Consider the following 62,304-nt stretch of genomic DNA (forward strand, 5'->3'; position numbering starts at 1 on the left):
TAAAAATCACCTTGTGTGCTGTAGAATGTAGGATTTCAAACATTAAAAGTGCTAGCACCAGCAAAAATCACACAAGACCCAGAGTTACAGCATGGCATCTAACTCGGAAGCACAAGGAAATAAAGGGGGAGCCCGGAATGCCAGTACAAGATTTCCACTGAGAACGTCAAGGAACAACTCATTACACACACACACACACAGACACAGACACACACTCCGCTTCACCAGTCAATAACTGCCAGTGAGCCTGAGTGAGCTGCTCCAATTCCCAACATCACCTGAATGCAGAATTACCCACAGCCAAGTTAACATAAGCTCCACATGTGTAACCCAAGCATCTGCAGTGGGAGCCAAAAAAAAAAAAAGAGACCATCGCATTTGGACACTAGAGGGCAGCCAAGCACAACAATTTCCACCGCCACAGGTCCACGGGGAACACTGCCTGTTGCAGCAAGACGCTTAATGGAAGCTCTGATTAAGATTAAAATGCAAGCACTTACCAGCATTCACAATGGCATCTACCTCCAGGATGGTGATGTCACCTTTGTACAGAGAGACTTTGTCGCACAACGAGATAGGGTGTTCCTCCTCTTCCTCCGGTGCTGAGGAAAAGGGAAAAAAACACACCTGTCATATATGCTTTATTCATTTTGACTCAGTAATGAGCTTGCCAAGCCCAGCCTCTGATGGCGGAATACGTGGTTTTAAGTGCAGCGCATTTTCAAGTAAGCCAGGGGAAAGAGCGCGGAAACACCATGTGCGAGGTTATTTAAGTTCTAGTGTAGTCTAAAGAGTTGCGACACTGAACAGCAGAGCTAACAGCATTTGGCCTAACGTAAAGGACCCGCCCATTTGCTGAAGGACGCCCTAGCTCCAATTACTCCGGTCCTGTAGCCTTGATTATCTTTCAGACAACAATGTTGAGATTGTACATTCAAGTCCTTATTTCACATCATTCCAACAAGAACACTTGTGTATACACAGCTATGTACTCTGCGACCCTTCCTGTATGGCTGCAAGTACTGCCACAGTTACAACTGCTACTACCGCAGCACACACACACACACACACACACACACACACACGACCCTTCACCTCAGCACTTGTACTTGGTCATTTGTATTGGCGTTTATGTTCTTGCTGAGACTGTATTACAACTCTGACTCAACGCAACCGCAGGCTTGCTACAGACGATGTCTCATCGTACGGCTGTATCAACAATAAAGGCACCTTGGATCTTTTACAAATCAACCCCAAGGAAAAAATATATATAGTGGAAAGGCAGTGTGCACGACCAATAAAATCACACCTTGTGACCACATAAATAGATTATTTTGATCATAAATGTTCATCTTAAATAGAGCTCTAAACGATACTGTAATTTCAAAATTACAGGCCCAAAAGATATACATGACCCTAAAATATTAATTAATTAATTAATTAAGGGACGCATTATCTACTGTAGTACTGCAGGTCTTGTGGCTTTTCAGCTTTATAGATTAAAGCATGTAACTCACAAACAGTAAGGGTTAACGTATACACACTGTATAGAGAAAAAAAACAACACACTGGAGTTACTGAGATCAATCTCATAATAATCCTCCGCTAAAGTTCCCGGTCTGCCAAGTTCGCCTTTACACTAAATTACACAAAAATAGCGTATGATATAAAAGGGTAGGTGAGGCTTATTTCTGCCTGTGGCGCTTCCTACCAGCTTTCAGAACAGACATAATACCGCCACCTAGTGTACATACGAGGTATTACCTGCAGGACACAAATGCAGAATAAATTCAGACAAAAATATGTGTTCTGTAATTACTAATATATGATCATCGGTTAGTACTTTGCTATGCCTCAGTTTACCAAAACTATAAACCTTTCCCCTCACTCAAATTCCATGTTAGCTGCATTAAGCAAACAGCAACACAGTTGTTATAATGCAAGTTTTGAAACAAAAAACAAAACTTTATATTTAAACATCAGTGACTTTGGGTAACAACTCAGTGACCCATTGAGTCATTACATAAATGTACAATTCCCAAGTCAAGCTCCAAATAATGTTGTGCTATTAATTATCAGTTAATTAATTCTGTTTTGGTCAGCCTAAACCAGTAATGTACGACAGCTGTAAACATATTTACAGCATTTAGCAGATGCTGTAAATTTAACATAAAAACTTTAACATTTTAGATTTTCGTGGACATTAAAGCAACAAGAAAAAAAAATACTATCCCATCAACACAAAACTAGCCAAGTAACTGTAATGCTGTGTTCTGGTGTAATCAAAATTCTGCATGTATCTTTAGGACTCAACACTGGCTCTCACAGATCACCCCAACAAGTACTTATTCCATGTTTATTTGCAAGTCTTCCTGGGTCCCCTCTGTCCTGCTCATTGCATCTCTGGGAGTTGTTCTCTGCTGCTGCATTTGGCTGTATGACAACATCTACTGTAAAAAGTGCCATGCAGATAAAATTGCTACAGCTAGGGCAGAATTGAGTAGTACTGGCAGTTCTTACTGTACAGACTGGCAGGCAGAACAGTGCAAGCACAATGGCTACAGAAGTCTCCAGTCATATCAATCAGGATATGTTCAACATTTTATGGAAACAGTAGCCATACTGATAAAATGTCATGTCATTTTAGGAAAACCTATTTCAAATTCATTTTGAAACTACATGTGGTGGCCATGCCACACTTTTTAGAGAGTAATTGGTAAAAGTAAAAATTTGTGGTCAAAAATATTGTGCGTTTCTGTAGGCTCCGTCATGCTTGATCCAGTTAACAGTTTAGGGCAAAACAGAGTATCGTGTAACAGATGTCAAACACACATCAGGTAGAAGCAGACGTTCGTTTTTACACCCAACGCTAGCTGAACTGTTAACTTACTATGATAACCGTCTGCCAGCAGCACTCTGAGAAACACCTGGCGGTTCATGAGAAGCAGCGGCAGGACAGGGCCGTGCTCGGAAGGGCCCGACAAATGCTGGCCAAGCTGTGACTAGCTCTGCTTCCTTACTCGTCTCTGGCATGTTTTTGGAGAACGTAAAAGACAAGTTATCATGCTGCCGCAAACTTAAGAGTCACTATTGAATAAAAAATAGCAGATCTTGGAAAATATACAGGGCCACATGCCCCTTCAGTCTGAATAGTCATGACGCCTTCACATTTACATAATATTCAACTCATTTACATAATTTTCTAACAATTTGCATAATTTCCCACAACAGTTGTGTACCCATTGGATCTTATACAAATGCCCATTGCTAATTTCATTAAATCACTTTTCCCCCCCCCATGCAATTTTACACATCTGTCACCAGCCAAACCCTTTTGGTAGGCATTTCCAGAAGAGCACTCCGTCAAGGTGAAGCTTACAGCATTCAGTATTTCCATTTTGGTGGAAATATGCCATCTTACAATCAACTGTGAAACTGATCCGGAGCAGTAATTAAAAAAAAAACAAATGTTTTTGGAACTTTCCAAAAAAGTATACTTTGATACTGATTAATTGAATCTAGTTGCTTTGAGCAGTCATGGGAAGCTGCTCACTAACAGCATTCTGCATAGGATGGCACCACAAAAAAAAACAAAAAAAAAAAACAAACAAACACCATTTAGAAGTAAGAAATGAAGCTTGGGTTAATATGACACATTTGAAAATAGTCATGTAGTAACAAATCACAGTAATTCAGTAACACAGTAATTTAAAACCACAAGTTCACAAATGCAGAGCATTTATTCAGCTCCAGATCAATCAAACGTTTTTGAAGACAAGTCATTAAAAAAATAAATAAATAAATCACTCCCAAGAATCAAAACTTGTCATTTTTCTTTCACAACTAGCCTGATCTCTTGCAAATTAACAACCCAAACTGACAGGTGGGCAAGCTTGACAGTGAGGCTACCACAACCCGTTTCAGGCCTCTTTCACAGAGACCTCTGCCCTGCATAGCACCTGTTATACCACCAGCTGTCGTGAAGAGCCCTGCTGGAGGAAGGTGGTGTTCAGGTTTATCTGAAGTGGCCTCATAAGCGCTTGTCCACAGGACATCGCCCGTCCTACCTAAAGCCCCTCACTGCACTGCGTTTTGCGAAATCCAAGATAGCGACACGCTCTAGACTCACGACAGTCCGCAGTGCTTCCACATCAACAGCAGATTTTTATTCAGTCATGGCCATCTAGTCTCTGTGCACCAACCGTTGTGGATTTTTTACAGATATAAAGGTACTTCCTAAAAGTAACAAAAAAAACAACAAAAAAAAAAAAAAAGACTTTCAGTTCTCTCAAGAAGGTGCTCGTCTCAACTCTTGTCTTACAGAAGGCAACCTGACACCCCAAAGCCAGTAACCCCAAAACAACTTGCTAAAACCAAAATCCTCTCTCCTGTCTTGAGCGGCCACAGACACACACAGATACCTTGTCTGGTTTTACATGGACTTTAGCCAGCCCATACAACCTGCCCTAATAATATAAAATAAATACAAATCACATTCCTCAAAATTCTGTTTTCTTCCACTGAATACCTAGAGTGCATTGTGTTTTAAATGCACCTTACATTATATAAATTTCAAAAATAACATTAATTTCAAGAAAAAGCTATTTTCTGCATGATAAATGTTAGGGGTGAGGTTTCACCTCACATTTTTCCTGCTTCACTAGAGCAGAATAAAACATTGGTCATACTGGTATAAGATGTTAAGATGAGAAAGGAAGTTATTACTGTGTACAAATACATTACCAGCTGAATACCAGGAGAGATTACATGAGCATTACAGAAAGGAAAACAAATGTGTTTTTCCACTCGGCAAGAAATGATTTAGCCAAAAGGAATATAGAACTGCAGTTTGTCGCCTTGACAGATTAAAACCGCACAACAAGGGAGTCAAAGTAAACTAGGTATTGCTACTTTAGCTATAGGAAGGATGTTAATATTTGATGCATAAGAAACAAAATCAAGGGAAGTTCAGCTTGCTTGTAAACAGATATCCATCACAACACACGGAATTTCGCATTTTTCACAACTCATCCGTAGCTGTGCCACTGCTTGTTTCTCAAGTTCAGTACTTGAGCTGTCCGAGTGTGCCAGGAGTTTTCCTCCGGGCACCAACACTGAGATACAGTCCTTCGCAAAGGTTTCGCCATGCTTTCAGCAATAATCACCTGAAGATGAGTGTCTGGATATGAATGTATTAAATACATGGAGAGCTACGATAAAGTAGGGGACAATAACTGTGCTGGTGTGATAAGGATTTAAGACTGTTCGGTAATGCGATGGGCCTGCAGATAGAAGCTGTTCTTCAGCGCGTCTGCCCATAACTGGTTGTTCTGACGCCTCTTGCCAGACAGCAGCCTGGAGAACGGGTTGTATGCTGGGTGATTGGAGCGTGATCCGATCTTATGAGCCCTGTAGGGCTGCAAGTGTGATTCTGATGATCTGCTCTGATGTTGTCACCAGTCTCTGAGGAGCATTGTAGTTGCCGGTGGAGCAGCTGCCATAGCAGGCTGTAACATGAGCAGACAGAATGCTCTCCATGGTGCACTAGTGAGGGAGGGGGAATGGGGGGGGGGGGGGGGGGGGAGTCAGGCCAACCTTCTTCAGCCTCTGGCGGAAGTAGAGTCATTGGCGTGCAGACTTCATAGTTTTGTCAGTGTGGAGGGCCCAGGTGAGGTCATCGCAGACATGAGCAATGAACTTGAAGCTGCTGCCTCTTTCCACGGTGGCTCCAAGTATGTGGAGAGAGGCGTGTCCTCCCTCCTCCTGAAGGTTCCTAAAGTCTACAAATCATCTCCTACATCCTGCTGACGTTAAGGAGACTGCTGCAACTGCAGCACTCCGACAGCGTGTCGCTCTCCTCGGTCTCAACTCGTCAGTGATGAGGTCTACGCATCATCTGCAAACTCATTGCACTGGAGCTGCATTTTATTTGGTTGGAACGAAGGTGTTGAATGCCGAATTCCAATCAATGAACAGCATTCTCACATTCATATCTGGACAAGGAGAAATGTGAGAGCAGTGCGTATTGTCAACGCAATAGCCAATAAGCAAACTGGGTCCAGGTTGGTTGGTAGAGGTGAACACATGGGTTCTTGCTAACTGCCCCAGGAACTTCTTAATGGTTGAGGTCAGTGCAACAGGATAGCCTTCATTCAGGCCAGTGATTTCTGGTTTCTTAAGCACCGAGATAACTGTGGTCTTTTTGGAGCACCTGAGGATTTCCCAGAGCCTTAAGAAAAGCCTAGAGAGGTAACTAAACCTCTGCTAATTGGCCTACACAAGCTTGGAGAACTTGACCGTGGATGCCACCAGGACCTTATTGCTTCAGGCGTGAATAGGAAGTGAGGGAATGTCTTGAATGTCTTATAGCAGGGTAGATATGGTTTACATGAGATAAAGCATTGCAAGAGATCAGCTCATCAAGTAATGGGGCAGATACTGTTAAGCTACCATGTTTCCTGCTATCCTAGTCAATCCAGGGTCCATTTGCCTCATGTGCAGAGATTAATGTACTGCTAGAATTTAGGCATATTTTTTCCTCATAATTTGTCATATTTGGGTGCACGTTTTCTAACCTGATTAACTCACACACTCCCTCAGTTCTAGCGCACACCTAAACCCCCCCATACACTCTCTGACGCTCAGTCTGGACAGTAGATGGCAAAGCCCACAGTTTATACTCCGCACAGACGTGTGCAGCCAAAGCTCAAAAATCAGTCATGTACCAGATCGCAAGAAATGGGGGGGAATATACAGAAGCTTTGTGTTAGCCATCCAAAGCACACAGACAAAAATACATTCACAGATGGAGAAGAGGCGATGATGGTCACTGCGGACTCCTTATTCAGAGACTTTAAAAACAGATGAAGTCAGCCACATGTAAATGGTCACTTGGAGTTGCAGCTGGACCAGCTGGTCCTATACTGGAGGCTATAGGCCATGAGTAGTTTTTAAAACATAACCTCAGTCTAACATTTATCAGGCTAGATCTTTAATTTGTTCAGATTTAAATTTGTTAAAAAGGTTTGTGACCACTGCTTTAAGAACACTAAAACTGAACGCAGTTCAGATTATACCTACAGTTCTAAAACAACTCAGCAAGACAACTTGCAATTGGTTGTGTTTGCAGATTACAAATTGCATATTTGCATTCAAATAGCATTTTACAAAAACTGCTCAAAGTGCATTTTAGATACCCGTTTGTGTTCCCTTACCCCTTTTTTGCGATTTTTGTGTGCCAAGTGATTGGCAAAGTCACAGTACTCTCATAATCAGACTTCACTGTGCAAGTGACAGCTTATAATAGCCTTTGTATATAAAGAGGCATTAAAAAAGTGCTTCACATACCAATACAAATAAGATACGAAAACATGTAGAATCTAATAAAAAAACTATTGTTTTAGCACTGGCATCTGCAGTGCCTGAGAAAACCTGTTTGAAAAACTGCGTTCTGAGATGGAATCTTGTTTTGCATCTACACTGATTTATTGAAACACTACTGAACGCCTTGTTACTCCAGCCAAATCTCTGTCCGTTTGGCTAAAAAGCATGGCTGAATCCGGCAAGTATCCTGCCATGGCAGGTGCTTGTACTGCGGACAATAAACCATGCTGTGCTTCCAAAAAAAAAAAAAACCTTATAATAATCATAATAAAACAAACATTAAGCACTTCCAACGTTTTCCAAAATGTAAAGAATTATGACATGTGAAGCAGATGAAGTGGGATGCAGAATTAGAGATGTTTCTCCTGAACAGATGTAGAAACGCAATCTGTATAATGCATTTAACTATTTAAGTAATATACTTTACATATGAATCGAGTAGATAAATGTTTAGCACTTAGAGATTAAGTAAAGTGGGTGAACCACCTTCAGGGAAATATTTGTAATGCTGGGCAATTGCATTAAACTCCCTTGCAGGTAATAATGCTAACTAGCAAACACATGTAGTGACTCAAACTTTTGACAGCTCATTATAAAGAAATATTGGACAGTGAAAACGCTTCACTATTTTGACAGCAGCAAATCATTATGATATGAAATCTAAGTGTTTATAGGTTTAGAATTTCACCATCAAGAAGATAAGTTACTGTAGCAAGGCCACATATCAGGGTAAAATGCCATCCTACTCCACCCCACTCTGGCCAAACATCACTGCTGTACCAAGAAAAACGTGCAGAGTTTTTGGATAACAGGATTAAATTATAAGTTTCTCATAAAAAAAAGAAAAGAAAAGAAAAAAAAAAGAAATGCAATGGTATATCATCATAATTGACCAAGTAGGATAAATCAATACTTTGCCGGTGGAGAGGGTTGTAACCCTTTCCTGGTCCTTATCATTTATCCAGGCTTCTGCATACAAGCACTCACACACTGAAGTAACAGCTACCACACGGTTTACTTTTGCTAACAACTTGTTAAATAACAAAATATCATTAACACAGAGCCCACTGCATCGCTCGAAAGTGAAGTCATGACAACTATGGTAATGCTATAAACTTAACTGAGCTCCATGGGCCACTGTAGATCTTAGAGGTGGGCTTTGTGTTCATTGGCAGGAATAGTGAATCCAAAGTAAACTTAACAATAAATATTTTTTAAAGCAAGTTCCAGTATTGTGCTCACATGCTTAACTAGAGGTGATGTTTCTTGAATCTTGACTAACGGAAATAGATGCATTCTCTAATGCGTTCTCTTCCCTTGTTAATTTGACTGTTGATTATCAGGTGAGTTTGGATTATGGGGTATACCTGTATTGTTGACATGCTGCCTCCAGGTGGGTATCTTGTCCAAAGCCAAATAGTTGCTCCCATACTCTTTACGTCTTTCTTCCTGTCCAAGACTGAGCAAACGCTCTGTGGAATTGAAAACGAAACGGTTATGTGAAAAGCACTTGCAGGATTTAAACCAAGTAAGTCTTCCTTGCACTTTCTAGAGGTACTGAACAGCAAGTAGCCTGATATGATGACTATTCCAAATTCCACTTCAGTAATTCAGACTGGTGCAGACTATAGGTCAACATGTTGAGAACCTACTCAAATATTAGTCAAATATTTAAATCAAATAAATCATCATCAAATATTTACTATACGGCTTTAATTCTTGTTCATCAAGAAGAGTCAGCCTGGTTAGCAATCAGCAACCCTGATAAAGGCCTATGTGCTGAATTACATTGGTTTAAATTTGGATTCAAATTAAAATTTCTACAGACTTTGATTAAACTTTTACATGGTATGTCCCTTGGAAAAGGTCAAAAGGCCATCTGTATGCTGCCAATTGGCTGCTTTAAGGGTGAGGGAGGCATCAGGTGGAGAACTCTGTAGGAAATTTAAATGAAGACCACAGAGCAGGAGTGTTTATTCAAATGGGTGGGACTGTTCCTTAATGTAACTTTACATGTGGTCTGGCCAGAAAAATTCTGTTTTGTTAACACTCCTTTTACCTTACAGTACAGCATAGTTAAAATAAACGACTATGCCAAAAAACACTCCCTGAGCCAGAGGAAACCTGCCACCATCAGAAACGGGGTCCTACAAGCCAGAAGCGAGCAGCTGACGCTGATGCTGGAAGCACATCCAAAACTCCTGCTCCTCAGATTGCTGTTGCTGCGCTTGTTTAGAGAACGAAGACAAATGTTTCTGTAAGTGCATGTCAGGAACAGGCAGAAGACATGGGCGCTTCCTCCCCAAGAAGACAGGTCTGAACCTTCGAGATGCTACAGTCAGAAGATAAACCAGAAAGAGGACTGGCGTGGGACTGCCACAGATGGAGAAACAAAACAAAGGAAAACAACAAAACAGCCATGACCTCCATGTCATTAACCCTCCCTGTCTCAATCCAGACCGATCTACCTGCCCCAGCGGTTTGTGACCTCACAGGACAAACCAGGTGGACTGCCCAACTCTCAACTGGTCCTGATGTCAGAGGACCCTGGTCGAACTGCACGGGATGAAGAGAGGACGCACTCAGGGAACTAATTAAGATTAGCTGACCATCTCCTTCAAGTCTGAGGGGCTAGCCATTGTGCCTGTGGTTCGTGCATTGTGTAGGACCCCATGGAATGGGACAGCATGCCCCTTTCTCCAAAGTGACACAAAGCAGAGCTTGCTGCGCTCGTAGATGCACCAAGCCTTACAAGCAAACTGACAAGCATGGGAAGTCACCAACGTTGCAGTGTCTGATGGGCAGGTGTAGCACAGGACCCCCGGTGGTCCTTATAGTCTATTGCAGTCGATCCAGGAAGAGGGCTCACTGGCAGGTATCCCAGAGAACTACACTTCCCTTCGTCCCTCCCTCCTCTCTGCCTCTCGCTCTCAGTCCTGCACGTCACATCAGGGTGGAGCGACCCCGTGGTTGTGGAGGCAGGGTGGAGCGACCCTGTGGTGGCGGAAGCAGGGTGGTCGAGTGACCCAGACTCCCCACCAACATCTGAGTACTACGGATTCACTTGGGTTTAGTCATGTCATTATTCTCGTTAACAAAGGACCAGATTAAACCAATATGATTTAATAAATTAGTTTTCCTGGCAGTGCGGTTTGGGCTATGGTCTGTCTGTGAAACAACACAATCGGTCTAGAGAGAGATTCTTAATTATAATTTGCAGTAAGCACAAGTTCACTATGCCTAAACTATAACGCTACCTCCAGACAGAGGTGTATGCTGGTTTAAATGACAATTTTTCCAAGCAGAGCTACCTGGGTTCCACATTATAAGCATGTAGGCCATCACTTTGTAGTAATGATATGTAATGCTGTTGTAGACATTTTGTAGTGAGATCATCATTCCCCTGACAGGACTGTCTGATTTTTTAAAACCAATAGTCAAACTACAAAAGATTATCAAATACTGTTAACACAACACTATTGCTGTTATAAATACCTTCAGCTCCAGACTGTATGTGTTTCTGAGAGATTCATAACTGAAATATATTAAATCTTAATATTTTCTAAATTCTATAAATTCACCCATGTAAACACCATAGTACTGTGTTTATTGACATACTTCTTTAATGAAATGTTGTGCATTTCTTGCATCTCTCTATGTAAGCTACAAAATCAAAACTTTTTTTTGTACATGTAAGTACAAAAATAAATAAATAAGCGATGCCGATGTGCTCTTTACATTTTTTTTGGTATACATGTTCACAAACAGGTGTGCCTGGATGTTAAACGAAATGGCCAAAAGGCAGATTCATGTTGGTGTGTAACTAAGATCTCTAACACACCTCACTAATGCCGCCTCAGCACCTCATCTGAAAACGCTGGAGAGGACCACTACGGGGGGGGGGGGGGTAGTTTTTTGTATTGCTGAATATAACTTAGTGGCCTCTGAACGGCTCAGTCGATAGTATCTAGCTCGGAAATAAAAAGTTCCGAGCATGTGCAGTAGCAGAAAAACGATTTTACTCATCGAGTTTCGTTTTATCAATTGAATATGAATTTCCCAGGAAGCGCTCGCCAAAGCTGCGTATCGTCAATGTCCTTAACCGGTTTTGTGATGGGTGGAATAAGGTTTTTGGGGGGATTTTTCCCCCTTCAAAATCGACACCCAGGGCTTTTCCACCAAAGACTCGGACAGCAGTCCAGAAGGAACGAATCAGCAGCAGTGAGCCCGCTCCTAACTTCATTACGGCAGCGTTAACGCTTGCCAAAGCCGTACTCCGCACCGGGCACACGGGCAGCCGGGCAGCCCGACGTCCGCCTGGACGCGCACCGGGCAGACATCCGCTCATCCGCAGGCTCTTCTGCGGGGACATCCACAACAGTGGTCATTCCCACGGCGGGCAGAGGCTTACCTTTCTCTGTCCTCCATTCCCTTTTCTTTTTGCTCATGGTGCCGTGGTGCGTGGGCTTCGGAGAGATGGTTTTTGAGTGAAGCAACCCCAGGCTCACAGCGAGTGCGTCCGGCGAGGCAGGAGAAAGCGAAAGCGCTCCCGGGCGTGATGCTTCACCTGAGAGGCTGTCAAAATCCACTGGAGACCGGGCAACCCAGCTTGGCCGTGCCTTTAATGGCACGTCGGAGACGCGACCGGCCGATTGGGCTTTCTCGACAGGGAAGTGAGAATGTGATAGGAGCACTGGGTGGTGGCACTCCCGGCAGCAGCCATACGCAGCCGAAGAGGGTTAGGTTGATCTCAGTGAGCGCCGAAATGCGGTAGGCCAGAGACTGAGGAGCGTCGTGCGCATGTGCGGAGCTGCCACGCTGGACTTCGCCCAGCTGTATAAAAATACTAAATGATATTTGGCTCGTCTTCTCTTTAAATCTGAAATCATTCGTTTTACGTTTTTCGATCATAAAAAGCTGCTTTCTTGAACAAAAAAGGTATATATTAAATGTAGGTATCTTAAGTTAAATCTAATAGCCTAAGTAGTTCCAACCTCCAGACAGGTGAACAGTTACTGTACAGTGTTCAGCGGAGGTGTGTTCACATTTTTAAGGTTTCGCGACTTATAGCAGCCAAATTCGTGGTCATCTTCTGCTCCATATTGTAGTTTATATAAAAGAAGTGGTCTGAATTGACTTAAGCTTCACCGCTAACGGGTTGTGAATTTTAAAGCAGAAGAGAGAGAGAGACAGACAGACTGACTGACTGACTGACTGACTGACCGACTATAAGAAAGATCTCTTGGAAAGACTAATATGGGTCTAGGAAGTAATCCGATAGCTAGCTATTGTGTTGATCCTTAATGTGTATATTGAATATTCATAATGAATACATAGCCTACAGCCTAAGTGTTAGACGGACAGGGATGTGAGTAAACCAGGTTAAAAAAACCTTGAGAAGGCGATCTCCGGAGTGTCCAGGTGGGATTATGTGAGACAATTACAGATTAAAATGTTGTATATGTCAAATTCAGGCCCGCGAGAAAATACCAAATGTCTACTAGAGCTGGCCCGCCGGTAGACAGCGCTTGCACCGCTAATACTGCAAATCCCAGAATGCTGCGCTGGCGTGTCAGTCAGGACCCGCAAGCGCCGCCTCCTCTGTTGAGGTTGATTAGCGACCTCATGCTACCAGTCGCATCGGGCCACCCCTCCCAAAAATATCCAAACGAAAGGTGGAAAACAAGCTTTCTAGAAAAGTGGGAAGCAGAATATCTGTTCACAAATGTAAAGGACAGACCCGTTTGTCTTGTGTGCGGAGCCAACGTAGCTGTAACCAAATAATATAAGAGGACACTATGAAACGAAACACCACGACAAGGACGTGGACGTAGCGCAGAACGCCAGAAAGTAGAGCAGATGAAAGGACGTTTGGTTTCACGACAGACTATGTTCACAAAAGCCATAATTACAAAGAGAGGCTGCTGTAAAGGATATCTTTATTGTCGCAGGAGAGACTGCAAATTCAGACCGGCCCGTTAATGAGGGAGTGTTTGTCATAAAGTGCATGATCAAAGTTTGCGACGTCGTGTGCCCAGATAAAAGGCAATCATTTTTAAATTTGAGACTTAGCAGAAACACAGTAGCTGATCATGCATGTGATCTTGCCACAAATCTACATGAACAGCTAATGGAAAATATTTCATTGCATTCTCCCTTGGTGTGGATTAGAACAGCAACACATCTGATACTGCCCAGCTGTCAGTCTATCAATGGATTTTCACTGAAGGAAATTATTGTTAACCTGTGAAAAAAGATTACCATTGAAATTTAACAGAAGGCTGCAAATAGACAAAAAGGCATAATATATATTTATATTTTTACAATTTTTATTTAAGAAATGAATGCCACAGATGTCTTTTATTTGACATTTGATTTCACATATGTTTATAGTATTAAGTTTTGCTTGTTCCAGATTCAGTGTTTAAGCAACACTTTAAGTTTGTTTCCATATGAAAAGGTTCATCGTTATATCTGATGAGAAGGAAAAACTTCCTCAATTGTAGACATTTTTTCCAGCAAACATCAAGGTCCGCCCGCGACTTTGTCCAAGTTTTTAGCTTTGGCCCACTGTGTATTGGAGTTTGACGCTCCTGCTGTAGGGTATTTAGTAATTGCGGTAAACTACACGGATTGGTGAGTTTGCATGGGCCAGATGAGACGGGGCTTCAAGAAAAGTCCCCACGCCAGGGGATCTGCCATCTGTAGTCATCTGAAGTAGGAACAGCCATTCACTGAGATTATAAGCATAGGTGGGTCTATTTTATGTACAGGTTAAATCAACTAAATTAGCTAACATTTAAGTTAATTGATTTAATATGTACATAACGTTATATGAAACCTCTGCCAACGCACCTATGATTTCTATTAGACTGTATTCAAGCATAGTCCTATATCTAAAACCAGTCACTATATCGGCCAAATATGTATCTTTGCAGACCGGAGACAACCAAGTGGGCGATTCTTGCTCCACCATGGATTGACTTTATGTGGAAACGTCGGCAAAGGAAGCATCTGATAAGATTTTATTGCACATCCGTTTAGGCATTTCAGTGTCTGTAGTAAAGTTGTTTCTGTTATTTTAAGAAGTAGAGAAAAGGAGACAAGATGTTCCTCACCGTGTTGGCATTGCATTGATGTAGTATTTCTATTTCAATTTATTGAATTATTTAAATGTAAATAATTTTAATTTAAATTATTGTTTATTTATTTTAATTATATTTTTAATCTATTCTAATTTAATTAATTCAACTAAAATAAATTTATTGATTGAAACAAAGTAAGGTGATCATTCAGAGCAAGACAGTATGTAACATCAGTCTAAACACTTTAAATCAACTTCTGACTTATTCAGTGTTACAGTGTAGGCTACATCTTCACATACAACTCTCAGTGTTCCTCAAACTCAGCTTTAAAGTCATGTCGCTTGACAGGAGGTGACCATTATTATATATTTAAGTATTTTTCCACTCTCAATAAATTTCAAGTTGACCCAATGTATTCAAATAGTTACCCTCAATATTTCCCATAATAATATTCATATATTGATCTCATCAGCACAATGTGTACTCAAAACCACATGGAAACAACAAATCCTTGACTAAAAAAGTAAATAAATTGTGTAGATTAACATTATTTCTTTAATTGTTTATCAACATATAGAGGACAGTTTGAAACAAAAGCTCAGGCGGTGTGTGGTGAGGGGCAGTGAAGCCCAGTGACTGTGCCTCAGACACTATAGGCAGAAGGGCACTGTGTAACAGTGAACATGGTGATGACCTGGAGCTTCTGCTTATCAAGACAAGCTTGCAAAAACAGTTCCATATCCTCTCTGTAATCAAAAATACACAGAAAGGGCTCTTTGACCTCTCAGTCATCCCCCTTCAAGACCTCACTAAGGGCTTTCTGGTGGCCCTCTTCTGTCATAGGCAAAAATCTCAGCTCTACCACATGCCCACTGAACAGTGTCCAATTTCTGTCTACCCATAGCATAGCAATGGATAGAGCCCTTGCAGTTGCTGACTCCTGCATAAGAAGCAGAGTAAAGATTACAGAAATAACCAGACTTTGATTATCTCAGTCATAACCCAAATTAAACTGAGAAACAAACATTCAATCAAAATAAGATCGTACTTTATCGCCGGAGTAAAAGTCTTTCCTATTCACCAACAAGGTCAGAGTGAGAGTGGCATGCATGCCACAGGAGTGATTGGAGGAAGGAGGAGAGGAGCTGCCAGAAGCAACGTCATAGAACCTGCTGAAGGAGCAACTGCTGAAGAATGAGTTGTAGTACATGCAAGCACACACACATATCTAAATGGGCATTTGGCTATATTGTACTGAATGTGTTGTAATTAATTCATTTAGTGACCTGCATAAGTCAACCTTTGTCATGACTTTTAAAAGACAATTTCCAGAGGCATCCCCATAAAGCTGATAACAACGATAACAAACCTTAAAAACGAACTTTAGCTGCATTCCGACAATTTTCAAGTGTGCTAAATTAGCTCGGTTGCTACATTACAGGTAAACATTACAGCTAGCCTAATAATAACACACAGTTAACTCAAAAATACTGTATTACACACTATATACACAGCTAACATTATATATATATATATATAGATGTTTAGTCGTTAATCATGCTAAACAGTGTGTAAAACTGTGTGCAATTTCACTCATTACTTACAACTAATATCTTAATTTGGTGTAATGCCCAATCCATTTGGATCCAGTCCCACCTATTTGGAGCTGTACTGCCCATTTGGAGTTGGCTCTGGTCTGCAGAGATACCCTTCTCATAAAGGCTGGCTTGACCAACATCTTTGCCATTAATCATTTGGATGAAAATGCCCTCCTCTTTGCATAAGTGCAATTGCAATTAAAAATCTTGGAATAAAACTAGATACTCTTCAAATATACTAAACAACATTTTAGATGGCTTTATTTACAGCCAACTCAGTTGAAATGTCTGTATTTGTTTGTGTGTTAGTATTGTCCAAAAAAAAAAAAAAAAAAAAGACATCCTAAATTAGGTCGGCTGTATTTCAAATGTTTATTATGACTGTTATCCAAGTACTCTGCAAGAAAGAGTACGAAACCTCGTATATATTGTTGTTGTTGTTGTTGTTGTTGTAAATTTCATCAAAACTTACAGGTTACAGCCGCAAATCTCTGTAACAGTTTAGTCTTTATCCTGGGTCATTCTGGTAACATTTCACTAAAATAAATTTGAATAATACATTTGACTTCTAGTTAAATAAGCCTGTCATGAATCCCAAGGCCTGAACAGCTCTGAGTATTAGAATATTTTTAGTGGATAGCTTCACTGTATATTTTGACAAAGCTTTAAACCTTAAATTAAAAATCCACATTTTCAAGGGTTTTGTGCAATTTCTATCTTTACAAATAGCTTGTCTGGTTATTGTTATTGCTGTTGCTGTAGCAGATGACATTATTGTAGGAGGACTAGAACTGTGCGTGTGTTATAGAATTTCTGGGGTTAAACCTGGATGAGGTAGCAAGAACTACTTCCGGTGTACTGTTTCCCATGATGCACCAACAGGGGAGGGTTCAGTTCAAACCGGTCGAGAAATGGATGAGGAGTTGAGGAGTGAAGGGATGGTACATAAAAGTACGACTGTCGTCGAAATTGCTAACCCTAGTTCTAGATATAGTGAACGTTTCATTCCAGTAGGTCACTATAATGGTCAGAACAAAGGAATGGGAAATGCAGGGGAACCGGACACGGGACGGAACGGTTTGTGCTGCGATGATCCGGAAAACTCACCCGGTTTAAGGACAGACTTGAGTCGCCTGTCATCGGCTGGTACCGACAGAATTAGGGAGGAAATTCAGCGAGCAGCTGCAGTTCGAAAGCTGAACTTTCCTCAGAATACGACCCTGAAAGCAAGCGAAGAGGAGGAAATGGGCAAGAGCACCGGCGTGTCTGGAGCTGGAACCGCAGCAGAGAAGCTAGCAGACACCAGTGAGCGAAAGTCTCTCTTCCTTCTGAATGTTGCGAAGTAGCGAGGTTATTCTGGGCTTGTTACAGTAGCAGCCTGGACGCAACATACTAATTTGCTATCTTAGCTGTGTACCGCACAGTGAAGAAATCACTGTCTGAAATAATTACAAAAAATCGTTAAACAACATTTTCCAAACATTTACAGCATTTAGCTAATGCATTTATCCAAAGCGACTTACAATTGTGACAACTTCAGCAACTGAGGGTTAAGGGCCTTGCTCAGGGGCCCAACAGTGGCAACTCAGCAGTGGTGTGGCTTGAAGCAGCAACTTTCCAATTACAAGTCAAGTACCTTAACTACTGAGCTACCAAACATAATGCAATGTCGCCATCGATTGTTATTTCATGGTTTCTTGCACACAGATACTCCACCGGGTGAGCTGACCAGGCAGTGGGACTCTGACTTCAGGACGACGCCTGCGCCTCAGTCTTTATGTGAGGATGAGGAGAGCGTGAGGAAAGCCAGGGAGGAAGGCCGTGTGGATGTCGTGTTCCCTGGGAGCGTCACACAGGAGGGCTGCTGTAGGTTCGTCTGCGAGCTCCTGAAATGCGTCCTATACCAGCGTCAGCAGCTGCCCATGACCTATGAGCAGATGGTGTTCTTCCAGAAACAGGATGCATCCACACAGGTAAGAGTCTGTTCTTAAAGCATGGCTGTCACGTTTTGATTAAAGCTATCTTCAGGTCTGAGATTTTTTGGAAATTCGAATGCACCGCTCGTTTAGTGACTCACTTTTAACAAGACTTTATGCTGTGGAATGATAAATACCAAAATGTTTGTAAACTTTGATTTTCCTGGTATTATTTTACTGCTCCACACTTCACTGAAGGCTGTCGTGGCTTTCCGCTGACTTTAAACACGAGAACTAGAATCTTTCCACAACAAATTCAACCTGGTAACCCTTTATCATTTTCATCTAGCATGTTGCAACAGCCCGGTGCCTTGACATGGCAGCTTTCTTGCGTGTACAATATACAGTATTTCTCTTTGCATTTTTATAAAATAAAACTCCAGTTAAGGTGCAATATGGTTAGACTGATTTTGTTTTTTGCACCATCTGTGCAATTACTACTATATGAGATTTCTTTGACCAAAACTCCACCATTTCCTTCTACACAGCCAGAGGACGCAGTAGCCAGGAAGCCTGCAAAATCTTCTGGAGGAGTGAACTGGCGTCGGGGCCGGAGGACTTTGCAGGAGCTGGACGACGTGCTCATCCACCTGGAGGCACTGTTCTCCCTGAGCCGTGTGCCCCGGGTACTCTTCATGCTGGGGGGATCTGTGTTGCTTCCCGCCGAGCTGTACGAGATCAACATGGAGGCTGTGGTGGTGGGAGGCAGTGACGGAAGCTTGAGGACTTCCTCATGCCTGAGGCAGCTCTTCCGCACGCTGTTTGTGGCCGACCTGCTGTCCGACGTGAAGTCCGTGCGGCTCATGGCCACCACGGTCATGGCTCTCGGCCACAGGGACTGCGGCGTGCCGTGGTTCAAGCCAAAGCTCGACTTCAAAGTCCCTGCCAGGGTGAAGAGGCAGGTGATTTCATTAGCTAGCCGGAAGTCCGTGAGCAGCACCAGAGACTGGGATGATTATATATGGTTTCAAGCCCCAGTGACTGTTAAGGGCTTCTGTAAATGACGAGGCGCTAAAGTAGAGCCCCAAGCTAAGACATTGTGATGTTTATAAGGGTTCAGGAATCGATCAGTTACACCTAACCACATACTCGAGTATAAATACCTCAAAGGTTGTCATTTTTGACTGAGGAATTCATTTAAATTATTTTGAATTAAATTCACCCCAGATAAGCGACATACAATTAGTCAGTACTGATATTCCTTTAAACATTTTGCTTAATTTTAGTTACATTTTACAATGAAGAAATTAACTTCATGCTGGAGGAGGCATTTCTACATGTCAGTTGTCTCCTGAATGAAAAGTTTGGAAATTGTGTGGTTAGAAGAGCAAGGCTAAACTATTTCTAATTGAATATCCATGATTCTGATTTTATATCTAACCGGTTCTTTTATGCATGGTGCTATATGTTGTCACCTGTCTTTTTGCTGTTAATTTTTATCAAAGGACAAAGTATTACAAAAAGATGTCATTTCCAGAATATCAATGGACATTATAATTAAATATACTTTTTAAATTATTCATGTATCATATTAAGCAATACCAGCCTTCTCATTATGACTAAATCATGGTTTAGAGCTGTGTTCTGTTCAGTTTCAAATCCCTTAAACTGTTATATGTAAAAACAGTGTTCTTGCAACAAGGAAAGGTTCCCCATTTTAATCATATTAGCTTGAATATACAGCTACATTACTGTAACATCATTCATTTTCCTTAGAGTCTTGCACACTGTAATTGCATGAGCCACTTGCATTCTAGCCTGCAGGACTTTATTTGAGCCTCTTCTTTTCCACCTTCTTCACAAACTGCATCACATCTTTGGCCAACAGTTCAGGCTCCTCGAATGCTGCGAAATGGCCCCCGCGGGCCATGTAAGTGTAGGAGCGAATGTCTGGGAACCTGGAGTAGGCCCAGGTCTTGGGACAGTGCATCAGCTCATGAGGGAATGCTGCTAATCCAACTGGGACATATATTTTAGTTCTGCGTGGACAAAAACACAAACATCTGTCATGGCTTTCAGACATGAGAGATTTGCTGACTAATACAAACTAATGATGAAAGATCAAATAACCAGAAACAAAACTAAAAATGTGCCTCAATCTCCATTTTAATCAAAACACGCCACTGAAATTTAAGGGTATAACCAAGCTAAAGCAGCACTGTAAATATGCATCATGTCAAATTTATGCTGCCCTCTATGATGGAGTTACTGTCGTTTGTCCCAGTGGAGAGGAAGGTTTTTCAACTCACATGTTGTCCACTCTTTTTTGAAAGTTTGTACCCATGTTTTCTTTGTAGAACCGCATAGATGGAATGATGGACCCTGTAGTCCAGTAGATCATCACATTGGTGAGGAGATCGTCCAGACTGAACTTTCTGTGATACAAATACATTTTAATACACAAGACAAGCTGGTGCATACATGATCTATATCATTAACATGTATTCATTCTGCTCTGTTTATATAGTATTTTATGTCTTGCTTGCATACATACAGCTTGAAGACACCAGTGGTGATGTAGTTCATTGTGCAAAGGTTTTCCAAATAAATTAGTTTTCACTTACAGTCCCCTCCAAACTTATTGGCAACCCTTGCAAAGATGTTCAAATAATTATTTCCTGATTTTTTTTTTCTTCCTCAGAATAAATTTACTTCAGTTAAAGGTTGGATTTGAACTTTTTTTTCTTATAACCCGTTTTACTCATCGTCTTTACCAAAAGTGCCAGTAATTGGATAGGACTGTACATGCTCGTTTCTGATTGTTCGTTCTTTACCTCTCTAAACCCCCATCCTTGAGATCCCTGTTTTTAAAATCTGTCCATGTGCTGAATTTCTCCAAAATATAGGCGGCCAGACCCACTGGGGAATCATTTAACCCACAGCCTGTGAGGAAAGACAAACTCTATTAAAGTTTTCATTTCAAGAATAATTATTACCAACTCTTAACTTGCTACATTTTCAACTGTAAAGTGCACTCAACATGAAGGCATTAAATTGCATGTAAGAAGCACAAATGTTCAATGTGACGTGAGAAAATATCAGAAAGATTGCCACCATCGTAGCCTTAGCCTTGGAGGTTTGCAAGCTAGGCTTAATTACAGTCATTAAATGCCACAGACAGATGACGTTCAAACGCAAATGCCAGCACTCATGTTCTTGTACCTGCAGTGTCAGGTTTGGTGGCTTGGATGTGCAGGTATCCAGACTCTCGCAGCAGTTCGTACACATTCTTTTGCATGTAAGGATAGATTCGGTGGACATCCTCTCTGGTGAAGCCCACCAGGAAGGGCAGGTATCGTCCAATGAGGAGAGAGAGGACCGTCACAAGGCCTCGTGCTTGGGCGGCGATCATGTTCAGATGAAGACCCCGCACACACCTTATTTCAGGAGAACCAGGAGAAAGTCTGTAAAAACTTGCCCGGTGTGGAAAAGGAGCAGTGATGGAGGCCAGTGTGTGTATTGTGTACGTGACTACTTGGCTGATCTTCAAGCTTACTCTGGCTTCATCTGAGCCATGTTGCAGGTGGTAAAGGCCCCCCAGTCTCCTCCCTGGAGGTAGTACTCTGAGAAGTTCAGTCTCTCCATCAGCTTATGGAACACACGGGCCGCATCCATGGTATTAAACCCTGCGGTATCAAAAAGCATGTCGTAGCGGTGCTAAAGTTCTAATAAGTAGGTTCTTTGCATATGTTGCAAGTTGTTTGTTCTGAGAATCGATGCGGGCATTCTCACCTTTCACGTGCGGGGCTTCAGAGTAGCCATATCCTGGGATTGAGGGACAGATCACCTCAAAGACAACATCTTCCTCAGTGTTGGTGAGCATGGGCAAGATCCTGTAGAACTCAAAGAAGGAACCCGGCCAGCCATGCACCATGAGGAGTGGCAGAACCCTCTGCCCTGCACGCTGGATGGGCTTCACGTGAATGAAATGCACATCTAATCCTAACAATCAAAACAAAAGTGTAGAATATTCAGAGGTGCTCTGGTGTATTCTTCCCCCTGCAGCTACTTTACCCAATACATCATATTACTCAAGTCTGGTTATTACCCCCCCCCCCCCCCCTGAAATTCATCCTTGAAACAGGAGGATAAGCATATGGGAGGAAGGACAAATTTGTAGCTGTTGGCTTCACCTCTTTATGGAATTCTTTCCACTTTATTCTCAAATTCCTGCATGTACATTTGAATTCATGCATTGCTGAAATTAAATGTCACTCATTTTCTACAGTAATGATTGACTTGTGAATCCTGGTGGCTTGGTGGTCAGCACGTTTGCCACTCAGCACTAGGGTCTTTCAGTCGCTATCTGGGTGGAGTTTCCACGTTCTCCCTGTGTCTGCATAGGTTTCCTCCCGTAGTCCAAAAATATTGAGGTTAGGTTGAATGGATACACTAAATTGTACTGTATGAATGTGTCCAGTGATGGATGATGCTCTGTCCTGGTCTTAACCTCCTCCCCTTCGCCTGCACCAGTGGGCTGTGGTTTCTGACTAAGAGTACACTGTGTGCAAACTGGCTGCTGCTTCTCATCGGTGTGAGAGTGATTGTAAAAAAGCTGATATACATCTGTAAAGTGTGCTTGAGTATGAGAAAGGTGCCATGTTAATAATAATCATGCAAATATCTGTACTCTGGTTACCAATGTAAATTAATAGGGTGACTAAATGTAAACTGTAAATCCAGGTCGTGTCTGTTCCACAGAGGGAGATGAAAAAGCAACCACTCTCCCAGGGCCCTTACTGCAACAAATAAATACTGTTCTGAACAATTAGCAAACTCTGCTGTTCATTTTCTATACAGTAGACAGCAAAAAAGCAGTTCCACCTAAAGCCCACGGTCACTGCTGCCTGGGTGATTGTGAGGTGGAACCATTCTCAGCTCAGTGCCACCAACACCCCAAAACCATGTCAACACACCAATAACTGCATCTGGCAAATAGTGTAGCTAATAAAGTGTCCAGTGAGTGTAGGTGTAAAGTTGATATTTCTGATAAAGTGCTGGCTACATATAGTACAAATATTCCCACATACATAAAACAAATACCTAATGTTCACACTTTGATTTCCATTGAGAAGGATCCATGATAGTTTATGACAATGTTTTAATAAGAACTAGAGCAGCATATAAATTTGCTTACCCTCAATGTTGGTTTTGAAGTGAGGGTACTTATTAAGCACCTTGACTTGTTTCTCCCAGTCAAACTCATTCCTCCAGTATGAAACTACCTTTCTGAGATAGTCAGAGTTAAATCCATAGTGAAATCGACAGTCTTCCAGGCTGTCTGTGTATCTTGTCTGGTCAATACGCTGGTAAAGATCCTGAAGACAAGGGGGAGATTAAGGAGGTTATGCCATTGTTGAATGTAATTACCACTTCAACTTCTGTCAGTCACTTCTACAGGGTGTTACAGAAATGATGACACTACCATAATCATTTGTTGTATTTAAAGCCATGGTTTTTAGAAGCCTGTTTGGCGATGGGAAAATGGATCAGGCCTTAATATGGTATTTTGGACCATTCTTGCTCTGTTCATGTCTGGAAAGCCAAGCGATTTTAAGAAGCCAGTGATTTTTAGAAGCCATTTAAGCAGTTGCCTTCCTTTACCCGTATCATTTCCTCAGATGTCTCCACAACAAAAGAGTGTATAGTTGTGTCTTCGCTGGGGGGCTTCTCTCCCACCCTCCACCAGCCATCTCCAAATGGGATTGTCTTTCGCTTTCTCCTCAATGCTAAGTAGCACAAAAGGCCCCCAATTCCAACAGAGGATGCGGCCAAGACTTTAAGGTTGTAGTGGTCTAGATTGAAGAGGGCCTGTCTGGAAAAAAAGAATAAGAAAGAAAAAAGAAATAATCTGTGTATCGAAAAAGAGCCAAAACAGCCGGCTCTTATTGGTGAGCTGAACCCACTGATATGACACAAAATGCCAAAGTGGGCAAGACAGTTAAAAACAAAAAACCTATACCCATGGGTGTACATGGGCAGATAAATGCTTAAAAAAATAGAAATTATAGCCATATAGTGAACATTTTATATAATTGTTCTTACAAAAACAAATAGAAGTCAATTATATCTTCTAATACATTTACAACAATCCCAAAATGAGAACTGTAAGACAATTACACCATTTTAAAGATGCTTTCACGTAGATTTTGCAGCGTTTGAACTGAGGAAATGACGGAAAACTACGAGACGCAAGCAAGAAAAGGAGACCAAGTTGGTCGTTCTAGTATTAGTGAGGATACGTTAGCGAGTTAGGTCTGTTTTTAGGATTATTTAGTAAGTTTGGTCGTTATTACAGAACCCGATGCGCAAGCATAACAATTAGCATCGTTACGCTATCGAATACGCGCTCTTCCACACACGACTAGCAGGGCACTGAGAAGGCTAATATATGAAAAACATGCTCATAAACTGAGTAGCCTATGCAATTACATCTTTTAAGAAGTAAACATTGTTTTTTGACATTTAGATTTGACTAGGATATATTACCTATCTTAAACCCACTGGCCTAGATTTGTACCACAGCAAAATCTGTATTGCTAATCTAGATGTAAGGAAAATGTTAAGCAATGCAAGGTTACCGATATGGTGAAATGTAATGTTTTCTGTAAGGTTTCAACTCGTGTATCATGCAAACGCCTGTTAGTCTGTTGTCACCTACTCACTTAATGTTCTCGAAAGTCTGCATATTTTGTCCCGGACTGTCACCCAGAGTTTGTAACTAATGCGTTGGGGTCCTTATGTTGCAGGTGTCCAAGTTGTAACACTAATGTGTGTTCTAGTCGAAGTCGAGAAGCGTTACAATGCGACTTTTCGTCGAAGTACGAAGAGTACAAAGTCCCAGGCTCTTCTCTTACGTAAAAGCTGGTGTGTTGTTCACGACGGAATCGGCTCTTCGAACCGGATCTCGGAGCCGATTTTCCATTTTTCTTAACTACTTACTTATTCTTGAATGAAATGGGTAGGTCCTGTAACTCACTAGCTTGAAGTGCATCCAGTGCCTTGAGTCAAATCTCGTATCCATATCTGTCCTTATATTTAGATCCAAATTTTGCAAGCGTTTCTTTAACTCTGACATTTGTGTAATATTGGCAAGTTTGACATAAGTCACTGCAAGTAAATGAAGAGTCGTGTAAGTTGATATGACTCACTAAACGTAAAATGGAATGACCATCAATAAAAGCCCTTAATACTTTATCATTTCACCGTGACGATGAATAGAGTCAGCCTTACGCGGTTTGATATTTTTACAGGCTAGCAGTAATATAGACGCAAGAAAAATCTCAACACCGCTTCACCTTATGCAGTCATGACATCAGTCTGCGCCATCGCCCAAATAATTCCTATCTGAAATACTTCTATCTCACCTAGTCAATCCCATCTCACTGAATCAGTCCCATCTGAGATGAAGTAATCCCATTTGATTGAGTCAAGAAAGTTAAACACTTGGACCATGACACGGTCAAGTACAAAGCTGAATACTTTTACATTCTTTAACTTTCAGACACTGAGATCCCTGTGCTATAAAAAAAAATAATAATAAAAAAAAAACAACCACAACAACTTATTCTTATAATCAAGTTTCGTAATGAATGGAAACTGTGTTTACAAAAGGTTCCCACTATTCAGAACATTTACATGCCAGTCAGCACCCTGCTGGATGGTTATATATCCTGGTGAAGAAGTAGACTATCCACTCCCTCCGCTGTACAGATGGAGAGGTTGACCTTTACAGCACTGTGCTGTGGGAGGGGGAGGGAACTATTCTTGTTTTACCCAAGTTACAACGAAAATAGGAATACTTAAGACATTCATTGCTCAGATAATTAGTAACACTATGCAAGGTGTCATTTGACCCCCCCTGTCTATTGACAGTCTTTCTGTACGAATGGCTGGTAGTTTGATTTAAAAAACACAAAGTGAGTCTACATCCATCTCAGATTAAAATATATATTTTGTTCGGTCCAAACTACTCCTCTCATCATCAGTATGTTAAGCTTATATCCTTTGCCTGAAAGAGAATTTTGCATCTGGTTATGTGAGTTCCATTTTATTTCCGCTACGTTTTGCAAATAAAAGCACTTGCAGACTTGCTTGCTTATTTGTTGTTATTTGTTTCAAATAATTATGTTCCTAACTTTCTTTTTCCCCATTCGTTGGACACTCTACATGAACAGATTCAATAAGAAAAGAGACCCTCTGATTAAGGACATGGGATTGGCCAGAATCAAAGCCAAGTTTGGGCATCCAGACTCGTTATTAACCACTAACAGCACCTTTGCAAGATGAAAGATCTACAACAAATAGACGTGGACAGGCAGATCATCACAGTACTAAGTAAAATGGCCCCAATGATTTTATACTGAATAATATCCATCTTAAAAAGCAATGATGCCTTGAAACTATCAAGGACTGCTAGACTGGCTCAATAAATAGAGGTATGAAAATATATAATAGTGTAATAGTGTGTAAAGACAATGTTCCTATTTTCTTTAAACCCTGAAGAGCATACAGCCCCTGTTGAGAGTTCACAGCCAAAATCCACCCTCCTTCATTATTGTTGAAAGTGCACACCTCTGTAAAGTGCTAAACTATATTGGTTTCATTGGAGAGCTTTAGCTATATCATTGTGCTGCTTAGTCAAGTTCACAGAACAATGTGTAGGGGGTATTCCCAACAGTGCTGTCCTATTAGTGGGCTCATGAATGACTACACTGGTTGCATCCTATCCTTGGAACCAGAGTCTGCATCCTGGTGATAGCAAACCATCCTTTCTGGGAATACAATTGTTGTGTTCTTTTTGCTGTAGAAAATTATCTGGAGTGCAAGTAAACAGACAGAATATGTTTGTATACTGTTAATGAGTAAAAAAAAGAAGACTGAAGAATTAATTAATTTTAACTATGGAAGCACAGATTGGTGAATGAATGGGGGATAAATACATTTGGAATTAAATGTGATTTACTAATATTTTACTGGTTTTTTTTTACAGGTCTGCAGTTCGAGACAGCTACACTATACCTTCCAACTTCCTTCAAGGAGGCCACCTAACTGCTCTACTCAGCTGCATGAAGTGTCTGCATTTTCTGTTGCGCAGAAAAATGTTGACAAGAAAACACTAGTTCTTGAGTTTACAACCTTAATCAGATCTGGCATTATGAGGACTTTTCCTGGTTATTCATTTGTGTCATTATGACTCTAAAATAATTTTGTAATTCTGTCTAGTTAGTGGCTTTGGGGATACTCACACCACCTGTGTGCGTGACTGCACAGAGGGTTTATCCTTACAGAACAGTCAGGTGGAAGTCACCATGGATGCAGCGATCACAGAAGAGCCCTGCACAGCTCCCTTGCCCTACTGAACAGAACATACTTTGTAGTAAAAGTACAAACATACTTTTGTGTTTGGAGTAGGGTTATTTATTTATATGTAAATAGATTTGTTGTTCCATTTACAGTGTTTAGCTGACACTTTTATCCAAAGCAACTTACAATTATGTCTGAGCATAACTTGAGCAATTGAAGGTTAGGGCCATGCTCAGGGGCCCCAACCTTCCAATAACAAGTCAAGCATCTTAACCACTGAGCTACCACTGCCCTGTTCATGTTGTTTCTGCTAATATGATGTGGGAGTCCTTCTAATAATACCAAATAAAGACTAGTTCTCTAAACAAAATGTTTTACCACACTTTTGGTATTATATTTAACCATATTTGCTTTTAACATTTTATTGGACCCTTAGTTTTGTATCTGCTGTGATGGGTGAACGATTACACCTAGTTCTGGTCAGGTTGAGCCTTTTTGTACAACTTGGTACCAGATCATTTATGTGTATATGTGTGTGTTTAAATATTGCTTCTTTTGCACATTAAGTATTTAGAAATAATTTATGTTCAAATGAGCCAAGGGTAAACACAGAAAGATAAAGTCTAATTTACATTTAGACACATTGCTTCATACACCCATGACGCAAATGTAGTAGTTTTTGTCAAGTTGACATTTTTTGAAGAGTCACATTCAGTAGTTTTCTTCAAAAGCATACATTAGGGGCTAATTACAAGCAGTCACACACCAGGCTGGATTTAGGTATGGGCTAACCCAGGCTGTGGTAAATGTTTACACTTAATTTTTCAGTGTTAATGTTTTTGGCAACAAGTAAGCCTGCTTTATCTGGTCCACAAAGTTGCTTCATATTTTATCACTAAATGTTGAAGTTCAGTGTGTAAAAACCTTTATTTCCAAATAATGAAAAGGTAAAGAGAAATCTTCCTGCTGTTCAATTGATACATTCAGCTAAAATCTCTTCCAATAGGGCACACCCTTGTAGTGCCATAAGGGACCTAGAGTCACATTTCCACCACATTTATGAAAGCCATGTGAGAAACCCAGATTAAGCTTCAACCTTGCCTAATCTGCTACTCTTTTACACATTTCAGACTGTTTCTCTGCTGCAGTTCCTGTGCGTTCTCCTTGAAGTCTGACCTTGCATAACCTACCCTCTCCTTCTCCTTGTTCTGGGACCAGTGTTTGTTTTTGAGTTAGGTTATTTTTTGAGTTATGTATATTCACTTATAGCCTATTCCAGAGATGTGGTACAGTATGTTTTCTATAGTCCTCTATAGTCCTTTCTATAGTGCTTTAAATTATTTTAATAACAAGATGATATATTCTTATATGTGGGATACCTAAGTGCGTGCCTGTTCCTTCATGCATGCGGACTTGTAAGAAGACAGCAGTGCTTCTCCATCTTGACCTAAAATAAATTTTGAATAATACCAGTAAGACAGGTGAGACAGAGTATAATAAATATTCCTGTTCTTTGACTTAAGACAGTTATATTATTTTTGCCCAGTGACAGAAGTGCAAATTCTAAATTGTACATATTTTTGGTAAATATTTTTTGCTTTTTTTCCACATTCTCATTCAAAGTCAGCACAAAAATAAGATATACTGCAACGGTGAAATATCTGGTTTTTCTGTATTGTGAGTCCACAGAATTCTACTCCACAGTCATAATGAAGTTGGCCATGATCTTAATCCATCTGGTCATTTGCTATAAACATGAACTGAATGACTCTGGGCAGAGGATAAAAAAAAACTTCTTTTTATGTCCAAACACTTAACCAAGAAAGAGTGGGAGTCTGTAACAGATGACATAGTGCACACTACAGTTTCAGCCAAATAGTTTTGCACTGGGACCACTTACCCATGGTGCACATAAATCCCTGGGAATTTCCTACTATTGTCATGGTAACTGATGTATGCATTCTGCATCCCAAACTCTGCCCAGCACCTTTTCCGCCTTTCTCTCTGTTCTTCCCAGCCATCCTTATTTACCCTACTTCAAGAAGGGACTGGTTTGGCTTTATTTTTCATCTACCAATTTATCTTCTGAACTGTAATATTGTATATAAATAAGGAAATATCGCTAAGGAAGGGGAGAGGGAACTAGTTGTTCATGATGCTATAATGTGGAGTATAAATGAATATGTAAAGCAGAGAACAATCAGAAGATAACTCAGTTATTTCTTGCAAGAAAAATAGTATGAGCAGGCACTTTGAGACTGAATGAAATAAAAATTGTTTTAGGTGGGCATTATTTCAGAAGCATTAGGGTCCATATGAAGGCCCATATGAAACATTTTACTACACATGACAGCATTAGGGAACTCTCTTCTATAACTGTACAGCTAATGCCTGAACCTAAGTAAATATCACACTGTTCAGTTCTCTTTCAGCAAGGACTTATCAAAGCCTACTTAATAAGATCCTTTGTCAAATCCTACATAATGGTATCCTTTGTTGAAGATATTGGTGGCGCCTGTGTATTATGGGTGTGTATGAAGGTCAGTTTTCAGATAAGAAATGTATTTCTTTTCATCTTAAAAACACCACCACCTGACAGCAACATTAAGCTCCAGATATAGTTACATCATTGAACTTTTTCTTCAATACACCCATATTCAACTTATGCATACTATGTATGCTTTTTTGTTTATAAAAAGGCATTTGTGTCACTTTTTGAGTGCACAGTGTTCTTCAGTGTTCATGCTTTTTTCTTTTTTTCTTTTTTGCTTTTCTATCCAGCAAGTTAAACTTAAGACTGTAAGGTTATAGTGATGTTGCTCCATGACTTAGGAAAGTTCTTGGGTGAGAAATGTACTTGTCTGAGGATATAATTTTGTGAGTGAGTAATTTGTGTTGAGCTTCCCCTGGATGTGGCTTTGCTGGTAAATACTGTTTGGTGGTAACTGTCTGCATTGGGTGTTCCTGACTCTCCTTTTAAGGATGAAGGAGGATTTCACTGAAAATTCTTTGAGAAGCACTGGATGATTTCCTGGTGTCTGTGCCAGAGTTGTTTATTTTGATCACACTTTTATATGATTTTATGTGATTGAAGAGAGAGGAAGTGAAACACTTGGTCTAACCATTTAGTGTGAAAAAGCTGATAATATCTCTATAATATCTATAACAAAAACTGATGGGCTTTCAAGTAATGGGAAGTTATTTCCTGAGAATGTGAAGTTTTGTTGTCCTTTTAACAACCAATGCTGCAAAATTAGCCCAAGATAATGTTCAGCATGATTTCCATCTCACTTCCATAATCAGATATTCATTAATATGAACTAACGTTCACATAATAACTGATGTCTACTTGATATATTTCAGCTCGTCCTCAATGTATTCATTGCTGACCAACAAATGTCTTATATACTGCAATTCTGTTATACTTGTTGGAACATTTGCTACAATTTACTTTTACTGAAACTTGTACTGAATATGTAATTAATGTGTCTGTGATTTTACCTGCTAAAGCCAATGCTATTATAAAAGTATAATTAATTTCAAACGTTTTATTACTAAACATCATTCTTACAATTCAGGCCTATCCTATCTGGTTTAATAATTAATAAACCCGGTTACTGGTTACTGACTCACTGGTGTCAATGCGTCACACCCATTTCACAAATGTAAATCGGTAGTAAATACAATTCAATAATTTGAGACGCTGGTGTGCACATGGAGCGACTGGCAACCTTTTCTTATGTTAAATTGAATGTTTTCGTTTCAAATTTCCTTTCGACATTTTAAGTTTGCAATCTATCACAGTCTTTTTTCCGGAGCACTGTTTGGACTACAAATCCGTTAAAGAAATATGTTAGGACGCTCCCTTGGCCTGAGCAACCAATCCCCTTGCACTTTGTTTCAAGCGATTGGACGAAATGTGGCCCGTCGCAGTTAGGTCTGTGCTTATATAACCACATCTCGCCATTCCTTTCCTTATTCGCCGCGTCGTACCTTTAATTGTACGCAACAGCAGTTTTATAGCTGAAAGTTTGGACTGACGCGTTAAATCATGTTTTTAAAGGTCGTCGCCCCAATCCTGGCCTTTGTCTTGGTTGTGGGGAGTGCCACCTTTCTCCCCGGCGGTGTGTCGCCCGCGGACATCAGTTCGCCGTCCGTTAAAAATGCTCTAGATTTCGCAGTCGCGCAGCATAATAAGGCGAGCAACGACGTCTACCTGAGTACAGTGTCGAAGGTGATCAGCGCCAAACAGCAGGTAAAATCGATTACCACTTTATTTAATATACCGAGGCATCCTTAAAACAGCATCGCAACCAAGCATAGCTCAAGAAATCTCGGCAATGAGCAGAACGCAGTAGTATTGCTTCAAGAATAGCTAAGATATAATGATATAATAAGATATAACAGTCTTTTTTCTTACGTTAGCTGTCTGGGTAACGGAGAAATCCATCTTTATTTGTCGTTCAGTGTCATGCTGTATAGTGTCCAGAACAATATGAAACGCTTAATATACTGTCTTCACATTGTACCCTACTAGTAAATTCGATAATGCGCAGATAATCACATAAACAGATTAGCTAGTATTGCTGTCTATCTCATATTTTCTTGGGAAAAATAATGAAGTAGGGGAAAGTGTGTGGGTTAACGGGTACCAATAGCCCATGCTAATGGATTGATGTTTTTTTTTTGTTTGCAGTCTTCTCATCTTAAATGATTCAATCTATCTGTCAATCTGTCGATCACTGTCTGTAATAGGTGCATGAGGATTTGCTTAGTGTGTTTCTTGAGGTAAACAAGTCTGCATAAATAGTCGATGTTAGGCGTTAGCGTGATTCCAATAACTCACATAATCAAATGTTGGTGGAATTACCGCATACTTATTCGTTGAGTCTGGAATTCCTGTTGCAGAAATAAAGGCCTACGCAGTGTTTCCGTACCTCTGTGTACCGCTGTGGTCTTGTGCAGATTATAAGAGTAGTATACTGGTTATAGAAGTGTTATTGTCTTTGCTGGATTTCAGATTGCACTAGTTACATTATAGTTGTTCAAATCGAAATATGCATGAAATGTTGGTCCAGCAGCTTCTCCTTTTGCTGCTATGGTTATAAATCTGCAATTGTTAAACTTAAAAGGGGCTGCAAAAATATGTGCAAACTATATGTAACTTTAAAATTGTGGAATTGAGAAATATTTCCTATGGCTTTGTTCTTGAGGCAAGATAGTGCTGTGGTTGTTTGTTTGTTTGTCTGTCTGTTTGTTTTCTCTGATGGATGACCTCACATTCCAATGACTTTAGGTTGTTTCAGGCATGAAGTACTACTTTACTATTGATATGGTCAGGACATCTTGCAAAAAGAGGAGGACTGAGGTGTGTGCAGACAAACCTGGCCCCACAGTTGAACAGGTAACTTGCAAAAAATGCCTTTAATTTATGCATTTTATAATCACTGTTTGCAATGTTGCTTTCTGTGTACATTAACTGCATTGTGTGTGTCTTTCTTCAAGCCCAAACAGTGTGAACTAGTCGTCTGGAGTCAGCCTTGGACTGACACCATCAAGCTTCTTAAGAATAGCTGCAATTAGAGGTCATATGATCCAGAAACAGATTTGTTGGGCGTTTTCCACATAATCATCATTCTTTATAAAAGAGAGCTTAACTGTTCAATTGATAATATAATCTTTGTATAAGCATATTTGAGTTTCATCTTAATTGATTAGATTAACAATTCTTGGTTTCATTGTGTCAACAAATAACATGAGACAATAAAAATGCTTTTACTAACACTAGCTCCATAATCTTTGTTTAAAACAGTTTTTGTATTGTTCAACATGGAATTTCTGACAGTAATAAGTTTTTGCAGCAGTTTGGGTTACTATTAAAAGTTTGCTGAAAAGATATTGTGTATTTTTGGTAGGGGTTTTAGGATGGAACTTTTATTCCTGTTATGCGGCAGACGCGTACACAAATAATACAAAATGTCCAAATGGTATACAATAAAAAGGAACACTGTATGGAAATGGAATAAAAGGTAGTTTTCTCTACCAGAGCAGGTGTCATGTTTGTGAAAATCTAAATATTACATTCCCACAATTCCATGAGAGATGAGCACAGAGAACAAACATGTGCTAACATTCCAAAGACCAAAAAAAGGGTGTTTCTCAGACTGAACAACGGAACTTGTGACGAGCCTTTAAAGCTGCACAATGAGTTCAACAGTTACATTCACCCCTGACAAGCAGATAGCGTCATCTACAACTGAAACCTGAAAAAGTCACTGCAACATTCAAGTAGCCTTTGTAAAGCTCATTCAATTAATTAAACTGAATGGGTTACATAACAGCTATCCTATAACAATTACTGATTCAATCATTAATATTGATTGACTAGATTGATTAGTTCTGTGTCCTGAAATCTGACTCATTAAATACATTAAAGGTCCCATATTATGGGCAACTCCATTTACATTAGCATAGTTGAGTAAGAGTTCATTACATGGCACTTGACCTACCATGAACCTTAAACTTTTGTCACCTCCTTCAAATGTAAATCGTGAAATAGGGTCATACAACTGACCAACCAAAAACATTTTTACTGGTTAATATTTACGCACTCCAAATTTGCATAAACCAGCCCACATTCTAGTCAGGCAATATTAACATGGACCTGCACATCAAAACTGTCAACTACATTTATCTGACACTTTGTATCCAAAGCAACTTACAATTATGACCGAGTACAATTTCAGCAATTAAGGGCCTTGCGCAGGGGCCCAAGAGTGGCAACTTGGCAGTGGGGGGGCTTGAACCAGCAACTGACTGCCTACAAGTCAAGAACCTTAAACATTGAGCTACCGCTGCCCATGTCTGTAGCTATTATAAACAACAAAACAATAAGGACGTAGTAACTGACATGCTTGACATTCATCTTTTAACAGCATCCTTTACAAGCTGTTAGCTTGCTCTGCACATTTCTCTCCAGCCATTTTCTCAAACTAAGACAATACAAAGAAGGCTTGGCTCAGAATACGACGCTGAAACACTATCTAGGTGCACACACACTAACCTGTCCTCAGTTCAAGTGTTACAAATACGTGTGATGACAAACACAAGCATACGGCTGGACTGTAGCGTGATAGCTCAACCTGCCTGTGGAAGGAGAGCACAGGAAGGCGCCCAAACACAGATCTTAGCAACTCGCTAGCACATCAGCATTTTACATTCCACACAGTTAGCAGACAAGCTAATCCAGCGTGACTTTGCAATGAAGACTGAATGCAGCCACCCTACCCAAGACTCAAACCCAGGACCTGGGCTTGAGTCCCGGGTAGGGTGGCTGCTTTCAGCCTTTGTTACAGACTTAGAATTTCAGTTAGGTTACAGAGATAAACAAATGTAGTGTAGGAGTCTTGCCCAGATGGGGCTTGAACTCCAGAGGTAGGGTTGTAGCAATCAGTCTAGGAAGAAAAATCATGTTCTTCAGGTATATACTGCCCATTGCTCCTCTATTCTGATGACTTAGTGCTCTTTGTTCCTCTTTCAGCCCTACAGCAATGCTGCTTGTTGCTGTAAAATGATTAAACAAAAACTCCTGATCACTGGTATCAGTTCTCCAACTTAAAATAGACTTTCTCTAATTCCAGTTTGATTCTGGACTCTTGATTTTGGGTTGCTCTTCGTGGACTTGGAGAGACTGGACAGAAAGGGCTAACTGTTGTACAAGGGGCTGCAGTGGCGCACTAGATTACTTTTCTAATTAACTGTGGATTTTCTTTTGATCTTAGCATTTAAAAGACCCCCACTTGGCCTGGACAGGTTACCCACTGGGGTACTGGGCCATCCAAAAGGTGCTCTATCCACACCTAGTTGACCTGGGCACCCAGTATCTCTGCAGTCCAGCCTCTTGAATAAAAAATACTGAAAAACGTAAATATTGTAATTCAGACATAAATAAAACATAAAACGTTCTCAAACTGTACAACCAGAACGACATTTCATGAGGTTTCGTCGGTCAATCACAACCGAAGTCCGTTTATTACTAAAAAAGGATTGAACAGGCTACTAATAATAATCCATGACAATTAAATAAAGTTCAGTTCGACTTTAAGATGGTTGAGGGAGATCCCTCTCTGATATACAAGCAAGTTTCACTGTCAGGCGGCTACCAGTAATATAGTAATATAGGAACGATTTCAGGAATGCAGCTATCGGAGTTTTCTAAACCTGCCATAAAAATGTATTTTCGCATTTCTGACAGTTTACGATGCAACGAGTGTCATATAAAGCCACAATACTGACTGTGAAGGTCATGCCATCGACAGCAGTCTCTGAAACAATCATTCAGTTAATAAATAATTATAAACCTAGATCTTCAGATAAATATTGTGGAATACGTGGGGAAACCAACTAAATCAAACAAACTACAATCAAATACTTATTTGGGATTTTTTATTGTTGTTTTGTAACAGCCCATAAAGTAGGTCTAAATATAAACAAGTCAACAAGATATAATACGTTTGAATATATTCACTTTGACTCAAAGATATTCCCCCCCAAATATTTTATTCGAAACAATCGAGTTATTACAACAACAAGTAAGTGTTAATTTAATATCTTACGTTACTCCAACCTTTGGTGTTATAGGTTATATCAGCGTATGTCTTTATGAAAGTGTGCTGTTTGTTTGTGACGTGCAGTTGGAAGTTAACCTGTAGCCTAAGTAGGTCACTTTTGGGAAGGTGTGGGTCAGGTTTTGCTGACCTACTATACGCGAAGCACTGCAACGCTCTAGATGGAAACAGACCATTTGGGCTACCACGGCGACTAAGTACAATGTACAAATGCGTTACAAACCGTTTTATGGCGTGTTTAACCTTCCTAAAAGTATCCAGCAATAAAGAGTCGTGCAGAATTTCCGACAGCGCCCGTAAGTGCGCATGTGTGGTGCGTTCTGCCCGGGCGTCTAAAGAAAGTGGAGCGGGTAAACTGATCTTCAGAACTTACAGGAATTTCGAGCTGTGAAGTCCTTGCAGGAGCAATGAAGACTCTAAACAAGGAACAGATGAAAATAGCAGAGGAGACTCTTAAGCAGTTCCTTATTAAATCTCAACAGGTGTGTAACTCACAGAAATGAAGCATATGAAGTTGTCTAATTTTTCGGGATTGTGGTGTAATACAGTTTTAGGATTCAGAGGAAAGAATAGCTAGGGAAATGTTATAGATATACCACCCAATAAATGCATGTTTCTTAAAATGTTTAATTCTCCGTTTTGTAAATAAATTGGTCGTATCACTAGGCAAGAAAATTAATTGTACATTACATATTGACCTACAGATTCTAGAATTGCAAATTTTAAGATCAATATTTTTTAAAACCATAAAAACTACATACAACACTGAAAAGTATAGCTACCAAAGAAACACCAAAGTCATACATATCTCTCGAAACCCAATTTTGTACTTTGCAGTTATGTTAAGGACCTTGAATACCCAGATTTGTCTGATGGTTTTGTGTTGTGGACGCATCTATACAAGATAGACTAACAAATCAGACACGTACATTCATCAAACATTTCTAATGAATGTTAGAACAATGTAAATTATTACTCCTGCTACTACTAACTAGGTGTATGTAAAATGTTATATTGGTCTAAATATCTCATGCTGTAACGCTAATGTGGGGCTAGGGCTAATACTGTTAGCTTCAGCAGTTAGCTATAGGGCTAATACAACATGTCCTCTGTCAATTGCATGTAAATATTATCTAGCTGGATCCACTATTTATATCACATTATAATGTGATATACACATTATACTGCACAAAATAATCAAACCTTTACTTTATGCACGTGTGCAGGCTATATACAGAGTAATGACTACAGAATTGCGCAGGGATCCCTGAAAGAGGATGTCTTGGCTAAGAATGACTACTGCACCCATGGTTGTCAGTCATTTTATTAAGTGGAATAGTCCTGACCTAATATTTTTGTGTATTTAGGAGCAGAGTTATTGATCTCCTCGAATCACCTCAGATGTTTTAGCATGTTTTTGACTATGCCATTCAGAAAACAACCCAGAATACAGCTATGTGAAGAAAACACTTGCATGTGCAGTCTGTCTCTGTGACCTGCAAACTGTCCTGCAACCTGTCTATGTGTTCTGCATGGTTGCAGGACAACACAACTAATAAATAATTTCTGTGACATGTCAGTGTAATAAGTGTACCTTACAACTGTATTTAGTCTCTCTAAAGTCATCAGATTTGTCTGAATTACAAATGACACTTTGGTATTTTGTGCTGTAGTACTTTAAAATGATAGCCTACTGCATTCATGAAAGACATTTTTTTTTTTTTTTTGCATATGTGGTCAACTGCTGTGCTGTAGAAGGTCAGATGAGGGAAGCAGAGGTGCCAACAATCACTTAGAAAGAGCTACAGTGGCTGAGGCTGAAGTGAAGCAGCACCTGTCAGCGATATAAAGCGCTGTGCATACGCTTGGCCTGAACTTAGGGGGGGGTGGCTAGAAAGAAGTAATTACTGAAGAAAAACACTTCAAAACAGTTTGTCAGCCTTTGTCCAAGTCAAAGTCCAGATTTTTCTTCCGTCATGGTGAATGTTGAACAATAGCAAAGTTAAAGTTCAGATCTCAATCCAATCGAGAATCTTTAATTGTATGATAATTGCAGTTTACAGCTGTTATATAAGCAATCTGAATGACCAGGAACAAGTCTGCCAGGAAGAATGGGCAAAAATAACTCCTAGGCAGTGTGCAAAGCTATTAGAGAGGTACCCTAGCAGATTTAAAGCTGTTATTGCAGAAAAATGTGGTTCTACCATCTAGTCTGAAGGGCTAAACACTGCATCAGAAGGGAGTCCTGGGAGTTTGAGGGTGCAAGACAGTATTTTGGAGGTACACCTACAGGAGCTTTTATGTCAGCCCATTTTAAATCAGTTGGCATTAATGTGGAGTTGGAGGCATACAATTGTCCAAAATATTTATTAATAGAGAAGTATTATGATTCACCTTCACTGGAACTAAGGTGCCTAGGCCAACCCCTGAAAAAAAATAAACCCCATAGCATTAGCCCTCCTCCACCAAACTTTACAGCTGGCACAATGCAGTTAGGCCTGTAACATTCTCTTGGCATTCGCGAAACCCAGACTTGCCCATCAGACTGCCAGATGGAGCAGTTAGGTGTCACACCACAGAAAATGTTTCCACTGCTCCAGACTCCAGTGGCAGCTTGCTTTACACCACTCCATCTGATGCTTGGCATCGTGCTTGGTGATGTAAGGCTTTCATGCAGCTCCTCAGCCATAGAAACCCAGGCCATGAAGCTCCCAGCACAGTTTTTGTGCTGATGTTAATGCCAGAGGAGATTTGGCACTCTGCAGTTACTGAGTCAGCAGAGTGTTGGCAATGCACTATTCACCTCAGAATAGTGTATGGGTAGACTACATGGGTAGGTGTTTGCTTTTAGACAGCTGTGGCAATGGGATGGAATGAAACACCTGAATTCAATGATTAAGAAGTGTGTCTCTAACCCTACATCCATATAGTGAATGCAGAAAGAGGAGGAAGTAACTGCAGTGTACTGTAGTTAAAGATTTAGAGGTTATAAAAACTCAGGCGTAATACGCAGTGTAGTTCTAGACAAACCTGAAATAACCTGAATCATTCAGAACATTCAGTGTTCTGGCCAAATCAGCTTAATACATATCGGCCAAGCAAATTGACCCAGCAATATTTGGAGTGATAAAAGTGATGTGACATTTGTACACTGCCAAGTTTGGTCAGCACTGGGTTTCTATAATGTTCAGTAATTAGAAGACCGGAGGCTCCAACTGTTAGACTTGTCAGTGTTCAGACTGACGCTATATACATATACACGTTTTTCTCTCTAGGCATATGGATGTCTTTTCCTGATAAATCGAGGACAAGCTGACTGTATGGAGGTGATAGTTGACCAATGGCCAGACTTCAATGTGCTGTTCATCAGATCGAAATGTCAGGAGGTATGAACAACAGAATGCCTGGGTAATACCATTTACTGGAATAGTACACAAAGTGCTGAGTAGAAGATGCTAGTTCTTATGGCTGCTTCATTTCTCTCATGCATAGCAAGGGGACCTTTTCAGAGATGTGTCAGTTTTTACCAAAGACGAAGCTTCTCTCAGGAACATACTGGAAAATACAGGCTTTTTTGACTGGAAGAATTACTTTTGTCTAAGTATTCTGGCTTTTTATTATTGCTTCTAATAATCTATCTTGTGAAATTTACAAATCAGAACCAATTATGTTGTTCTCTTAGTTCAAACAGTTCAAACATTTCGCCATCAGTTTAACCTTGGTTTTTTACCTGTTTAGGTGTTAACACATGCCATGAGGAGATGCTAAAAGCTGTAGCAGCAGCCAAAGGTGTGCCTGAGAACAAACTCACTGTCTGCCACATGATGACATTGCCTGATCCCTCTAACCTTACAAATAACAGGTAGCTAAGTGGTTTACCGCCAGACCATCTGCCAGAATTTACAACCTGTTCAAATGCATTGCCTAATGTTGCTAAAGATTAATTGTACTACCTTAGGTACCTTTACTGTTTGTTTATAGGCGTTGACTGGTTCTGGGCTTGACTGAGGGAGATTATTCTGTTTTGCTTTCACACAGAGGAATTCCACATGAACCACATATTAATTGTACAGTTCCATAAATCACTTTTCTTTGTGCAGGTTTGCAAAGTGTTAGGCTTTAGGCTTACATTTACGGCATTTAGCAGACACTCTTATCCAGAGCGTCTTACAAAAGGTTCATTAGTTTAGTGCTTTTTAGTATTATCCTTGGATATAAACACTCAAGCAACAAAGAACTTCACTTTTTGGATACATGGCTTTTCACTGGGCATAATGAAACTAGAAAAGGGAAGTGATGCAATAAGTCGAAACAGTGATGTTACAAAATGAACCAATCATGTGCCTGAAGCAGGTAGCTTCCACACACGCAGCAGACTGCACTGATTTCAGGAGGACCAGAGATAAGTTCTCTGGACTGCTCCCAGGTTTGAAGAAAAATAAAGAAAGAAAATAAAATAAATAAAAATAAAAATAAACAGCTTTCACATTTCACCAAATGCAACAACCACATAGAGCAAGCAGACCTTGATCTGGAAAAAAAAAAAACCCCAAACAACTAATGTATAAACACCCTAAGTTAACTCTCCTTTGCCCCCTACAGGGTATCGGTGCAGTTGTCATCTCTCAAAGAGTCTCACATAGATGTGGTTAATAGTACCTGGAAGTTTGCTGCTGAATTCAGCAAACAAATGATTAGGAATATGATCATGAATTTCCCTTCTTCTTGTGTGCTGGACCCGGACGGTCATCCAGTTGCATGGGTACTTACCTACACTTCCTGTGCGATGGGAATGTTGTACACCCAGCCTGAGCACAGACGGAAAGGCTATGCGAAAGCCGTGGTCACCGCACTAGCAAAGAAACTCCATTCCGAAGGCTACCCAGTGTTCTGCTTCATCGAGGAAGAGAACCAGCTGTCCTACAGACTCTTTACAAGTCTGGGCTTCACAGAGGACCCCACTTACAGAGTTGCTTGGTATGGCTTCAATCAAAAGCATCCAATTCCACACTGACTTTGTGCAATCAGACATTCTCGTCATTATCACATTAACGTAAAGTGAGGTAATTGAAGTAATTGTGAAACTCGTTTTTATAATAATGGGATGAAAAAACATGAATCTTAAGAGAATATTAACTTGTATCAAATGAGTGATACAAATCCTATTTTAAACCTATTGCTCCACTGAATGAACAGAATACATTTATGGCATTTAGAAGACGCTCTTATCCAGAGCGACTAACAAAAGTGCTTTGTCATTTACTCATAGAATATATCCAAGTACAGTATAGTAGGTTAGAATTAAACATACCAATGAACTAGAATACTGTGGAATACAGGGATGAATGCTGATACCTAGAAGTGCAAAATACATAAGGTCTATCTTAAACAATGATAAGTGCTATAAACAATAAAGTGCTAGAGTTTGTTAAAAAGCATAAATAGTGCCTTACAATAAGTAATAAATTAGTCAGTCAATAAGGGAGCAGTGTCAGTTGTCCTTTAAATATTCTGCAAATGGATGGGTCTTCAGTCTGCATTTGAAGACTGCAAGGGACTCTGCTGTCTGAACAGCAAGCGGGAGTTCATTTCACCATCTTGGAGCCAGGACAGAAAATAGTCTCGATGCTTGTCGTCCATGAGACCTGAAGCAAGGTATTTTGAGCCGAGCCGTACTTGAGGTTCGAAGTACTCGAGGTACAGATCGGGCTTTGACCATTGACCTCATGTATGAAGGGGCAGGTCCATTTTTGGCTTTGTAGGCAAGCATCAAGGTTATAAATCTGATGCGTGCAGCTACAGGGAGCCAATGAAGGGAGTACAGCAGTGGAGTAACATGTAAACTTGAGAAGATTGAAGACCAGTCGTGCTGCTGCATTCTGGAGAAGTTGTAGAGGTTTGATGGCTCTTAGAGGAAGACCAAGTACCGAATTGCAGTAGTCTAGCTTTGAGATCACAAGAGACAGCACAAGCACTTAGTAGCTTCCTGCGAAAGAAAGGGTCGAATCCTTCGTATGTTACAAAGGAGGAATCTGCAAGACCGGGTTAGATTAGAAACATGAGTTGAGAACAACAACTGGTTGTCCCAGTTACACCCAGGCTACGGGCAGCTTCGGATGGTGATACCAGAATAGTGACTTCCTTTTTAACGACATGAGGTGCATTAGAAAGTCTGTGAATTCCTAAAAGCAGTAGGAAATGTGGAAAGGTTTCTCATTTGCAGCTAAAGTAGCCTAATAAGAATGTAAAGGAATTGAGCTTTTAATTTACATACACAACAAATAAATCAAGAAGAACTTCACTGAAAAGCAACACATTGCAAACACTCCAAATCAGGTTTTATAAAAAGGGCAAATATCATCTGGAGATTTGAAAAATAGGGTTTCAGTATCATTGTTTCACAGCTTTTTTCTTTGATGTATAAAATTACTTTTGCATACGTAAAACTGCACACCATCATAGAGCATAACCGTGAAAAAATGGCATGCTGAGTCCTGCAGCTGAACCTGTGACAACAGACTACCCTTTGTTCTAGATTCCCCCTTTCTTCAGAATCCTATTCACACAGCTGAACTGAATATACCTACTCTGCTGCAGGTTTCCTAGGAAACTGGTTATATAACCTTTACATTTGTTTTGTGGGGTTATGGTTGTAGCATGGTAGCAGCATAGCTGTGTTGAGAGAATAATTTAGCAGGTAAAAAAAAAAAAAAATTATATATATATATATATATATATATATATATATATATATATATATATATATATATATATATATATATATATATATATATACATATACATATACATATACACACACACACACACACACACACACACACGTTAGTGATCTTAGTGACAAAGGAGAAAGGACAAACACAAACTGTGCAAGGCAACAGATTATAGACAGGCTTCTACTGTAGGTGTGTCTGGATGGTAGGATTTTCCTAATAAATAACCACTGTGGTAGACTGAAAAAAAAAAAAAAAAAAAAAAAATCAATACATTTGATCAGCTAGAACTGTGCTATAATATGTCAGCCTGCACTAAAGATTCAGACAGATTTATTCACTAAATGTGTTCACTAAAGATTTGTTCTTTATTTTTTCAGAATATGCAGCAGACTTGACACATTTAACTGTCAGAAATACACAGTACAAATATTCGTTGTAGTAACTTGTTTTGTGGTTAACTGTGTTATATATATATATATATATATATAAAGTCATACGCTGGGAAGAGGTGGTAGGACCTAGAGGAACACAAACAACACAGTACATCTCTCTTTTCTGAGAACTTTCTCATAGTCTGTAAAGGCTGAACGGTTGAACCTAGAGCTTACGGTCACAGGCATTCTTTGTCTTCCATTAAAGAACAAGTTACGCTGCCTTCTCCATATACTCCTCCAATCGGAGGAGCCATCTCTCCCAGTACTGCTGCACATGCTCTGCACTCAGCCAATGGGAGTGGGCCTGGGTGCCGTCTTTATAGGCCACTACAATCAACCCACTTTCTACCTGTACAGACAGAACATTTGCGTTCAGACTGAACTGAGTACAACCTACAGTGACTCAGCAAATAAACAGCACTGTATTCACCTTTGTAGATATTGCCGAAGGCTGACATATACAGATGGATTCTTGAATCTTTTATTATGTGTTGTAAACATGGTAACACAAAACCTATGTTCCATGTGAATTCTCTGCATGTTTTGGTAAATGTGACAACAGACTACAGTGTTTACATGATGCAACAAGCCTAAATAATGTCAAAACAACACAAGTCGATCATTAACCATGTTATTTCAAGATTTAAACACTTACATACCTGGTAGTTGTAGTTCTTGTCACTGTTTAAGGCTCCTATATAGGCAGCCACCTGTAAGGGGTTGTCAAAGGTATTATGAATGAAGGGTTTGGGCTTCTCTGATGTCTTCCAGTCTATAACACAAAGCGAACCCCTGTATATTAAAAGAAAAAGGGTCATTAGAGGTTTGATAAGGTAGCAGAAAAAACAACAGGGACAGAATAAAAAAAACAAACAAACAACACAGCAGGAGCCATGCTGCTAATTAATGTTCTCAGATAGGATTGAAGCCTTTGGCCAGAAGGCATGGATATTCTTAGGTCTAAAGTCGAAGAGCTGTTGAACAAAAACAGGAAGTACTGAAAGCAAATAGAAAGTACTGATACTCACTTGTACAGGGCAACACAATCCACTACGCCCAAGTACTGCAGTGCCTCATGGTGCACTGCACTTTCGATGGCTCTTGCTCCTGTGACATCATCAAGCACATGACCGACACTTTGCAAATACCCATCCACTTCCTCACAACACTCCATGTCATCCTTTGGGGAGTTTTCTTGAGTTAGAATTCCTTCAATAGCTGAATGGAACAGCTTTCCCTGCATAAAAAGCTCTAAAATCAAACAGGGTGAATATGGGTAAAATACTTCTGTCATTGGATGCTGCACTAAAAGATTCGCATAGGCATGATAAACTGGGCACTACTTGTGGTGTATTCTTTGAAGCCCTCCTCTCCAAGCTCAGCAATCTTCTTTCTCCTCCACCTCTCCAAGCAAAAGGCTTGCTTGGCAGACATGGTCTTCTGCAGTATTTTGGTCACGCTGGCTATAGCAGGTTGACTTGCATCTCTTTGCAGGGGTATCTTGCTCATGGGTCGCCCCTCACAGTCTGACTGGACAACGCCTTTTGCGTCGTTTAACAGTGGATACGGATTTTTAACCATTTTGGAGGCCTCTGCTTTGGATCTTATAATACTCCCATACAGCCATCTGTCTTCCTTTTCAATGCTTTCTGGGGTCTGTGAGCTTATTCTTGTGGACACGGCTGCCCTCACAAGTGACGCGTACCGTTCTGTGTCCACACAGCCGTACTCGCTTTTCTTTTTGCGCGCACGCAGAAAAGGGAACGACGAAAAAGCCGCCACACGTGAGCCAGAACACACGAGAGGGAAATGTCCAGATAATAAAACCGCGCAATGGCATCGCACCCATAGTGTGTTCACTAGCATTGTGAATACTCCTTCTGAGATCTGAAAACAACTTTACACATTAAAAACGTCGACCCCAGAAAACCTTCCTACTAGACCGCTCTCGCACCAATCCAATTTGAAAGCCTTGAGCGTGTTCCCATCCCGGCCATCGAGGAGTCGGGAAGTGTAGTTCTAGATGTGCCAAAATACCCGCGACGCCTTCTCACAGAACTACGTGTCCCATAATGCATTTTCATGTGCAACGTTACATTGTTGTCTTCCAAAACTAGAAAACGTATCATAGAAACATTCGTTCCGGAACAACCTATTATCGTTTGAAGAAGCTTAGAGATTTTAACATAATTCACAAAGCAAGAATGTACAGTTGTGTATAAAACAAATTCAGCAAAAGGTGTCAAGTAGAAAAGAGAAAAAGAACAACAGAATCCCTCGTGACTTTCATTAACAATGAAAAAGAAAGCTAAAAGATACCCTAAAAGTAAAAATATAATAAATTGTAGAGTAAATTGGTGAGTTTTTTTTTTTTTGTGGCCTTTTCCATTCCCACAAACCCATTCAATATTTACAGAATTCCTTCATCGTACTGGGTGACTTACATTTTGGGCGTAATTTCACGGAACCTCGCACCTATCGCTCATAACAACCAGTATAATATATCCTATTTTACTGAATGAAAAATACTCTCGAAAATATGCAGCTTTTACATGAATGTTAAAAACATATGCCACATTTTAGGTTTCTCGCACTACTAGAAATATCAAACATCCAAAGATATTCTCTAAAAATGTTATACTTTTTAATGTACAGAATTATTACTATAATTGCTATATTTTGCTCGTTATGAAAAAAATATACATGCAAAAAAAAATCGCTTTCATGAAAAACAGAACCACCACAGTATTTGACCTGAATGACCGAATTATGTTTAAAACAAAAAGTCTCACTGCCCAGGCGTACAGGGTGGGGGGCGGTTCTCTTGACGGGGGCGTGTCTATAGTGACCGCGAAGCAAACGAAACCCCGCCCACCCCTTATATGGTGACAGAAGAAAAAAGTAGCAATTAGGTAACTGCACTCGACAAAGTTTCGACAATTTAACTGCATGCTTGTAACAGATAAAAACGTGATATTACTATGATGACCTCTATCTCGCAGGACGGCGACAGAGACAAGGTAAGTGCTCCCGCGAAGCTTACTGGATGTTTGTAATTGATGTGAAAATCTACAGATATCAACGTAAGCCGCTAGACTAAACTTATGACCTAGCTTAGCAAAGTTTGCTAACTTAGCTAGGTTAGCCTGCTAGCTACATAAAAGCGTGAGTCTGGTTGTATAAACGGATAACCCAACTAGCTAGCTTACGACGTTTCCGACAGTGGTTAGTTTAAGTTAAATCTGCCTAAATCGGCATAATGTTCTTCATATAACGAAACTACTTCCCCGTTGGTGACATGACTACTTGCGAGCACACGGGACCATCCGCTACTTTAGCACCAGTGCACTTCCAATGGGATGTGTGCAGTGGTTTTACTTTTTGTTTTTACTTTTAGCCTCTTTGGTGGTCGATCAACATATCGTTTCTCTAAAGCTTTCTTTCAGATGTTTAATCCTGTTCGAAAAGGTTTGTGTTGGCTGTGGGTCTGACTTAGATCGGATCAATACCGTCACGGTTTATCGTTTAATCAGTACCGTCGCTCAGGTGGTTTTCTCTCATGGACATATAACTACTATATAGCAACTTTACTCTACCTGAAGCAGAAGTGCGATCTCGGTTTCAGTGATCTTGATACATGATGTAGAGGATGAAACGTATGATTGTAACAACAGTAAGAACATAATTTGACGGATGCGTAAAGTACCGGTTTGTGTCAGCCAGCGTTGACAAGAGTGGCAGCTGTTGGTTGCAGGAACTCTTCAGGGAATATGTTTATGGAGTCACTTAGTTTAATTTTTTTTACTGTAGCTTGGTATTGGTCAACCAAATCCTTGTCTGTAAAGAGTAGGTATGTTTCAGTCCATACATCTTGAACTGATATTTCAGGGCATTGAAATAGTTGTACCAAAATCCCCTGTTATTGCTCAAAAATGCAAAGAAAAGTAGACAGAGAAAAGGCACTTATCTGAGAGTTTCCTGTTTCCTGTGTTTTTTGATTTTTTTTTTTTTCTTTTCTTCTCGGTCCATCTCTTTTTAAGATGACGCTGCACAATTGCTCTGCGGAGCTGCTTGAACAGACGTAAGCAGGACTAAATGGGTTTCCTCCTCATCCTTGTCCCCGATCTATTTGTCTGGACCTAAACATTTGGTGGAGCTGTGAGGATTTTGTGCACTGCCGTTAGCCCTTGCCTTTGTGATAAGGGAATGTGTTGGCATGCTGCTCTGGATTAGGCTTTGGAACGGTCACATGACTTGCATTTGTGGGTGTGCCAGGAGAAGAGAAGCAAACCATGGCCCAGACAGCTGTAATGGTGTTACCATTACTATATTGATGCAGTTTTAGAAGCAGTTTTTTCCGTCCAATATCAATAAAAATACTGAAAGATGTTTAATCTTTCCCCTGCTCTTTATGCAGATGCGAGTGTATGTTATATGCTTACTGTATGCTCATATGTGAATCAGTACATTTATTTTGTTACTTCACATTTCCCATTCATTCACCTGTTCATTACAACTGAAGTTACACACTGAATTCTGTTTCTAGTATGTTGAAGGAAAAGTCATTATGAAGACCAAGGCCACGGAACATGGTAGTAGTTTGGGAAAACTGAAATGTGCACAAATTTCTCCTTTCACCTAAATGCAGCTATGATCAGCGATATATATGGCCCAGACTTTCCACTTTTAGTTTTGCCCTGAAGCAACAACTTTGACATAGCCCTATAAGGGAAACTTGTAACCACCAATAAGCATCATCCAAACTGCATACAGAAGAGTAATGTTTTTTGAGTACTGAGTATTAGGTAATCTCAAATAGACGTGCCTGTGTGTTTATTGATAAGAACGCACAGAAATGCAGCTTCAAGATAGTGGCTGCTTCTGCAACATATTTTTGGTTGGAAGAATTTGTCCTTTTGAGTGAGATGCCATATTGAAAGCATTTGCAAACAGTGAATTCCAGAAGTGAACTGTTGGCGGTTACATGGCTGTACGATGCTGTTTTCACACTTACCAGTCATGCTAATTACCAAAATACATAGGCGCTTCCAAAATAAACAGGACCTTCCAAAATACATAGGTGCTTGCTTTGGCCGAGCTAATTAATTAATGAAATAAATAATTAACAGGCAAATTTTTACTGGATTTTATAGTATTTGTCTTTCCTAAAATAGTAAATAAATAAATGAATTGGGGGTGGGGAAAATGAAAATACCATTTATTGAATTGTCTTGTTTACTACATGTTGTTTTTGGTTGCAGTTATTTTCAATGAAACGCAGTCTAGCATTAACCCATCAACTCGACTCTCAGTAAAAAGTGTTATCCTGGCACAGGACTTTTATTTGCAGCCTTGTAAAATGATGGGACTCCAAAGCCATAATCTCAGATGATAAAGGGGTACTTCTGTCAACTTCTACGCACTGTTATTGTCAAGGTTCTTGTTGCATGCACATAAGTTATAGAACATGCTGTTGCATGCTCTGCATTGTCACACAGAGAGCAGTGAGTTCTAGCAGTTACTGAGGTTTTCATAGGTCGATTCAGATGTGGTAGCGTGTGCAGAACCCCAAAATGTGTGTATGCCTGTGCACGCCTGTGTATGCTTGCATATGCCTGTGTGTGTGCGCCTATGTGCGGATGTGTACGCGGAGAGCCAGCCAGTGAGCTCATATCCATAGCCAGTCCTTCTCTTCGGTCCTGTTGTGCAAAATTAGGTCAGGCTAGATGTCTCCTGTCTATCTCCCAAAGTACCTGTTGTGGTACGGGGGGGAAAAGAACTTCTCTGTTCTCGTTTTCTCCAGCTGCGGTCAGTGTCTGTGGACCTGAACAATGACACCCCTCTTCTCATTGATATTCCCGATGCCCTCTGTGAGCGTGACAAAGTCAAGTTTACAATCCACACCAAGGTATGCATCATCATGAATGCATGTTATATTATCAACATGAATCAAATGTGTAGTACAATTCCTTTTTATTTTTGGAGCCTTGTTCTGTTCTTCTGGATGCAGTTTGCAGGTTAAGTCTTGTTATACTTCCATGTGTCCTTCACGATTTTAGACGACACTAAACTCCTTCCAGAAGCCGGATTTTTCTGTCTCACGGCAACATGAGGACTTCATCTGGCTTCATGACACGCTTGTGGAGACTGAGGATTATGCTGGCCTTATCGTGAGTTCCCTTCACAGTACTCCTTCTCACCAAAATGGACAATTCATGTGGATCGATACTCTAGACATACCAAGCAGGTATGGAGACCGCAAGTACCACTGTAAAAGCTTTCCTTGTGTATCAGAGGCATTCTCCAAGTATTTCTTTCTTCTCTAGGGGCATTCTGGGATTTTTAAGATCGGTGTCTCCAGACGTGTAAATGTTCACTTCCTGGTTTTTTCATTGAACCGTTTCTCTTCTGTCTACAGCTTCTGAAATCTGCCTTTTACATTGTCATTTGCACTTTCAAAATTCAAATGGTGGCTGAAGAATTTAATTGATTTTATTGTGTATTGAGATTCTAAGCAAATGCAGGTTGAGGGATACTGTGTGTGTAGTGATGGTGGACGGAGCTCTGTGCAGTCCATTGTTTAGTAATGGAGGTCATGATCTTGGCATATTTGCAACTAAGCCTAGCACATTTCAATACTCAGTTCCCAAGCACAGATTAGATAAGTGAAGCTGGGATGTTCCAGTGTGTGACGTGAAGGTGTAACCTGATAACCCCAGATCAACATTAACACTTGCTGTAGAAGGCAACCCTCTGAGAGCCTATTTCCAGCAGGGATTTATGTATGCAAAATTCAGCGACCTCTGCAAATGACACCGTTAATGATGCACCGAAATTGACACTTTGTTAATCAGTTTTCTCATTTGTCTTGGAAAACAATAAAAACATCATAGTTTTTTTTGTAGATCTGCAGTAATGTTTTGCATCACAGATTTTCTGGAAGGTCTAATGCAGACCTAGTTTCAGCTGACAGGAGCAGCCATATTCTGCTCTATAAGGTCCTATAGCATGTCCACGCGAGGAGCATCCGCAAACGAAACGGCTCTTCGGTGACGTGCATCTACTGCAGAGTTTTCACAGAGAAAGTTAGCTTCTTCTGAGTGAGCTAAAAACAAGTCAGTAAATGTCATGACGTTATATGCAACAGTGCAGTCATAGCAGGTGAATAATGTCTTGGAGAGACAGATGGAAAGCTCCAGACCACAGTTCCTGGAATGGTTCTTTCTTCACGCTGCCTTAGGAGTCAGCCTTGAAATGGTGCGCCTCGGTAATTTTCTGCCTGGCACTCCCGGCTGAACCACTGTTCATTGTTTTATCTCATGTAATAAACAAATTGAGTTCTCAGACATACCACGCAGTGCAGCTCCACATTTTCACTTGATACATGGAGCTCTCTGGTGTTGCCTCCCCAGATCCCCCCTGTTCCTCCTAAGCCAGACTTTGAGAGTCCCAGGGAGAAAATGCACAAGCTTGGAGAAGGGGAAGCTACTATGACTAAGGAAGAGTACACTAAAATGAAGCAGGAACTGGAGGCGTGAGTCGAAAGCATGTGAGGATGCTTGACCTTTTCAGTGCAACGCTGGGGTTGGGTGAGATGGTAATCTGTGGCCTTTCTCTGCCTGTCTGTGCCTGCGTTCAGGGAGTACCTGGCTGTGTTTAAGAAGACTGTGCAGGTGCATGAAATTTTCCTCCAAAGGCTCTCTTCTCATCCAGCCTTTAGCAAAGACAGGAATTTCCAGATATTCTTGGAGTACGACCAGGATGTGAGTCTTGCACGCTCTGTACCTTCTACCATTCTTTAAGGCAAAAAAGAGAAAAATGCACACGAGGAAGGGCGCACATGGGGATGTACTGTGAAGCTGCAATGTTGGCAGGATGTACAGAGGGGACACGCACAGACAGGAAGATAGTGACCTCCAACTAAGCCACATCCTGTTTAGTTAAGATCAAACTGCACTAACATTTTCCTGTGGCTTTCATTCTATAAACACCCTCAGGATTTTAGAATACAAATTTAGAATTTTATAGTGAAGAATTGTAGAATTAAGAATACAAGCCTTATGCCGATGTAATATTGATTTGTGTTGCACCATTTTCTAATCTGACCCATGACCTTCTGGCTTCATGTGACACTCTAGCTTAGTGTGAGGAGAAAAAATGCCAAAGAAATGTTTGGTGGCTTCTTCAAGAACATGGTGAAGAGTGCTGATGAAGTCCTCATCTCAGGAGTAAAGGTATTGTGTATGCTCGCATGTGCTGATTGATCTGTTTTTATATGTTTCAAATCAGAATGATGCAGAATCTCCACAGCAAGGGAAGAGTTATTTACAGTTTTTAAAATGACTCTCCATGGTATAAAACCCCTGTGTAATTGTTTTACATTTATATATTAAGTTTTACATTTTAATAGTTCTGATACCTATGTACGAATAATGTATTTTTAAATGTTTACATTGGAGTTACACAGCCTTGAGTTGCAGTCTTTCTGGAAAGCACACGACATATAACGCGTCCGTCTCTTCATAACTTGCAGGATGAAACACTTTCAATTCCAGTGCTGCGATAAATTACAAAACTGTGATGCTTTTTGTTATTGACGTCAGGGTTTTCACGTGGTCTTGTCCCTTTATACAGCCACATTTTCAATGCTAATCACGGATGCAAATTAATGGCGGAAATGCTTTTTGTTTTGCAGGAGGTCGATGAGTTCTTTGAGCAGGAGAAGACATTTCTCCTCGATTATTTTGGCAAGATCAAGGATGCCACTGCCAAAGCAGAGAAAATGACGCGGTCTCACAAAAGTATGCTCCTCGCATGCACTGTCACAACACCTGTCTAACAAAGATGCTTTGGGTTGTAACTCTTGTTCTAGGTGTCAGCACTGACTCTGCTTTGGCGATCTCTCTCAAGGGTATCTTTTTGACTTTAACCCATTTGTGCAGCCTGAGGATACAGTGAGTGCACAGCTAAAGTCCTTTTGTAAGTTGCTCATTTAAAACAAGTAGTAGAGCCCAGCAGACAGATCTCCCGTCTTTCTGCCATAAAGCATCATTTCTACAGTTTATTCTCTCTTAATACAGCTTCATTGTCGCATCCATACACCACAGAGGGTCATTGCTGGTACATTTTATTCTGCTAACTGCGGAACCTTTGGCAGTTGTTCCATGTGCTGCAGATACAGCCTTGTGCTAGCCATGTTTTTCTTATTGTTCCTCTGTTTAGACCTTGCCGACGATTACATTCATATTTCTGCAACGCTGACCACCATCGCTGCGGATGACAACGAAGCTTTCAAAAGGCAAGTATCTGCCCAACGCCAGTTTTTTGCCTTGTCGTGGGACAACGTGCAGTCCTAAATGTCAAACACCAAGTCGAGTGCAATGGGCTGCAGAAGACCTGTGCGGCCTCGGAAAGTGCATATGGTCCAGCTGCTCCATTAGTTTGGAAATCGGAATTACACACAGGATAAAGATGGCATTAGTGCCAAGCTTCAGATGGGGCCCAGATCACTCACTTCATAGTAGACAATTCACCAGCTCCTCACAGGGGTCATCAGGTTGGCACCTCCCTTCATCAGCGTTTCGTTGAATTAAGCCCACGGTGCCTCCAGAAGGCTCAACAGTAAGGTCTGGTGTCCCAGCCACCCTGTCTCCAAGGTCACTTTTAAAGCTCACTTTGGATTGCCTAATACTACTTCAGAACTAAAGCAGTCTGTTTTTACTTTTTAAAAATGTAACTACATTTTTCTCCCTCTTCATTTGTGCAATGCATTATCAGATAAAAAATTCTTTTTTTTAAGCCATTCCAGGCTTATTGGTGTGTAAACTACTTAGGCCTGCAATCATGGACATGTGTTAAAGATTATATAATATAGTCTAGAAATAATAAATCTAGAATTGACATGTTTTAGTCTATTTAAAGCTCCTTTGCATTTTGTATGTATTCCGTATTCTAAATACTAAAAATCCGTGAATATTAATTTGGCAAAGCTGGATTTAAACTACATTTCATGATTCAGAGCATCAGGAAATGTTGAGGATAAAAAACATTTAATTACAGAGTTTATTAGAAACATTCAAAAGCATCTTTCATAGGCTGCTTACCTACCAGGTCAGTGCCTAGTGCGTCTTTCTGGTTCATGTGTTCCTCCATTAAAGTTCAAATATAATCGAGAGAACGCATAGAAGGCTGATGGCAAGCTGTAAAACTGACACATTTTCCTCCACGTCACATTAGAGCACAGCCTTTATATTGACAGTCACGACAGTGCTCAGGTGAAGATTTGCAGGTCTCCTGAGTAATGTGTTCTTAGGATTGCACTACTGGAGTATAATTGCACCCCTTTTATGGTGTCATGTGATTGTTTTTGATAAGACGTAAAACAGGTTATGATGAGCCGGAACTAGCACTGGAACTAGAAGCCACTCTACTACACCAGTTCATACTTGCAATATTCCCACTGTGGTAGTTCGTTTCTCAGTAAGAGGGTGATGTCTCCATGAGCTCTCACCCAGCTCAGATATATTCTGACGTGTTGAATCTGGAGCTGTTTTGGAGTCATGGCCGATCAGGGCTGTGCTCAGTCATGGAGGGCGTGGTCTGCTCATAGTAACATTTGCAGCAAAGTTTATTTGGACAGTCTTGCTAATGGACCAGCAGAGGGTGATGTATAGCCTTATAGCTTGTCCTGCTTTATTGTTGAGTGGTGTAGTAGTTCTAAAACTAACATTTTGGCCTTTCACAGTTAACTTATGATTCAATTACCTTTTACATAGGTATACTTACAAATTATAGATCACAGGTGGTAGACTTCTGTGTAGGACTGATAACCCTGGTAACTCTGTTCTCAATGGTTACTGTCCTCACAGGCCTTTGGAGAAGATTGCAGAACTTTTGGAGAAGCTGAGGGTGAGTCTTGCTGGATATGGCATCCCTTTGACTCAGGGCCTGTATAACGTATTAGCAAGGCTTGTATTTCAAATGTGTGTGTGTGTGTACAGAAACTGGAGGCCAGGGTAGCATCGGACCAGGAGCTGAAACTGACTGAACTGTTTAGATACTACATGAGAGACATTCAGGCTGCCAAGGTGAGAACCACTACTGGGTTTTTCCTGCAATCTTAACTGCAGTCATGTTGGGATTGCTTACCAATGGTAATGCAGTCATGGGTTTCATCCCATAACTGGGTTTTCAGTGACCCGCTCTAGTGTGCATGTTCCCTGGTGGAAAAGTAATGTGCGTTTCGTTCAGGACCTTTTATATCGGCGTGCGCGGGCCCTTGCCGACTACGAGAATTCCAACAAGGCCCTCGACAAGGCTCGTTTGAAGAGCAAGGACGTCGGCCAGGCCGAGGAGCACCAGCAGCAGTGTTTGCAGAAGTTCGACAAGCTCTCTGAGTCTGGCAAGAAGGGTGCGTTTCTGAAAACATAACACCGCAGGACTCTCCCCACACATAGCCCTCTCTTTGCCTGAGTGTTTATATTGTGTGTGTGTGTGTGTGTGTGTGTGCCTTATCACAGAGCTCACAAGCTTTAAGGCCAGACGTGTGGTGGCCTTCCGCAAGAACCTGATCGAAATGGCTGAACTGGAGATAAAGCATGCTAAGGTGTGTGTGTGTGTGTGCTCGTGTAATGCGTGTGCGCGCGTGCGCTCGTGTAATGCGTGTGCGCGCGTGCGCTCGTGTAATGCGTGTGCGCGCGTGCGCTCGTGTAATGCGCGTGCGCGCGTGTAAAGCGCGTGCGCGTGTGTGTGCGCGCTCGTGTAATGTGTGTGCGCGTGTGTGTGTGTGCATGCGTATGTGCTCATTTATTCTCTCTCTCCCTACTCCTAGAGCAATATGTCCCTGCTGCATGCCTGCATTGAGCAGCTCCAGAGTAACTGAGCCCCAGCCTGATCGGCCCATGCCAGCCTGCCCAAAGGCAAAATGCAGAAAACCTTCCTCAAGCTCTCGTAGGCTTCCTTAACCACTCCAAGGGCCTACACAAGGACAGCACATCATGCCTCCTCCACGTTTACAGGACTGCACCTCTTCCTCTGTCCCTTAAACACTGCTGCGAGAGCTCCTGACCGCGCGACCCTGAGACACAGCTGAGTCCAGGCAAAATGCTGTGCACGCTCTCCTTAGCGCCTGGCTTTTTTTCAGCAGTAACAAACCAACTCTCTTCTTTGCTTAGCAGCGTCTGTCTGCCCTCTACCTTGCTCGGCTTTTCACTTGACATTTACTTCTTACCACTCGCATTCATGAGCCAGAACTGTTGCACGAAAAAGCTAAAAACGGGACAAACTAACAATGTGCCCAAAATGCTTACAGTTCTTTAAAAAAAATCACCCCTTTGATTCATAGCTTTGGCTTTTTTTGGAATGTGAAAAATGGGTTCCAGAAGATATTTTGCAGAATGAAATATAATTCACAACACTTTCACAATACGTTTTTTTTTTTTCCATCGTTCAATTGACTTCTTTCAGTTCTTAATATTAGTCTTCGCATGTTTTGTGCACTTTATATGTAATTGGTGGTTACCCAGGTTCAGAGCAGGATTCCAGTTTTCTGCATTTAACTTTGACTGACTTGCTTAACATGCAAAGTATCATTGTATGTTTGCATACCTTAATGCTAACACCACCTAGCCCTTCTGCTTCAAGTGCTGTGTGTGAGATGGCTTCCCCCTCACACTTCACTTGCTGTAGAGACTCATGATGACCAACTGCATAATGTTAACAGCAGACCAAATATCCATATGGCACAAGGACGTAGTTACTGTTTTGTAAAAGCACTATTGGGGAGAAAAAAGTACTTTTCAATCATGTTTGAGTTCAGGTTTTTGAAAACATGTTGGTATTTTGATAACAATGTATTTCTAATGGATTCAGATGTGCAGTTTCCTGTGAAATGTCTGTTTTGTAGAGGAAAAAAAGCAACTTGTGATCATGGCATTAAATAAGTCCTGTTTTCCAAATCCGAGACACCGTGAGCCTCCTATCATTTGTTTACAATTTGTGCATCTTTTTCTTATTTTGAGTCTGATTTAGCTGTGGCATCAATGTCTATGGCAATATGAGTTTGTGATTTTCTTGGGCTATACTGTTGTTCAGTGTTATTACTCTAAGCAACATTTAGACTCCAGTACGTCACAGAACATCACTACAGCTCCTCTCCACTACCACAGTACAGACAGTTTTAAATGCTACTTTCAGTAGCTTATATGACAGTTATCCAGCATGTGTTTATAACCATGTTTCCGCCTGTGGAAATTGTTACAGGTCAGTTGTCTGTAGGGGGCCAGTGATTTCCTGCTTGAGGCCTCCAGAAGTGCTTGGGTGCTTGGATCCAGTCTGGAAAAGTGCCATGGTCACATCATGGATCTCATTTGTATATCCAAGAATGGATTTAAATACCGGAGTTCTAGACCACATTAATCTATTTCTGTCCTCTTAATTTGTCATTGGAACAAATGTACGTGGGTAGAATACTGCTTCAGAAGTAGACACTGGTAAATTACTGAGATGAACAAGGCGCTGTTGCGCACTGCAGGAAATCCTCCCCTTGTCTGCTAAGAGACGTTTGTCTGTTTTTATTTTCTCTCGTTATCCAGAAACATCCATTTATCTGTAGGTCTCCTATTTTGGTGTTCACATTGTAAATATTTCTGCTGTGGTCAAAATCATAGGTGAAAAAAAAATTGCTTTACATAAAAAGCAAAAGGTACTTTTGCATAAACTGTTATCCTTTCCACCTAAAGCCACAAACTATTTCTCATTTGAGAGAAGCAGGTGTTGTTGGTTTTTTTTTTGGTTTTTTTTGTATTTTTTTGTTCTTGGTATAGTCATGTTATGGCTAGTGTTGTTTTTGTTTTTCCCTTTAGTTTTGTTTTTTTTTCACCCTGTTGTCCTTTGGCAAGTTAAGGGAACCGCTACCTTGAAAACCGTTTGCATAATCCCTCCTATGAGTTCCTTTTATAACATTTTAACCCTTATTAGCTCCATATCAGCTATACACACACACATGACTGTTTCCATCCTGTGGTTTGTAGTTATTTTTCCCTGATTGCAACTTCTGCTGGAACTGCTGAGAACATAAATGTAATTATTTTTACTCATCCTTTTTATGTAATCTATATATGAATGTTCTACATGCTGACTCAAAGAGAGAGGAAAAAATACCCGGGGATTGTGCTAACGTGCGACTGGCTTTTTGTTATGAGCACCTGAAATACCACTGTAAGAGGAGATACTTTGGGCTACCAGACTTTGTGTCGGTTAGCACTTCAGCAGGACATGCGGTGTATTATTGTATGCTGCAAGACCCAATAGGGAGAATGCATAACAGCATTACTGTGATGATAAACCAGTTACATAAGGCACCTGGAAATCTTCATAGTTCACCCACTGAACCACGGTCACTTTGTTACCAAAAGGACTGATGAGGGTATCTGACGTAATGATTTTAGCATATGTCATGGTGATGTATGAACTCATAATTTTATTAATGGAATGTAGTCTTTTGAAGTGATACCTTGCTGTTTATGAATCTGTGTGTTTGTTTTTTTGGTGGTTAATATCAGAATGTGCACTGGGATCCATATCGGCTATGAGCTTATACATGGCACTAAAAATGCTGGTGTCGGATTAACACAAGTGCTGTTTGTATGCAACAATCTTGATACTAGTAGACACTGTAAGAGTTGATTGAACAGCATACGTGTTAAGACAAGGGGATTTTGTTGCGTGTCTTAACTACCACTAAGTACCACTACTTGAAATTCTGTCCAGGAAATGAAACTTAAGGCACTGCAGTGATGAGATGACAACATGAATGTTTCTTTCCACTCACTTGAAGACAGTCATGGTGGATTGATGTCACAGCCTGCCTGGTGTACCATGATTTATATCAGCAGTCATTACTCGGATGTGAGAAGGGGGATTTGGTTCAGGTCCTTCTTTCACATTTGGGCACATAAATAATTCAGGTTATAAAAAAAAGGTTCATATGTGTTAGCATAGCTTGTCATTACAGCTCATTTAAACTGCAGGCTATCTACAATGAATGTTAGGAGCTCATATTTTTAATGTTATTAGTAGAAGCATTAGTAGAAATGCATATATGCAGCTAGACATTGTACAATGACATCACCAAACAATTATTATACAATTGACGTCGAACAATAGACCATGTGGCTTCTTTTATTTCATCGAGGGATTTTTTTGTAATGTGTTTTATATTCCAGTACAGGTATGAAAAATGAAAAGAGAAAAATAGGAAATGAAATAAGAATCTAAGAATGCCACAGTGAAATTTGTGTTTTTTTCCTTTGTGATTGTGTCAGTGTGAGTCAGAGAAGCCTGGCGTGTTTTACATTTGATCTATACACATCCCAGACACTTGCAGGGGACAATCATGCAGTTTTACTCTTGCGTATCTGTAGAAACAACCTAGTTCTGTCCCATCCCTTTATTATAAGTGAGCTTTATCCAAGTCTTAAAGAAAGTTAGAATGTAATGTTTAAAATGTAATGTGTAATATAATTAATAATTACCCTACTGTTTCACATGTATTTATGCATATAATTTATGTTGCATTGCTGTGTCACAATGTGTCTAAAGTCATGCATGCACTTGTCTATTTGTCATGTTAAATGCACATCAGAGATGGAGGAATGCACTTTCATTCAGCAATACTCTGTATATTCTAAATGACAGTAAAGTTCACTATGACTTTGATTTTGACTACATAAACATGAGCATGCTAATTAAATCTTAATAACAACTTGTCAGTCAGAAGCTGTGTTCATTTTCCTGTTTAGGAAAAAAAATGCCCCACATACATAAGAAGCACAAATCAATACATCTAAAAAGGTTGTGTGGTCTGAGACATGTACTCTGTTCACTGTTCTCTGTGATCTCTGTTTACTACTAAAGTGTTAGTATTATGCAGTGGGTTTAAAGTAACAGTTCAGTTTGCTGTGAAGATAAATATAAGTGGTGCAGATAGTCCGGTCTAGAGGATTCAGTCACACTTCAGGTAGCTTATTTAACCCTTTAAGTAGTGCAGGCAATGTATGTATAATTATTTGTTCATTTAAGATATTTCATTCAATTTTTAAATTTTATCTTTTTTAATATTAATGTGAGGAATGTGATTTTTTTTTTCTTTTTACATCACTTCACACTGCACTGCTTTGGCAAAATTGTATAATCACAGTAAATGACAATAAGACATTTTAAATTAAATGAATATGAATATTCTAGAACCACAATAGGAATTCTAGTATGACATATTCTAGAAAACACTCCTCAGTGGATTAAATAACTTTTGGCATCAGCACGATATAAAAAATCAAGATATAAATACTCAAAGTGCTCCTAAAGAATTAAGTATTATACTCTTTCAGGTGGATCATCCAGTAAGTTTTTTAAATTGCAAACTGCCTCTAGTAAAGTCCCATTTACTCTCATGTTGCAGTCATATGACATGAGGAAACAAGAACATGAAAAGCAGAATGGCTGTTTTGCAATAATGCCTTATTTATTCACAGAAGTGATTATGTCCAATTGCATTTAAAAGCATTTTCATCCGTTCCAGTTCCTTATTATGCATTATCGTATACAGGGAATCTTAACTTATATTTATACGTGTTTGTTTGGCAGGCAAGGTAAGTGTATTTGTATTGCATGTCATACATAGAGGTAATTCAGAGTGCTTTACCAAAGAAGAATAAGAGTACTCAGAGTTTAAGGCAATAAGATAAAAGAGACAAATGTGTAATGAAACGAACATTTTATATGAAACTTAAGCACATAAACACAGAAATGTTGAGACCTTCTGGGATCTCAGTAACTTCAGTTGAAAGCTGCCTTGCTGTTATTTGCTCTAATTCTAGGTACATATAACTGACCAGTCTGTACGGACCTAAGGCTTAAGCCATTTAAGGATTTATACACAAGTAGCAACACTTAAATTAGTCCTGTAGCTAAATGGAAGGGAGTGTAAGGAGCTGAGATGTGGGTATTACGCTCACCTGCCTTTGTGCAGGTTCCTAGTCCAGCAGCAATATTCTGAATCAGTCGCTGCAGTCTAATGGTCTTTTTGAGAAGCCCTATAAGGAGACTACTGCAGTGGTTATGCCTACTAGCAATAAAGCCATTTTAGTCTTGACATTAAAACTTTAAAACCAGCTATGTTTTTGAAATGGTGGAAGGTAGGTTTTGTTATTGCTTTAATATGACTGCCCTGGTCTGGGTTTATTATAACCCCATAGATTTCAAACTTATTTTTTGATGATTAAAACCTTAGAGACATGGTAAGTGCTAACCTTAGGCTTTTATAATCTTAGGTGCCAAGTAGAAATATTTCCAGTTTGTCAATTTTGGTGTATCCATTTGGTGTCAATACGTTCCAGTACTTTACTGGAAATAGCATATGGTTCACTCCAGTCAGGCCCTTTTACAAATGCTAGTCATTAAATCTCTCTTAAGAAAGAATAATCTGGATGCATTCCTGTTGACTATAATGTATTTCTAGACTTAAAAATGTAATTTAAAATGTAAGGAGTTGAAACAGCAGGTTTTACAATCAATAACATTAAGTCCAGACACAATAAGTGGGTTATTCCTGTGCAGTGATAGATATGACTTTTTTAATGGGGGATAGTAATTGGCCAGTCTAATATTGTTGATTTTATTATTGAAGAAGGATACAAATTGATTACAGTCGTTAACAGTGAGGAGTTCTGGGGCAAACTGGTGGAGGTTTTCTTAACCCATTAGCAAACAGAGTGTGGGAATGTTGTCTGTTTTGTTAAAAATATCAGAGATTAATCACTCTCTAGCCTATTTAGATTGCATGTACAAAAGACTCTGTTTATAGATGTAGTAGTGGATCTGCTGTTTAGATGACTTTTATGCTAGGTTTAGGGTTACCATGGTGATTTTTACATGCCAAAATGTACAGTGTCAAAAAGACTACATGACAACATGATTTTAAGCTTGTTATCCCAGTTAAGGTTTTCATAAATGAAAATTTTTTTGCACTTGTTTTGACACACATAGCTCTAGTCTGAATAATATGAGTTAGTTTGATATCTAGTTTGATATGCTGGAGATCTGAACATATCAAAGAAAACACCAACAAGATCAGCTAGAGCTAACTTCTTAAAAACTAGTCATGTAATACTGAGAGTGTAATATTGAGTGACTTACTAATATCCACATGCATTGTGTGCCCCTGATAGGGGGTGGGCCCAAAAGGATCAAACAGTGTAATAAGGTCTGAATTGTCCTTTGGCTTAATTATGTAGATTTTGAACTCCTCAGTTAGCTGTCAAATTCAGTGGTGGTGGTTTACAGCAATTCTGTTAAATTATTAACAAAGCTTGCCAAGTATTTTGGAAGCCCGTAGACAGTTTTTGTGGATTGTTGAAAAATGATATTCAAATAAACTGAAATTGACAAATGTTATCTGCTTACTTGTTCTCTTGGTGGCATAGTAGATAGTAACATAATGAGGGGCAGGTTCAGCAAGATCACTCAGACGTTTGGTTACAACCAATATTGCTATTGTATTGCTAACCAAGTTTCATTTAAATACATAAGAAGATCTAAAAACAACTCATGAAAAATCTGTGAAAAAGCTGGCTTTAGGTTATTAAAGGCAAAGAGGAACCCAGCTCTTTATAAATCCCAAGGTCTGATAATCCGGAAAGCATGGGACAACGTTATTCCAGCCTTTACCCTTCCGGGAAACTTGGGAGAGAGGGCACAAAGAGAGTGAGCGCATGGGAGATGAGCGGGGTCGACCCAGCAGGCTGGAGCATGTCACTGTCCCTGGGGCATTGCATGCTGGTGGCTTGAATGGTGTCCTTGCCTGGTCAGAGTTGTGGCTGTGTTGTATCATCATGTTGCTTGTTTTGTGTCTGCAGTGAGTTATCGGGGATGTGCCACAGGGGTGTTCATCAACTGCCCTGAACGTGTTCAAGTGGCTGTTCAACATTGGAACAGATGCCTGTATGTTTTTATGCTTAGGAGCATCAGAGCATGGAGCATCAGTACAAAGACGCTACAGCGAATATGTCCTAAGTATCAAACATCTGGTGAGTAGCAAGTGAGGCACACCAGTGTTAGTATAGTAGGGCGCATGTGGAAAGAAGCACTAAGCATTGAGCTTGT

General features: G+C 40.3%; 7 protein-coding genes across 24 annotated transcripts in view; 4 read left to right on the forward strand and 3 right to left on the reverse strand.

The window, feature by feature from the left end:
• macrod2 (mono-ADP ribosylhydrolase 2) overlaps positions 1-12,125 on the reverse strand; it is a 486,124-nt gene extending 473,999 nt beyond the window's left edge. For 6 of the 12 annotated variants that reach the window (XR_014126642.1, XR_014126641.1, XR_014126639.1 and 3 more), the window contains exons 1-3: positions 11,795-12,116; positions 8,751-8,855; positions 501-602 (exon numbers count right to left, since the gene is read on the reverse strand). Coding sequence is in view for 7 of the 12 variants with exons in the window: in XM_035531409.2 (XP_035387302.1) it covers positions 501-602; positions 8,751-8,855; positions 11,795-11,831 (244 nt within the window). In the remaining 5 variants the exon portion in view is untranslated. Of the gene's footprint in view, positions 1-500; positions 603-8,750; positions 8,856-11,794 lie in introns of all 12 variants that reach the window. The other 6 variants (XM_081724942.1, XM_081724945.1, XM_081724943.1 and 3 more) reach the window with 6 other exon arrangements.
• Positions 12,126-16,491: 4,366 nt separating this feature from the next.
• On the forward strand, positions 16,492-19,568 carry mad2l1bp (MAD2L1 binding protein). Its single transcript, XM_027025614.3, has 3 exons — positions 16,492-17,371; positions 17,774-18,039; positions 18,531-19,568. The coding sequence occupies exons 1-3, from the start codon at positions 16,978-16,980 to the stop codon at positions 19,044-19,046; spliced, it is 1,176 nt and encodes a 391-aa protein (XP_026881415.2). The 5' UTR covers positions 16,492-16,977; the 3' UTR covers positions 19,047-19,568.
• Positions 19,569-19,685: 117 nt separating this feature from the next.
• ephx5 (epoxide hydrolase 5) lies at positions 19,686-24,936 on the reverse strand. Of its 2 annotated transcripts, none has more exons than XM_081725055.1 (9): positions 24,708-24,936; positions 23,647-23,853; positions 23,180-23,360; positions 21,775-21,984; positions 21,539-21,668; positions 21,205-21,419; positions 20,817-20,925; positions 20,292-20,417; positions 19,686-20,021 (listed from the first exon to the last, which is right to left on the reverse strand). In XM_081725055.1, the coding sequence occupies exons 2-9, from the start codon at positions 23,653-23,655 to the stop codon at positions 19,811-19,813; spliced, it is 1,191 nt and encodes a 396-aa protein (XP_081581181.1). In that variant the 5' UTR covers positions 23,656-23,853; positions 24,708-24,936; the 3' UTR covers positions 19,686-19,810. The 2 variants fall into 2 exon arrangements, with proteins under 2 accessions (XP_081581181.1, XP_026881412.2); XM_027025611.3 differs by having other exon boundaries at positions 23,647-23,857.
• A 6,368-nt stretch (positions 24,937-31,304) lies between these two features.
• On the forward strand, positions 31,305-33,390 carry cst3 (cystatin C (amyloid angiopathy and cerebral hemorrhage)). Its single transcript, XM_027025605.3, has 3 exons — positions 31,305-31,603; positions 32,645-32,752; positions 32,854-33,390. The coding sequence occupies exons 1-3, from the start codon at positions 31,400-31,402 to the stop codon at positions 32,929-32,931; spliced, it is 390 nt and encodes a 129-aa protein (XP_026881406.2). The 5' UTR covers positions 31,305-31,399; the 3' UTR covers positions 32,932-33,390.
• Positions 33,391-35,789: 2,399 nt separating this feature from the next.
• si:dkey-76k16.6 (glycine N-acyltransferase-like protein 3) lies at positions 35,790-41,458 on the forward strand. Of its 2 annotated transcripts, none has more exons than XM_027025607.3 (5): positions 35,790-36,457; positions 39,251-39,361; positions 39,468-39,576; positions 39,714-39,837; positions 40,578-41,458. In XM_027025607.3, exons 1-5 carry the CDS (start codon positions 36,383-36,385, stop codon positions 40,987-40,989), a joined length of 831 nt encoding a protein of 276 aa, XP_026881408.2. In that variant the 5' UTR covers positions 35,790-36,382; the 3' UTR covers positions 40,990-41,458. The 2 variants fall into 2 exon arrangements, with proteins under 2 accessions (XP_026881408.2, XP_081580578.1); XM_081724452.1 differs by having other exon boundaries at positions 39,714-39,764; positions 40,730-41,458.
• On the reverse strand, positions 41,178-46,036 carry mgme1 (mitochondrial genome maintenance exonuclease 1). 3 transcript variants are annotated; one of them, XM_081724451.1, is made up of 5 exons: positions 44,487-46,036; positions 44,172-44,394; positions 43,803-43,935; positions 43,318-43,492; positions 41,178-42,946 (listed from the first exon to the last, which is right to left on the reverse strand). In XM_081724451.1, exons 1-4 carry the CDS (start codon positions 45,007-45,009, stop codon positions 43,355-43,357), a joined length of 1,017 nt encoding a protein of 338 aa, XP_081580577.1. In that variant the 5' UTR covers positions 45,010-46,036; the 3' UTR covers positions 41,178-42,946; positions 43,318-43,354. The 3 variants fall into 3 exon arrangements, with proteins under 3 accessions (XP_081580577.1, XP_035387386.1, XP_026873123.1); XM_035531493.2 differs by lacking the exon at positions 41,178-42,946 and adding an exon at positions 43,056-43,227; XM_027017322.3 differs by lacking the exon at positions 41,178-42,946 and having other exon boundaries at positions 43,056-43,492.
• snx5 (sorting nexin 5) lies at positions 46,030-56,104 on the forward strand. 3 transcript variants are annotated; one of them, XM_035531492.2, is made up of 13 exons: positions 46,030-46,163; positions 48,947-49,051; positions 49,203-49,313; positions 50,556-50,677; positions 50,783-50,906; positions 51,282-51,377; positions 51,839-51,944; positions 52,366-52,441; positions 54,012-54,051; positions 54,144-54,230; positions 54,394-54,553; positions 54,663-54,748; positions 54,974-56,104. In XM_035531492.2, exons 1-13 carry the CDS (start codon positions 46,125-46,127, stop codon positions 55,022-55,024), a joined length of 1,203 nt encoding a protein of 400 aa, XP_035387385.1. In that variant the 5' UTR covers positions 46,030-46,124; the 3' UTR covers positions 55,025-56,104. The 3 variants fall into 3 exon arrangements, with proteins under 3 accessions (XP_035387385.1, XP_081580575.1, XP_081580576.1); XM_081724449.1 differs by lacking the exons at positions 46,030-46,163; positions 48,947-49,051 and having other exon boundaries at positions 49,254-49,390; XM_081724450.1 differs by lacking the exons at positions 46,030-46,163; positions 48,947-49,051; positions 49,203-49,313 and adding an exon at positions 49,406-50,410.
• The last annotated feature ends 6,200 nt before the right edge of the window (positions 56,105-62,304 follow it).

Source organism: Electrophorus electricus, chromosome 12 (genome assembly GCF_041902795.1).
Source record: "Electrophorus electricus isolate QZ-2024a chromosome 12, ASM4190279v1, whole genome shotgun sequence".
NCBI lineage: Eukaryota > Metazoa > Chordata > Actinopteri > Gymnotiformes > Gymnotidae > Electrophorus > Electrophorus electricus.

Coding starts and splice junctions, on each gene's coding strand:
- cst3 (XM_027025605.3), top strand. CDS start 31,400: ATGTTTTTAAAGGTCGTCGCCCCAATCCTGGCCTTTGTCTTGGTTGTG. Junction 31,604..32,644: donor TGATCAGCGCCAAACAGCAG/GTAAAATCGATT, acceptor CAATGACTTTAG/GTTGTTTCAGGCATGAAGTA. Junction 32,753..32,853: donor CTGGCCCCACAGTTGAACAG/GTAACTTGCAAA, acceptor TCTTTCTTCAAG/CCCAAACAGTGTGAACTAGT.
- snx5 (XM_035531492.2), top strand. CDS start 46,125: ATGATGACCTCTATCTCGCAGGACGGCGACAGAGACAAG. Junction 51,378..51,838: donor TCCTCATCTCAGGAGTAAAG/GTATTGTGTATG, acceptor TTTGTTTTGCAG/GAGGTCGATGAGTTCTTTGA. Junction 52,442..54,011: donor GACAACGAAGCTTTCAAAAG/GCAAGTATCTGC, acceptor CTGTCCTCACAG/GCCTTTGGAGAAGATTGCAG.
- si:dkey-76k16.6 (XM_027025607.3), top strand. CDS start 36,383: ATGAAGACTCTAAACAAGGAACAGATGAAAATAGCAGAGGAGACTCTT. Junction 39,362..39,467: donor TCAGATCGAAATGTCAGGAG/GTATGAACAACA, acceptor TCTCATGCATAG/CAAGGGGACCTTTTCAGAGA. Junction 39,577..39,713: donor GAAGAATTACTTTTGTCTAA/GTATTCTGGCTT, acceptor TTACCTGTTTAG/GTGTTAACACATGCCATGAG.
- ephx5 (XM_027025611.3), bottom strand. CDS start 24,730: ATGCAGACTTTCGAGAACATTAA. Junction 21,669..21,774: donor TGAAGCCCCGCACGTGAAAG/GTGAGAATGCCC, acceptor TTGATACCGCAG/GGTTTAATACCATGGATGCG. Junction 21,420..21,538: donor ATGGCTCAGATGAAGCCAGA/GTAAGCTTGAAG, acceptor TCCTGAAATAAG/GTGTGTGCGGGGTCTTCATC.
- mgme1 (XM_081724451.1), bottom strand. CDS start 45,009: ATGCTAGTGAACACACTATGGGTGCGATGCCATTGCGCGGTTTTATTA. Junction 44,395..44,486: donor CTTCAAAGAATACACCACAA/GTAGTGCCCAGT, acceptor GTTTGATTTTAG/AGCTTTTTATGCAGGGAAAG. Junction 43,936..44,171: donor GATTGTGTTGCCCTGTACAA/GTGAGTATCAGT, acceptor TTTAATATACAG/GGGTTCGCTTTGTGTTATAG.
- mad2l1bp (XM_027025614.3), top strand. CDS start 16,978: ATGGATGAGGAGTTGAGGAGTGAAGGGATGGTACATAAAAGTACGACT. Junction 17,372..17,773: donor AGAGAAGCTAGCAGACACCA/GTGAGCGAAAGT, acceptor TCTTGCACACAG/ATACTCCACCGGGTGAGCTG. Junction 18,040..18,530: donor AACAGGATGCATCCACACAG/GTAAGAGTCTGT, acceptor CCTTCTACACAG/CCAGAGGACGCAGTAGCCAG.